At 30.5% G+C, this 72089-nt stretch overlaps 1 protein-coding gene and 2 long non-coding RNA genes across 3 annotated transcripts; 1 reads left to right on the forward strand and 2 right to left on the reverse strand.

The window, feature by feature from the left end:
- On the forward strand, positions 23761-24567 carry LOC105164321. Its single transcript, XR_848015.2, has 2 exons — positions 23761-23974; positions 24216-24567. It is a non-coding gene; the product is annotated as an uncharacterized LOC105164321 (long non-coding RNA).
- On the reverse strand, positions 38687-40192 carry LOC105164322 (proteinase inhibitor-like). The gene is made up of 2 exons (XM_011082942.2): positions 40098-40192; positions 38687-39069 (listed from the first exon to the last, which is right to left on the reverse strand). The coding sequence occupies exons 1-2, from the start codon at positions 40132-40134 to the stop codon at positions 38876-38878; spliced, it is 231 nt and encodes a 76-aa protein (XP_011081244.1). The 5' UTR covers positions 40135-40192; the 3' UTR covers positions 38687-38875.
- Positions 61677-62504, reverse strand: LOC105164323. The gene is made up of 2 exons (XR_848016.2): positions 62417-62504; positions 61677-62152 (listed from the first exon to the last, which is right to left on the reverse strand). It is a non-coding gene; the product is annotated as an uncharacterized LOC105164323 (long non-coding RNA).

Genomic DNA, 72089 nt, shown 5'->3' on the forward strand with positions numbered 1-72089 from the left:
CCAAGGATTCTCTCCATCATCTGAATGATGATCCTAATTGCAAGATTACTAAAAGATAGGGGCGGAACATGGCTCATCTGAAGCAACTCTATCCATTTACCCCAGAAAAAGGAAGCACGTTGGGTTCCTTGACAAAGAGGGACACTCCACTATAAATAGAGGTTGTATCTCCAGCGGGAGGATACCCTCAATGCCTAAATTCGAACTACTCCTCTGTTGCATTCATTCTGCACTCTCAAACTTGAGTTTTACTTCTATTTTGCATCATTACATTTCATTATGTCCTTCACTATTTCGAATTATTATTTCTTAAATTCAATACTAACTTGGGCATTAGAATGATAACGTTTTGTTTTGCAGGTCCTTTTCTTTCGAATCCTTTGTTGCTCGGTTTAGGCTCATCGTAATGAGATTTGTGTGATTTTTTTTTTAACATATTAAATGTCACTCTTAGCTATGTTTGTATTTTTTCCAAAGTGTGGACCCTTCTTTATGATATGTTCAAAAGACCACTTCCATTTAAAACGTGCATTTGGAATTGATTGTAGCAAAGTGTTCCACTTCAAAAATTTAATTGTGTAAAAATATAAGTATTTCATAAATTAATAAATATTATTTCAAAATTTAATAACTCGTACTTTATAAATGAAAAGCTTTTATTCATTAATTTTAATGAATTTAATCTTTTAAAAATTTTTGTAAAAACTTTCTATTCAATGAAAATACAAAAGGTATATAAAAATATGACTAAATAAGTGGAATTCTCTTGTTGTTTCATGAAATTTTTGGATTTTATTGATAAAATTATTAATTATCTCCTATTTGCTTGATGTTTAAATTTCAATATCTTATTTCTTATTAATCATTTAATATTTGACTACAAACAAAATGCTATAGCAACAGATTTTTCGTAACAGAAATTAATTTCCCACGGACTTCGCAACGATTTTGCAATGGAACTCCAGTACTTAGATTTTCGTGGCAAATTCTGTGGTAAAACAACAATGAAATGTTACAATCGACTTTCCGTTGCAAAATCCACTGCAAAAATCGATCAACTTTTGAGTGACCCACTTTCGTTTCAAGTCGTTGCAAAAGTAGCGGCAATATTGTCACGGAACACATCAATTGCGAATTTGCAATGATTTGTGCAACAGTTAATCTCCGTGACACCATTTGCAAAGAATTTTAAAATTATATCCATTGCTAATAATTTGCAACGAGTATTGCATTGTATTTTATAAATTTTATTTTTATTATTCTTTCCCTTTCCCCCCTTCTTTTGCAGGAATTCTCCCATTTCTTTCTCATTTTTCTTTCATCTTCTCTCATTTCTCTACTCCCTCTTCTCTCAATCTTTCCACTTCTAACACCTACTACCACTCTTCTCTTGTCATTCGCCTGCCGCTGATGTCCCCCCGACTGTTGACTCCACAACTTCCTCTCTTATTTTTTTTGTAGTTTTCTAAGCTTTATTTTGTTATTTTTGGTAGACTCCCTAAGGACCAGGACTCCTCCTCAGCCAAGAACTCTCTCCCTCATCCCGAATGACAATCCTAATTGCAAGATTTCTAAAAGATAGGGGTAGATTATGGCTCATGTCAAGCAACTCTATCCATTTAACCCAGAAATAGGAAGAACGTTAGGTTCCTTGACGAAGAGGGACACTTTGCCATAAATACTTGCTCTATCTCCCGGCAGGGATACCCTCAGCGCCTGAATTCTAGCTACTACTCTGCTGCATTCATTCTGCACTATCAAACACGAGTTTTACCTCTATTTTATATCATTACACTTCATTATATCAATATGTTTCACTTTTTCAAATTATTATTTCTTAAATCTAATACTAACTTGGGTGTTGGAGTGCTAACGTTTTGTTTTGCAGGTCATTTTCTTTCCAATCCTTTGTTGGCTCAAATTTAAAAGTTTCAACTGAACTAATTTAACTAAGTTAATTATGAACTTAAAAAACTTCAACTAAACTTTTTCAACTTAGTTGATTCAAACATAAAAGTTTCAACTAAACTAATTTAACTATGACCTTAAAAAGTTCTAATAGATTAATTTAACTGTGAACTTAAAAGTTTCGACTAAACTAATTTAATTAAGTTAACTATTAACTTAAAAACTTCAATTAAATTATTTCAATTTAGTTAACTCAAAGTTAAGAGTTTCAAGTAAACCAATTTAACTATGACCTTAAAAGGTTCTATTAAACTAATTTAACTGTGAAGTTAAGGTTTTCTACTATACTATTTAACTAAGTTAATTATGAACTTAACAACTTCAACTAAACTTTTTCAACTTAGTAACTCAAACTTAAAAGTTTCAACCAAATTAATTTAACTATTAATTTAAAAGGTTTTAGTAAACCGATTTAACTAAGTTAACAATGAACTTGAAAGTTTCAACTAAACTATTTCGGCTCAGTTAACTGAAACTTAAAAGTTTCAACTAAACTATTTCGGCTCAGTTAACTGAAACTTAAAAGTTTCAACTAAACTAATTTAACTAAAATAATTACCAACTTAAAAACATGTTCTATTAAACTAATTTAACTAACTTACTACGTTTATGTGGATATCGAAGGATCGAAGGGAGGTCGGCGAAAAATCAAGCACACAAAGAAACAAATACAAATTTTAAGGATATAATTTGTGGATAAATTTGGTATGGTGTTGGATGATGCGAGTGAAACAGAAGAGTGACAATGATACATCATCCCGATCTGGCCGACTACGTTTAGATAATTGCGAAAATGTATTGGATATTTGAAGTTTTAGATTTTTGTTTATTGGACATGTATTGACATGTATTGAATTATCTTTCTATATTTTATGTTTAAATAAATTTTGTTGTCTTTGAATTTTGCAAATTCTTAGTTGTAACTTAAATGTCACTTTAATTTTGAAATGTGATATATCAAAATTTTGCAACAAAAATATTATAAAACAAAAATTTTATTACAAAATTTTGCAGTGGAGTTTAGAAAGAAAAAAAAAAAAAAATCATTGCAGAATCTCTTGTAAAATTTGTAACGGATTGAAACGTGTTGCAAATTTTTCATGAAGTTTTCTTACTATTTCGATTCCCAAATCAAATGGCTGCACGAAATATAGATAGTTAAATGAATCTGCTTTTAAGAATTATTAAATCCTATAAATGATTGTTTTGGTCTATCATGGAAATTTTTTGAAAGAAAGAACCAAATAATTTTCTGTGGTGAAACAAAATATCTCTCTTTTCCCCCTCGAATAGATTGATTTTTTATTTTTTATTTTTTGCATTGCACATGTCTTGAAAAATTTGAAGTAACTGGCATTGCAAAATTTGCAACCAAATTTTTGTTGCGAATGTCCGTTGAAATGAAATTGCCACAAACTTTGCAACGAAAACATTGTCACAAAATCGTTGCAAATGTCGTTGCAAAATTCATTGCAAGATTCGTTAAAAGTTAAAGTTTTGGCAACATAATTTGCAACCGATTTTTTGAAATAGGCAATTATCCGTGGCAAAATTTGTCACAGACGGAGAACCAATGCAACTATAGCAATAGTACCTAGAACAACTGAAAATTTTCCATTGCAAATTTTCCTGACAACACTATTTTGTAATTAATTTTATGCAAATTTCATGGCAAAAATCCGTTGCTATAGCAATTTCTTTTGTAGTATTTCCATCGCCTTCTCAAGATATTGCCTCATAATTCTTTTATCAATTTGATGTATTGACTTTATCAATATCACTTAGACTTTTAAACCAATAAGATTAAGTAAATTAAAAATGATCGTTTTTTGAAAAAAACAAAAAAAATATTCTTTCAATGTTTTATAAGGTCATAATGAAAAATGAGAGTTGTGGTCCCTGACGTTTACACATTGCGTGAACAAATTTCCAAAGAACAAAAAATATTGTCAGATATTAGTGATTTACACGCACGATTATTGTATTGAAACTACAGGATACCACTACCACAAAAAATAGTTAAATTCCTTTATATTTTAAAATAGGTTAAAAGTACCCATAAATTTTAATTAACCAAAATATCCTTATATTGTATGTGAAATTACTAAAGTCACATTAACATTTTTTTCAATTTTTTTGTATTTTTCTCTCTTTTAAAAATATAATTTTTTTAATTCTTAAACATACTTATATTAAATATTGATATACATATATTAAATATCAATATACAACAAAATAAAAAAATACATTACAAAAACTAATATATTAAATTTTATTTTTGAAATTTGGATATCTACATTAATATAAATATCAAGCAATTACAATAACTATGAGTTATAAATTATTTTAAAATAAGAATTATATTATAATTATTCAAAATTAGTTTTAATTAACTAAATTAATATATTTAAATTAATTTAAGTACAATAATTATTTAAAATTATCAGTAATTAACTAGAATATGTATTTAATTATTATAATCACCTAAAATTATTAAAATATATTTGATTAATAAAATTAAAGTAATTAAAAAATTAAAAAATAGGGCCGACGAAGACGGCAGCCGTTCCCTCACAGGTCGCCATCGCTCTCTTTCTCCTCGTCGTCGCCCAAATTTGGGGGCGACAGTGGGGAGTTGTGAGCACGGCTCTAGTATAATTAATATAAATTCATTGGTCAATAAAATAAAAAATAATGTATATTAAGTAAGGGAATAGCGGTCATTTTAAAGTTTAGCTGTTAATCATATTTAACAGAGATGGATGATTGAGCTGCGTTTTTAAAACACAAGATGTGTTTTGCCTATTTTAAATTAAAGGAGGATTTTGTGCTGAGTTTTAAAACAGGGGGGTTTTTTGTAATGTAGCAAAATAATAATAATAATAATTTTCCCCTAGTGCACTATACGGATTAAATACAATTTATCCTTATGATATGTAAAATGAGTAAAAAAAATCTAATGAAAAAAGAATTGGTAAATTATTTTATTGTGTTTTGAAAAATGAAGTAAATTATCCCTATCAACGGTCTAAATTGGAGGTTGTAACACAAATTTTCTGTTTTGAATTTATTGAAACAAGAAAAATATTACAAAATCATTTTTTATTTTAATTGTACTTTTTGTGAATACAGAATCTCTACTTGGAATCTCTGATTTTTCACTTCACAAATGAACTCTTTGATTTTGGGAACTTTGGAGGTGGAGCTTGACGCTTTGATTGTCTCAATATTGATTTAGGTCTCTAATAACATTAATTCACGGATCTTTTGACTTATTCTCAAATTAAACGCTATAGACTTGGAGAACTTCATTTGAACTTAAATATCTCTTGGTGAATTTGACCCTTTGATCTTCCTCCAAGATAGACTCGTGTCTTGACAATGTTAATTCGGGGTCTTTTGACTTCTTCACTATCAGATGTTGACTTTGGATGATATCTGTAATGAACGCTTTGATTTTTTCTTTGAACATCGTGGATTTTCTTTGATTTGCACTTGAAAGGATATTGAGACTACTTCAATGCTCTCTTGCTCCTTTCTTCAATTGTCTCTTCAATTATGTCTTGAGTGACCTCTTGACTCGTCTTAACTTGTGTTTTGTGTCACGCCTTGAGTTGTGTCTGTTAAGTGGTGAAGCACCCCTATTTATAGTTGTAGGGTGGAAGACTTTACTATATTTACTTGATAACGTGCAGTGATATGCTTCATGATTTATTTTATTAATCACAAGATGTGATATAAAATTACCAAATCATTGATATTTGTTTCATTTGTTGGCAAGAAAATGTTTAAATTGCTTCGATGATACTTCAATTCCATACATGACAATATTTTTATCTATCAAGCAATATTTTATCTTATAAAAAATATAAAATTGATGGAAAACTCTATTCAACATGTCAATATATAATTGGCAACAAATTTTTGCATGCTCACGAATGCCCCCTCGAGACTTGGTCACTAGTTGCACCAAAGTGGAGGAGTGAACATGTCACAAAATTGTTTCTTCACATTCCTCCACTTTCTTTTTCTTCTTCTTCCTTTTTTTTTTTTTTACTGAACTTCAAAAATTAATTGCAAGTTATCCACGTACCCTATTAAGGGGATCAAGAGTTCTCTATATTTGAAAATTTGTAGATAGGTTAAAGTCTTATCAAGGCGCCTTCAATTTGAATTTACAGATAGTTTATACTCATATCTGGGAGTCTTTATTTGAATTTGATAGATTGTTTATACTCATATCAACGAGGCAATTTGAATTTGTAAATAGTTTATATTCATATTGGGGGCCATAACTTGAATTTGATAGATAGTTTATACTCGTATCAAAGAGCCATCAATTTGAATTTGTAGATAGTTTATACTTATATCAAAGATTCTCTGAAATTTGATAGACAGTTTATACTCATATCAAAGAGTCTTTAAATTTAATTTGTTGATAGTTTATATTCATATTGGAAAATTTTCATTTGAATTCAGTATATAATTTATACTTATATCAAGGAGTTTTCAACTCTTCATTTGAGTTTGAGGGATAGTTTATACTCGTGTCAAGGAGTCTTTACTTGCATTTGAATTTGATAGATAGTTTATATTCGTATCAAGGAGTATTAAAAAGGAAAATTAGTTTAAGAGTTTAGATAGTTTAACCTCATTAAGGAGCATTATTGAAAGTTTAGACTCTTATGAATGAGCTCTTATCAAGGAGCCTTCCAAAGTTTTCAGTGTGATGCGACATGTTTTTCGTCCTTTTCTTGTCCATCTTCATAAGTGGCAACACTTAAATATTCTCGTTCAGCAAGATCCATGATTATCTCAATGGCATGAGCCAGAGTTGCTAATTCTTCAAAAAAAAATTGTTTGATTCCTTGAAGTACATAGCAAAGATCCCAATGCATTACTTGGATGAACATTGACTAGCCACATCGGACTTTGACCCATGTCGTGGTCCTTATTAGGTGGGTCGCCGTGTCATCTGAAGCCAGAGTTTTGGCTGTTAGTGGTTAAACATTTGAGTCTTTTGTCGGGTTGTGTTAAAATTGTGTACTATGGCTATTACGCTATTTCCTTGAAGTTATGTATATAAGGACATCTGGTAAGGTAAATATAAACTTTTGGTGATGTCTAACATCTTTTATAATATATTGCTAAAGTAGAATATTTTATGGTACGAGTTGAAAAGACATTTCTTATAACACGAATTGGAATTAAAGAAAGGATGAAATAGAGATAATTATATATAGTGAGTAGGGGGTGCTACAAGGCAGGCTAGAAATTTGTAACGTAAATTTCGTGTTTCTGAATTATTCAAACAAAAAGAAAATATTACAAATAATTTTTTAATTTAATTGTACTTTTTATGAATACAAAATCTCTACTTGAAACCTCTGATTCTTCACTTCATAAATACGATCTTTGATTTTGGCAACTTTGGAGGTGGAGCTTGATGCTTTGATCACCTCGATGTTGACTTAGGTCTCTAATAATGTTAATTCGCGGGTCTTTTAACTTATTCTCAAATTAAACATTACAGACTTGGCGAACTTGAACTTCAATATCTCTTGGTGGATTTGACGCTTTGATCTTCCGTCAAGATAGACTTATCTTGGCCACATTAATTCACTGGTCTTTTGACTTCTTCACGAATCAGATAGTGACTTTAGATGGTGTCTTCGATGAACGTTTTGATTTTTTCTTTGAACGCCGTGGATCTTCTTTAATTTGCTCTTGAAAGGATTTGAGACTGCTTGAATGCTCTCTTGTTTCTTTCTTTCATTGTCTCTTCAATTTTGTCTTGAGTGACCTCTTGACTCGTCTTCAATTGTGTCTTGTCTTGTGCCTTGAGTTGTGTCTGTTAAGTAGTGAAACACTCCTATTTATAATTGTAGAATGGAAGAATTTGCCATACTTACTTGATGACGTAGCGAGATATGATTGGCCTCTCATGATTTATTTTCTTAATCACAAGTATGTGATATAAAATTACCAAATCATTGATATTTGATTCCTTTGTGTAAAAAAAGATTTAAAAGAGTTTTTCTCTATCATTAATGCCGTATATATAATATTAATATAAATAGATGAATAAAAAGTATTTAATAAATATGCATCTCTTATATATATTATGTATGTAGAAATGAATTTAGACCATTGATTTGCAAAATTAAAATACAAGCCATCAATTAAATAAGATAAAGATGTCAATGGTGGATTATGATTGATAAAATTTGAATATTTGATTTGACTGTAATACGATCTAATTATTGGGATGTACATATACTCACAAAAATTCAAAAGAAAATGCTAAAATGGGCTCGTGCAACCCACCATTCGTAAAGGGGTTTTCTTACACCATTCTAGTAAAATAAAACGAATCAAATTGAGCTTTTATTTTACAAATAGGGACTCTCTGAGAAATATGTATAACACAAGAGAGACACCTGCAAGCAACATTGAGACGCAGCTCTATACCTTGTTAGATATGTGAAAGGAACAAAGTACAGAGGGTTATACTTCACTACAGATGCAAATTTTAGTGTGACTGCTTATTGTGATGATGATTCGGCCACTTGCAAGAATTCTAGACCACTATACAAATAATTTTACACATTTAATATTTCAAAAAAAAAAAAATACCATATCCGTTATAAAAAAATAGAAAAAGAAAAATTAAGTGATAATTTAGTCACATTAGTGTATATGTATAATTAAGTGCTAAGAATTCATATTTTCTCACAATAATGACTTTCTTAATTTTAATAGCAGAAATTATCTTGTGAAAGTTTTCAATAGTAATTTATGACAAAATGTTAGATATAAATTTCTAAATAGAAATAATTAGTGTCAAATGATTGATGTCATTATAGTGTGTGACTAATTGTTCATGAGGATGTTTTTTTTATATAATCCTATTTGATGATAATTAAATTGTAATGAGATTAAAATTATGTTCACTTAATTACATATCTTCGTAATAATTCCAAAATTTTCATTTAATATTGTCAATAATATTATTTTTTGTCTTGGTGATGGTTACAGATTGATTCGTGTCATCTAAATTTTATTTGACCATTTATCTACGCTAATTAATTAATTTCTCTTATTTACGATTCACTTCTATAAAATATGATCATACATAGAATAGGTTTGTTGCTAGATAGACGTCAAAATAAGGAAGGTATTTAGAATTTTTTAAACAATGAAAAGATATATATAACTATATCAAACTTCAAAAGATGTGACTGTAATTTAACCTTTATTTTATATTTGGGACTTCAAAATATAACGCTCATTGGTTGCTATCTCAATATTATAAATCCAAAATTATATTTACGACAATTAAATCATGGAACGAATGAAATCAAATCTAAAAATAGGACAAAGCGTAAATATTCTCACAAATTTAATATGTCAAAAAGAAAAAATCACACAAATCTCATTACCCGCAAGAATGAAAAACACAAACACGACTACAAGAATTCTCCTATAAATACCCCATTCTGCAGAACTCTTAGAAACCACACAGACAATTACTCATTCAAAGATTACAACAAGAGCAAAGGAGCAAAACCTAAGGATGGAATTCTTGTGTCAAGGTACTGAAATGACAATGTTTTTGAGTTAATTGCAAACATGTTTCCATCTTGACTTCATGCAGCTTAATTTCTTTGGGTAAATTTCATCGACTGCCTCGATACAATTTGCAGAGGAAAAACATAAATCTTAAAATCATAACTCTAGTACAAAAACCTTACAACTAAATGAAAGTAGAAGTAATTTCCAATAAATAAATTTTCTATAGAATTAATTATTCAACGCCACTAACATCCTTTGACTCCTTTTCGTGCTTATATATGTAGGTAAGAGCGAATGGCCTGAGCTAGTCGGGACGTGTGGAGAAGTAGCAGCGAAAACCATCGAGAAGGAGAACTCCCTCGTCTCTGCCCTCATTGTTACACGATTCGACCCAGTCACTCCTATTTTCCTTTGCGACCGAGTAATTGTTCCCGTCGATGAGAAAGGCATTGTTACAAGGGTGCCTGTCATCGGTTAAACTAAGCGGATGGAGACGATTCTTCATTACTTCACTTGCCTTGTAGTTGGCTTGTAATATGATTAAACTAAATAAGTCATTGGAGGGTCGTCTTGCTGTTCTTATTTGATTTACTGTTTAATGTGTTTATCAATAATATGCGAGCTTTATATTTCCTTAAATTTGGTCACCAGAAGTGGGACCGAAAATTTGTTCTATAGTAATGGTGTAAATGTTTCGTCACTTTTGTGTCATGTATTGAAGCTTAATAAGATGTCATGCAAATAAATTAATTAATGTGAAGGATAATATTCCTTATTCTACACTTGTATCCAGTTTTTTTTATTTTAGTAATTTTTTCCAATGTTGTGATGTTAGTTTTATATAGTAGGAAATGGTAAACACATGTATCTGGATTAATGTAATTATTCAAATATAAACTTATTTTAAAGTATTATATAATGAAGATAATGTATTCTATACAATTACATATACGACTTTAATTAATAACATTTCAAAGAATAAAACAATAATTATATTTTTAAATTTCCGCAATTATTTTCTATTAACAACATTGTATATATTATTAAGATAAAAAGATAGATAAATGTATTTTTAATAGATATATTTATTTTTATATATAAGTCATTGATTTAAAAAAGATAATATGCCAAGTGTGGATTATTAATAAAGTTTGAAAAGTTGATTTGACTTAAATACGATCCAATGTTATCTAAAACTTTAGCAAATGTATTTTTATTGTTACATAAATACTATATGAAATTTTAATTTATTGTTATAAATATAAACTACTGATTAGTTTAGTAGTAATATAATTAGTAAAATATACAAAAAAAAATCATACTGAACAATTTAAAATTATAGAAAAGTATCTATTATCTGAAATAATGCAATTGAAATACATAAAAAAACATTTTATAGTTGAGATTAATATATATTCACAATCTGAAATAAATTTATATATTTATAAATTTTAGTACTACATTAATGTAACTATCATTTTACATTGTTGAACAACATGAGTTAATTGAACCATCAAAATTAAGATCAAATAGTTAGATATCATCAAACTTATAGAAAAATATATTTGTTAACATTTTAGACTTATTGGATATACGAATGTCAAGATATCGTACATGGAACATAAAAATAATCATTCAAGTCGGTGTATCGTTGAATCAGGCCGTGAGATTTTAAATCATACCGTCCCATATGATCTAATGAACATAGTCTCATATATATTTAAATTTAGTATGAATTGGCCGCTTGAATTTTAAGATATCGTAATTGTTGATTAAATTTTTTGATCGCATTATATATATAATAAAATAAAAATAAAAATAATTAAAATTGTTCAACCATCACTATTATTATCATTATCATTATTTTTAGATTAATTCATAGGAATCACTAAATTTCGACATAAATTTATAAGTAATCAAACAAATTGCATAATGCATAATATGTATCTTGATATAAATAGAAAATCAAAAATAGATACTTTTTAATATCATTACATACACCATTATATACATCATTACTCAATTTTTAACACCACTATATCACCAAAATGTACAATAATACACCACCAAAATAAATCAGCTTTAACGTCTGCAACAAATCAACATCTACAATAATACAATACTAAAACAAATTATTTTTTTTAAAAAAACAATACCTGCAAATTTTATTTCTCACCCAAATCTGTTAAAGAAAGAAACAAAAATATTAATAACCTATCACCAAAAAGTAAAATAAAATATAGCTTAGAAAATTACAAAAAGTATAAGAGAGGAAGTTGTGGAGTCAACGGTCGGGGGGGCATCAACGGCAAACGAATGACCATCAGCGGCAGGCGAATGACAATAGAAGAGTGGTAATAGGTGTGAGAAGTGGAAAGATTGAGAGAAGAGGGGTAGAGAAATGAGAGAAGATGAAAGAAAAATGAGAAAGAAATGGAAGATATTGCTGCAAAAGAAGGGGGAAAACTGAAAAGGGAAAGAAAAATAAAAATAAAAAATTTATAAAAGATGATCCAATACTCGTTACAAATTATTAGCAACGGATATAATTTTAAAATCCTTTGCAAATGGTGTCACGGACATTAGCAGTTGGCCAAATCGTTACAAATTTACAACAGATGTATACAGTGACAATATTGCCGCTACTTTTGCGAAGACTTGAAATGAAAGTGGTTCATCCAAAAGTGTGCCACGAAAATCTGAATTTTGGAATTCTGTTGCAAAATCGTGGCAAAGTCCGTAGCAAATTAATTTCTGTTACAAAACATCTATTACTATAGCATTTTGTTTGCAGTCAAATATTAAATGATTAATACAAAATATGATATTGAAATTCAAACGTCAAGCAAATAGGAGATAATTAATAATTTTATCGATAAAATCCAAAAATTTTAAAATAATATTTCTTAATTAATGAATAAAGGATTTTCATTTATAAAGTGTGAGTTATTAAATTATAAAATAATATTTCTTAATTTATAAAATATTTTATATTTTTACATAATTAAATTTTTGAAGTGGAACACTTTGTATTCATAATGCACGTTTTAAATGGAAGTGGTCCTTTAAAGCTATCATTCAAGTTTTGGACATATCACTAAAAATACAAACACATTTTTCTCACCTCTGTCACTGTGACGAGGATTTCTCAGCACAATAGCTAAGAGTGATGGGGATCAAGTTTCCAGATATCGCGTTAAGGAATTCTAGACCACCATACATATAATTTTACACATTTAATATTTCAAAAAACAAAGTAACATATCCATTATAAAAAACATAGGAAAAGAAAAATTACGTGATAATTTAGTCATATTAGTGTATATATATATTTATAGGGAAAAAATGCAAGCAACCCTGTAAAATTAGCAAGGGAAACGATGGTAAATGCCATGAATATGAGCACAGATTGAATTGAAGAGAAGAAGAAGGAAATTTCTTTCAAGAACTATGCTGGCTTATAGCTCTGTATTTCGCATATCTCAAGAGGGAAGAATATTACAAATATATAGGAGAAGAAAATAACTAACAGACAACTAACTCGTTATTCTAACTTATAAAAGCGTAAATGCGAGAATGAAGAAATAGCAACTTTAACAGGTTAACTAACAAAGTTGTCAATGACTAATCAAAACGTGTTGCTGCCGAAAATGCTTATTCCTCTCTGTATTAGAAGCACTCCCAGGTAGTCTTCGAGCTGATTCTTCTGCAGTAGAACTTCAGACATGGAGCAGGATCTTCCATGCAATTTTACACACCCTTCTCAAGTGGGACTTGGTAAGATGTTAACAAGGCCCAACTTGGACACAATGTAACTGAACCTAGGTCCCGGTAAAGCTTTTGTAAACAAGTCTGCCGGCTGCAATTTTGAAGCAATATGCACAGGAGATATAAAGCCTTCCTTGTATTTGTCTCTTATTAAGTGACAGTCAATTTCTATATGTTTTGTCCTCTCGTGAAAAACCGGATTAGCTGTAAAGTAGAGGGCAGCTTGATTGTCACAATGAAGTGGAACAGGAGTAGGAGGATGTATCTGAAGATTTCGAAGCAAGTTAAAAATCCAAGTCAATTCACACGTTGTGTTGGCCATACTTCTATATTCTGCTTCTGCAGACGATCTAGAGACTGTAGCTTGTTTCTTTGTTTTCCAGGAGATCAAGGCCTTTCCAATGAAAATGCAATATCCTGTGAGTGATCGTCTTGTGTCTTGACAACTTGCCTAGTCAGCATCACAAAAGGCTTGCAGCTCATAATCATCATCTGCATTAAACAAAAGACCTCTGTTAGCAGTGCCCTTTAGATATCTAACTAAGTGTAATGCAGCATCCCAATGGGATTTGTTTGGATGCTGCATATATTGACTTAGTTGTTGAGTCCCATGGCATATGTCAGGTCTTGTGAAGCCCAAATACAGCAGCCTTCCCAATAATCTTCTGTAAGCTTCAGGATTTTGCATTTGTTCTTCTTCACTGTTGCTCAATTTTATACCTGCTTTGCTTGAGTCATTCCCACATCAGATATGATGTCATTTGTATATTTGGTTTGGGAGAGCACAATTCCATCCTTTGACCTGCATATTTCTAATTCGAGAAAAAATCTGGCTTCCCCCATATCTTTTATAGTAAACATGTTATGCAGATATCTTTTTATATCTGTTATAGTATCCTTGCAAGGTCCTGAGAGTAGGACATCATCAACATAAACTAAAAGACAAAACAACCCACTGTTAGTATGTTTAGTAAATAAACAATGATCAAATTGTGATTGAATGAAGCCATAATTCTGTAATTGAAAGGTAAACTCTTGATTCCATTGTCTAGAGGCTTGCTTTAGCCCATACAAAGATCTTTTAAGTTTGCAGACATGGTCCTTAGGGACTGAGTATCCTTCAGGAGGAATCATGTAGATTTCTTCATCCAAATATCCATGCAAAAAGGCATTATTAATGTCTAATTGATGCAAGTGCCAGTTATGCTTAGCAGCTATAGCAAGTAAGATTCTGATAGTCACAGCTTTAGCAACAGGAGAGAAACTTTCTAAGTAATCTACACCTTCTATTTGGTTGTAACCTTTTGCAACTAATCTAGCCTTATATCTATCTATTTTCCCATCTTGTTTTAGTTTAAGTTTATAAATCCATTTGCATCCTATAGCCTTCTTGTCCTTAGGCAGTTTAGTAATATCCCAGGTTTTGTTTTCTTCAAGAGTTTTTATTTCATTTTCCATGGCAACTTTCCATTCTTTCTTTTGTACAGCCTCCTTGAAGCTTTTAGGTTCTACAGGATTTTCAGCGGATGCATGAAGGCACTTATGTATGTGAGAAGACTGTATAATGCAAGGCATATCAAAATCAGATTCTACATGAGAACAAATATAATCTTGGAACCTAACAGGTGGGAAATCTGTCTAGTTGATCTTCTAAGAACTATGCTATTATCCTGATTTTCATGGTCTGTAATATCATTCTCTATTTCAGTCTCAGGTTCATCAAGGACCTTTGTATCATGGAAATCATCTTCAGGTGATATATTGGGTAGGGAGCAGGTTACAGGATTATTAAGTTTGTTAGAGAAAGGGAATACATTTTCATAAAAAACAACATCTCTAGAAATAATCATACATTCTTTGTTCAAATCATATACCTTATAGCATTTTGTATTAGGAGCATATCCTAAGAAAATGCATTTAGTGGCTCTAACATCAAATTTGGATTTATGAGGGACATTATTAGTGGCAAAACACATGCATCCAAAAACCTTAAAAGAAGAGTAATCCACAGGTTTATCAAAGAGAATTTCATAGGGAGTTTTCCAGTTTAGCAAAGGAGTAGGTGTTCTATTTATTAAGTAGAGGTTAAGATAGCTTCGACCCAAAACATTTTTGGTAGGTTGGCATGAAACATAAGGCATCTAGCTACTTGTAAGAGGTGTTTATGTTTTCTTTCTACAATCCCATTTTGTTGAGGGGTGTAGGTACATGTTGTTTGATGAATGATTCCTTCATTTCTAAAGAAGTTTTGACAATTTTCCCCCATGAATTCAGACCCATTATCACCCCTAACCTTTTTTATTCTGCAATTAAACTGTGTGATAATCATTTTATGAAAAGTTTTTAATACATCTAAGGTCTGAGATTTTTTATTTAAGAGATATGTCCAAGTACATCTAGAATAGTCATCAACTATGGTGAGCACATAGGAACATTTAGAGATAGTATACTCATTGTAAGGACCCCATAAATCAATATGAACAAGTTCAAAAACATGCTTAGAAACAAAGGTGCTAGCAGAAAACGGCAATCTTTGTTGTTTAGCTTGTGGGCAAATTTCACATGTAAAGTCATGATCTTTATTATGTTTTGGCAATCTAATATGAGAAAGTACATTATGGGACAGATGTCCTAGTCGTTGATGCCATATTTCAGTAGATACATGTGAGGCATGAAGTCCAATCTCGTTACATTTGTGCATAGCCTGTTCTATGGTTCTCTTGTCAAACGACTGAGGATTCAAAATATAAAGTTTCCCTACTAAACAGGCCACTGCAATGACTCAGTCTTATGGTCCTGCACAACACAACAAGATTCAAGAAATTTAATCTTAATAGGAAAAGCTTTACAAAGCTTGCTAACAGAAAGCAAGTTAAATTCTAAATCAGGAACATATAAAGTATCTTTCAAAGTAATCTTGTTGTTAAGTTTTATGTCTCCGATTTTCTTGACAAGATGTTCAGTCCCATCTGCTAAGTGAACATACACATTGGTTAAATTGGTTCTCTCATTGACAAACATATGTTCATTGTTGCACATATGGGATGTGGATCCACTATCAATAATCCAAGTATTAAAGCTTTTGTTATTAAAAGAATCTGGACCAGCAGTTTTACCTGAAAAGTTGTATCTGTCTTCATCATATTTTGTCTGTGTTTGTGGTTTCAACTCTCCAAGAAACTTGTGAAATTCCATCCTCAACATTTCAGAAATTGCTTTGCCATCTACAGTACCTGTTTCTCAACATTTCAGAAATTGCTTTGCCATCTACAGTACCTGTTTGGTTGGTTTTCAGATCAATAGCTGCAGCCGCTTTGTTTGTAGTGGCTGTGTTTCCTTTCTTCTGTTCATTAAGTGTCTTGTACCATTCGGGGTACCCATATATTTCAAAACATACCTCCTTAAGATGGCCTGACTTTCCACAATGTTTGCAAACCTACAGCTTCTTGTCAGGAAGGTTTCTTTTCCTCTGAAAATTTCTTTGAAAGTCAGGTCTCTTGGATGCTTGCAGTGCCATGTTCCGAGAAGTATTTGTTTCTTCATTTTGTCTCTCCACCCTGAGAATCATCGCATAAGCCTTGCTAACTCCAGGTACGGGATCCATCATCAGTATTTGATTTCTTTCATGATCATAGCAGTATCCAATCCCATCAAGAATTGAATTGTCTGATCATGGCTTTTAATATCTGCATTTTCTTTTGCCGCTCCACAGGTACACTTTGGTGTATATGTTATGGAGGATATCTCATCCCATAACTTCTTCAAATTTGAAAAATAATCAGAAACAGACAGTGATCCCTGTGTAAGTGCTCCCAGTTCCTTTTTCAGTCTGTATTCCATCGGCCCGTTACTCTGTCCGAATCTACTTTCGAGTTCGATCCAGAGTTCTCTTGATGTATTTGTGTACATAAAGCTTTCCACGATGTTTCTTGAAATTGAGTTTAGAATCTAAGAAGTTACCATCGAGTCTGTTGTTTCCCATTCCTCCATTTCTTTGGAGTTTTCTTCTGGTTTCTTTGAGTCTTCACTGATGAAGTTTAGCTTCATCTTGGACTTTAATCCCAGTTTTACTGCACGACTCCAAGAAAGGAAATTTTTCCCATCTAGGAGAGTAGTAACCAGGCTTGTGCCTGGATTGTCGTTAGGCTGTAACTTGAGAGCCTTTGAATCATCTTCCATGGCGGACAGAAAAGAAAAGATTTCAAGAATTGGCGGTTTTGATATTTCTTGGTTTTCAGAATGAAAGAAAGGAATCAAAGACCATCAATGATGGCTCTGATACCATGTAAAATTAGCAGTAGAAACGGTGGTAAATGCCATGAATATGAGCACAGATTGAATTGAAGAGAAGAAGAAGGAAATTTCTTTCAAGAACTATGCTGGCTTACAACTCTATATTTCGCATATCTCAAGAGGGAAGAAGATTACAAATATATAGGAGAAGAAAATAACTAACAGACAACTAACTCGCTATTCTAACTTATAAAAGTGTAAATGCGAGAATGAAGAAATAGCAACTTTAAGAGGTTAACTAACAAAGTTGTCAATGACTAATCAAAACGTGTTGCTGCCGAAAACGCTTATTCCTCTCTGTATTAGAAGCACTCCCAGGTAATCTTCGAGCTGATTCTTCTGTAGTAGAACTTCAGACATGGAGCAGGATCTTCCATGCAATTTTACAAACCCTCTTGTGATATCGCAAATGAGCAAATTACCCCCTTATGAAAAAATAAATAGCGATTTACCTCCCTATATTTTTTAAAATACAACAAGTTACCCCCCCTATGATTTTTAAAATGAAGCAATCTACCTCCATATATAAGGAGGTAAATTGCTTCATTTTAAAAAGTATAGGGAGGTAAATTGCTATATTTTTTCATAGGAGGGTAATTTGCTAATTTTTAATATCACAGGAGGATAAATTGCTATTCACCCTATATTTATATGTATATATTAAGTGCTAAGAATTCATACTTTCTTACAATAATAACTTTCTCACAAAAAAGTTTTCACTAGTAATTTATGAGAAAATGTTAAATATAAATTTCTTAATAGAAATAATTAGTGTCAAATGATTGATGTCATTATAGTGTGTGACTAATTGTTCATGATGAATTTTTTTTTTATATAATTCTATTTGATAATAATTAAATTGTAATGAGATTAAAATTATGTTCACTTAATTACATATCTTCGTAAATAATTCAAAAATTTTCATTTAATATTTTCAATTATATTGTTTTTTTTGTCTTGGTGATGGTTATAGACTGATTAAATTCGTGTCATTTAAATTCTATTTGACCATATATTTACGCTAATTAATTAATTTCTCTTATTTACTGTTCACTCTATAAAATATGATCATACATGGAAGTCTAATGGCATGGGCTTGTTGCTAGACGGATACCAAAATAAGGAATGTATTTATAATTTTTTAAACAACTAAAATATATTTATAACTATATCAAACTTCAAAAGATGTGACTATAATTTAACCTTTATTTTATATTTGGGACTTCAAAATATTACGCTCATTGATTGATATCTCAACATTATAAATCCGAAATTAAATTTACGACAATAAATTCAAAGCTAAAGTTGTGCGAATGACAAATTAATTCATGGAACGAATGAAATTGAATCTAAAAATAGGACAAAGGAATTAATTTTCTGATCAGCGTAAATATTCTTTTCACACATTTAAATGTAAAAAAAATAAAAAAATCACACAAATCTCATTACCCTCAAGAATGAAAACACAAACACAACTACAAGAATTCTCCTATAAATACCCATTCTGCAGGACTCTTAGAAACTACACAAACATTTACTCAATCAAAGATTACAACAAGAGCAAAGGAGGTGCAAAAGCTAAGGATGGCGTCAATTTGTGAAGGTACTGAAATGAAATTGTTTTTCAGTTAATTGCAAACACGTTTCCATCTTAACTTCATGCAGCTTAATTTCTTTGTGTAAATTTCATCGACTGCATCGATACAATTTCTTTGGTAGTACATATAAAATTTTGCTCTTTGTTTGGGAGAAGACCTATAAATAAAATACTTTAACATAATATTTGTTATACGTGTCTCAATTTCAAAAAATGTCAGAAACATATTAGAAAATGTAAAAATCCTGATTTAGGTAGTGAAAGACAAGAATTAAACAACTTCGGCAAAACATCAGGCAAAAGATAAAAGGCAAAAATGGATGTGAGAGAAGCCAAATTGAGGATCATTTCAGACTGCGGCCTTGTATTTGTGGAGGAGGTTTTATCATTTAACAGGCAACAATAAGTTGTGAAGATTAATTGCTACATTTTTAAGATCATAAGATTTTTTTTCATTATATTTAATACATGGATTTTTTTTTAAAAAAATATTTTAATTATCACAGAGATAAATTGTTTTTAATTAATTCACATATAACATCATTAATTATGGTTCGCTAAATTCGCCTATAGCATCAAAAATAACAAATCGTAATTTAACATTGTTACTAATAAGATATATTTATTGATAAGAATTTTTCCGCGGTAAAATTTTAATGTGACTATTATATATTTTATAAAAGTTGTTATTAGCGGATTAATAAAAAAGAGTCATATCTAAAGTTGTCACTATTAACAATTAGGAAACATATATAGCAACGACCTAGCATCAACAAATAATTATTGTCACTATATGTATCGTGTTGTTGTTACTATTGTCAACATGATATATATATATATAAACATATATGTCTCTAATTATTTATAATGATAATTTTGTGTATAATTTTATCTCTAATAATTATATAGTGATAAAATTAAAATTATTGTCACTTAATATATATTTTTATGTGATAATTTTAAAATTATCAGTAGATAATTTGTCAATAATATTACATGTTGTTGTGGTGCGTCTAGGATGAAAAACAACAGTACTAGAAGCATTATACTATAAATACCCATTGTTCAGACTCCACAGAAAACACACAAAGATTCAATCAATCACATACAAGTGAAGAGAATTAAGGAGCAAAAGTTAAGGATGTCAGTCAATATTTGCAAAGATAACGTACATATCTAAACCAAATTATTTACAAGATTTAATACATCATAGAAATCTCTCTCTGAGTTTTATTACAAAAATGCTTCGTTCTTGACTCCCTTTTCGTGCGTATATATTTAGGTAAGAACAGATGGCCTGAGCTAGTCGGGGTGCCGGGAGAAATTGCAGTGAAGACCATCGAGGAGGAGAACTCCTTGGTCACTGCCATCATTGTTCCACCAGCCCCAGCCTATGTCGTTGGTCCTTTCAGATGTGATCGAGTACTTGTTTACATTGATGAAAAAGGCATCGTTAGACTGGTGCCTTTTATCGCTTAAAACAAATGGATGATCAAATCCTCACTAATTCAAACATATTAGTTTGGATTCTAGTAAATTTGGTCCAAGTTAAAATAAGGTCCATTTAATGCGTTGTTTATGGATGGTAATTGTGGTTTCTATGTAATGTGTGTGTCAATAAATAGTGTGGCAAATTTCAGTCTTTATTCACATTTGGGACACCTAAATTGTGATGAGAAACTTGTCCCTTGTAATAAATGGTGTCAAATTTCAGGGTCATGTATTGGAGCATGAAAACATGTTCATGCCAATAAATGTTGTTTCATTCCTTTTCTATAGTTGCTTTAATATTCTTTAATTTTTACTTTTTTTGCCACCCAATTAAAGAGGTTTGTGAGACTACAAAGAAAAAGTAGTACCTATGATTTCATGACATATTTTTATTAGATATTTAATAAAAAAAGGCTACATGATCGTTAAGTAAATGGAACTGAAAGTGCTACTTTTTAAAAGTTTTGAGGACCAAAAGTGCAAAGTCCTAACGGCTACATGCTAAGCATATGGCATTCTCAATTATAATATTTAGTAAAAACAATCATGGGAGCAAAATTTCTAGTATTTAGCACATCAGCATGGCCAAAAGTCGTCTACAAGTCATGGTATTTGCAAGTGTAGCTTGGCCACTGATTGAAGTCAAGATGGATGCTTTGGCCACACCTTTTGCAATCGCAGAAAAAGGGCAATACAATTTACCTACATATGATAAGTGAAATAAGCGAAAGGTCCATCAGTTAAAAAAAAAAAACAATTTACTTTTCTCAATTTTTAAAGAATGTGCAACACAAGGAAAAATTATGTAACTTTTTTATCAGTTGTTTAAAAAATATAAAAATTATAAATTTATGGAGTTTATTCAAATTCCATACGTCATAAAAAAATTATAAATTTTGGATTTATTTTAAATAAAAAAATTATAATAATTAGTATATTTAGAAAAATATTTGTAATAGAGATATTTTAGGGATGTAAATAATAAGGGAATTTCCATAAAAAAGAATTACTGTATATTGTGAGGTACCATTTTATTACGTTTTATAATTCAGGGGTGTAAATACACTTTATGCATAATCTAGGAATACAAAGTCTATTTAACCCTTAAATTTAAAGGGGAAAAGAATTATATTTTTAACTTTTAAAAGAGTTTTCTTTATTATTAATTCCGCATGTACGATATTATTGTCTATCATGCATAATCACACTTTTGATTCAATTGACATTCTTCACTCATCCATTACTCTTCCCATTTCCCTCCTTTTCCAATACACCACCATTCCTTTATTTAGAAATTAGAAACCCCTTCTTCCTCTGTTACCTTTTTGCATATTGATGTTTGGAATTTTTGTTTTCGCACATTAAAACAATTTACATTTTTAGACAAAAAGATAAATTATTTTATTTTTTATTTCATGAGGGTAAATTGTTATTTATTTTTTATAATGGTGTAATTTATTCATTTTCAATAACACAGGAGGGTAAATTGTATTAAACTCGTAAATAAAATATTAAATCTATGTATATACTCAATGTGTCTCTATATACACATAATATACTACGTCTTGTTTGGTTCTTGTTGCAACTTGTAAAATTATTGCATCTTAAATAGACTGTCATTTGGTTTGAGACAAGTACAAACAAGGATTTCTTGCCCCTCTGCGTATTTCATCTAAGGATCAATCGGTTGATGTGTTTACTAAGGTATTACGAGTTCCTCAATTCTTGTCTCTCATTTCCAACTTAGGACTGATCAACATCTTTATTTATTTACAAATAATGATTTACGAAGTATCAAAATAATGTATGCATTAATTGGTTGTGAATCTTTACTTTGGTTTATGTAATATTTAGCATCGCACGACAAATTTTTCATTGGCATGACACTATAAAAAAAAATGTCAAGATTATGAATGAACGTATCTTTTTGAACTTAATATTACAAAAGTTAAGGAATAATAATAGAGAAGATGTTGACAGAGAGAAAAACTAAATTGAAAAGAATATGTATAGTTAAAAAAATAAATAAATTGACCAGAATGATAATTTTGGAATAAAAAATATTTTTCTATATTTTGGTTTTGGAAGAGGAAAATAGAAAAAATTAAAAGGTGATTCTATTATTTACATTTTCTTTAATTCCATGTTATTTTTTAGTGATTATCAATAAGATATAACTAGGTGAAGAAGTACCACATAAATTATATATAGAAGATTCATTACGAGAAATTTTATAATTATATTAATTTTTTTAACTCTTTTTGTATTACTATAAAATAAATTTCTTTTAGTATTTTAAAATGCACGTTTTAAATGGAAGCGGTCCTTTAAAGCTATCATCCAAGTTTTGAACATATCATAAAAAAGGGTCCACACTTTGGGAAAAGTACAAACACATTTTTCTCACCTCTGTCAATGTGAAGAGGATTTCTCAGTTTTATAACACCACCATACATATAATTTTACACACTTAAATGATTGATTTCATTAGTGTGTAATGAGATTAAAATTATGTTCACTTAATTATATATCTTCATAATAATTCCAAAACTTTCATTTAACATTTTCAATAATATTATTTTTCGTCTTGGTAATGGTTACAGACTGATCAAATTCGTGTCATCTAAATTTTATTTGACCATCTATCTACACTAATTATTTAATTTCTCTTGTTTACTACTCACTTCTATAAAATATGATTCATACATGGAAGTCCAATGGAGTGGGCTTGTTGCTAGACGGACGTCAAAATACGAAATGTATTTATAATTTTTTAAACAACGAAAAAATACTTATAACTATATCAAGCTTCAAAAGATGTGACTGTAATTTAACCTTTGTCTTATATTTGGGACTTCAAAATATTAGGCTCATTGGTTGCTATCTCCACATTATAAATCCAAAATTATATTTACGACAATAAATTGAAAGCTAAAGTTGGGCGAATCATAAATTAATTCATGGAACCAATGAAATAGAATCTAAAAATAGGACAAAGCAAATCATTTTCTGTCCAGCGTAAATATTCTCACACATTTAATGTGTCAAAAAAAAAAAATCACAGAAATCTCATTATCCCATTCTGCACAACTCTTAGAAACCACAAAAATCACAAAAAAAAGAAAAAATCACAGAATGAAAAACACAAAAACAACTAAAGAATTCTCCTATAAATACCCCATTCTGCAGAACTCTGAGAAACCACAGAGACATTTACTCAATCAAAGATTACTACAAGAGCAAAGGAGGAGGGAAAGCTAAGGATGGCGTCAATTTGTGAAGGTACTGAAATGAAATTGTTTTTTAGTTAATTGCAAAGATGTTTCCATCTTTGGGTAAATTTCATCGATTGCCTCGACACAATTTGCAGAGAAAAAATATAAATCTTAAAATCATAACTCTATCACCATGTCCTAACAACTAAATAAGAGTAGAAGTAATTTCCAATAAATAAATTGTCTATAGAATTAATTATTCAATGCCACTTGCATCCTTTGACTCGTTTTCGTGCTTATATATGTAGGTAAGAGCGAATGGCCTGAGCTAGTCGGGACGTGTGGAGAAGTAGCAGCGAAAACCATCGAGAAGGAGAACTCCCTCGTTTCTGCCCTCATTGTTAGACCATTCGAACCAGTCGCTCTTATTTTCAGTTGTGCCCGAGTAGTTGTTGCCGTCGATGAGAAAGGCATTGTTATACGTGTGCCTACGATTGGTTAAACTAAGCGGATGGAGACGATTCTTCGTTACTTCACTTGCCTTGTAGTTGGCTTGTAATATGATTAAAATAAATAAGTCGTTCGAGGGTCGTCTTGTTGTTCTAATTTGATTTACTGTTTAATATGTTTATCAATAATATGCGAGCTTTCTGTTTATCATCGCATGACAGATTTTTTATTGGCATGACACTATAAAAAAAATGTCAAGATTATGAATGAACGTATCTTTTTGAACTTAATATTATAAAAATTAAGGAATGATAATAGAGAAGATGTTGACAGAGAAAAACTAAATTGAAAAGAATATGTATAGTTAAAAAAACTAAATAAATTGACCAGAATGATAATTTTGGAATAAAAAATATTTTTCTATATTTGGTTTTGGAAGAGGAAAATAGAAAACATTAAAAAAGGTGATTCTATTATTTACATTTTCTTTAATTCCATGTTATTTTTAAGTAGTGATTATTAATAAGATATAATTAGGTCAAGAAAAAATTAATTAAAAAAAGTAACAAATAAATTATAGAAGATTCATAACGAGAAATTTTATAATTATATTGACTTTTTTATGAGCATCTTCTTCATTTCTTAACTCTTTTTGTACCTAAGTTGAAACTTTTTCATTTTAATTCCTTCAACGATATATTTTTAAATTATTTAGACATAATAAAAATTAAAGTCAACAACTAAAAGTTACACTTTTAACAAATGTTCAAAATAAAATAGAATCAACAAGGTCTTCTACTTTAACAAATGTTCAAAATAAAATAAAATATATAATCTGCCGTGGCCGTTACAAACAGCACCACAAATTTTTTACCGCTACAAATTTACTATGTTTTTGGAACTGATATGTTGGTGTTGTATCGGCCACTTAATAAAAAAAGAAGAAAAGAACATTCATTCCAAAAATCGAATATAAAGCCATTAAAAAACGTAATACAATCGAACAGTCTATAAGCCGTTCCAAATTTTGAATATTTAAGTTTATAATATTTTATGATATTTTCGACTGCCAAAAATTTAAAATATATGTTAGAAATGTTGTTCCAAAATTTACAATATTTGACGGATCTATTTTGACGTCGACTCAAAATGTGGAGGCAAATTGAAATTTTGTACAACTTATTGGCTTGGCTAAAATTCTAAAATTTTTTTGGGGGAAATTCAATTTTCCAAAGGCCATTCCAAGGTTAGCAATAAAAGCTGTTCCATTTGTTAATATAAAAAATCATGTAAAAAGTCATTACAATATGTGTTTAAATTTCTAAACTTATGTTTTCAAGAACAATATCTTAAAATTCATCAACAGGATTTATCCCAAACTTAAATACATATAAGATTGTGTCCATGCGATCAATGGTGCACCAAATTAAAAGACAACTCTTATATTTCGAATATAATATATCGACATCCGTGTACCCAATTAGTCCAAAACTTAATAATATATATTCTTCTATCATTATGATCATATCTAACGGTTTGATCTAAATTTTAATGGTGCGATTAAACTACACAGTACAACAATATAAGATAATAGTTACATTAGTGTAATACTAATAATTATGACTATACAAATTTATTTCATATTTCGAACATATATCAGACTCAATTTCAATTTTTTTTTTGAACAAATTTGTATTGCTCCACATAATGCATACTTTTCTTCAACGTCAAATTGTCTAGTATGAATTTTACTTTAATTTTTAAATATTTTTTGAAAAAAATTTATTTATTTGGAATTTTTTTCAAAATGGCCTAATTGATACGATGTTTTTTTGGTTTATGAAAAAAATATTTAAATATTAGAACTATTTTTGTATTGATTTTGGGTTCCAAAACTTTAATAGTCACACTTTGCAGATTTTATCCCCCTCCTCCCCCTCTCGCCATTGCGACCACCAACGTCACCACCACCTTCTCCCCCAAGTACCGTCTCCCTCCACCACCTCTCTCACTCTCAAGCTCGCTGTCCGCCCCACCATTGCGGCTAGAGCTCTTCAACCCTCATCCCTCCTCCTTGGCCTTTAAATTAGGTAGGCTCTCCTCTGCCTTGGTCATTTTCGAAATGCAATTTTTTATTTTTTTGTCATTTTATGTTTTTTAAAGATTTTTTTAAATTTTACATAAATATTGAATTATTTTTTGAAATATTTTAATATTCTGAATTTTTTTGAAATCTTAAAGTATTTTCTAAAATATTAATATATTTTTTAAAATATTTCATATTCTTCTAAATTATTGGATTTTTTTCTGAAATTTTTTTTCTTATTTTTCTGAAATTATCGGTATTTTTCTAAAATTTTTCAGAAATATTTGAAATATTTTTCTGTTTCTTGTTTTCAATTTTTCCGAATTATATTTTTGTTGGGTATATTTATGCAATTGTTAATTGTTAGAATTATTTTGTTGTGTTTTTTAATTGTTTGGTATATTTTGTTGTATTTCTGAAATTGTTTGCTGTATCAAGATGATTGTTAACTATTAGAAATATACCTATGAAATTATTTTGTATGTATGTTGTATTCTTTTTGAAAGTATCTATTTGTATGAATGCACATTTTTTGAGTATTTCTATGTAATTTTCTAATATTACACATTTTAGGCAAATTTTAAAAAAATTAGCGAATTCAATGCAAAATTTTTAAAAAAATTATGGACTCTAATGCAAATTTTAAAAAAATTACGGAATTTAATGAAAATATTAAAAATAATAATTTTTTAAAATATCTATTTTCTGAAGTTTTTACTTGTTTTTAAAATAATTCTAAAAGTTTATATTTTATGAAAATTTGTTGAAAAGAATTCCTGAAAATTTTTTAAATTTATATTTTTGAAAATTTTGAAATTTTTCTGGAAAATATTTCTGAAAATTGTAATTTCAAAATTTTTTTAAACTTATTTTAACTTTTCTGAAATTTTTTAATTTCTACGTTTTCGAAAATTCATGTTAATTTTATTTTGAATATGTGTAAGTTGTGTTATTTTATGTAATTTGTATTAATTTAAGAAAATATGTGTAATTTCTAAAAAAAAAATAATTTTGAAAATATATCTTTCTGAAAATTTTGATGGTTTCTGAAAATATTTCTGTAATATTTTCGGTAATTTCTAAAAATATTTGTTTATGTATTTTCTTAAATTTGTTTCAATTTTTTTGTAATCTTATGAATATTAGAAAAAAAATTGGGATTTAATTTTATGTAATTTTTGAAAATATGTGTAATTTGTTTAATTTTATGTAATTTGTATTAATTTATGAATGTGTAATTTTATGCAGAAAAAAGTATTATTTTAGTCCGCTAAATATGCCTAATTTTAATTTTATGTCTATTTTTTTTTAGATCCAGTAACTTACGAAATTGTTACTTTTAGTCCTCTAGCAGATTATCGGATAATTTTACCCCCATGAGTACATATGGACTAAAACTGCCTTTCAAAAGTTGTATAGTGGTAAAATTATTCGAAAATCTGTCAAGAACTAAAAGTAAGCATTTTCGTAAGTTACTGGACCGAAACAAAAATGGACATAATTATTGAATTAAAATTAAAATTAGCCATACTTAGCGGACTAAAATAATACTTTTCCCTTCTTTTATATATGTAGTTTTCTTTTGTAAGTATTGGAATGCGATATAACATATTCTTTGTTATCTACTTGGAACAATTAATATGTGATCGCTTTACCCATATGGGCCAAGTTCTCAGTTAATAGAATATCTCACTGGTTCATATAAAGATCACAAGTTGGTTATCTATTTACATATGGAAATAAGTTAAACAGACAATGGTGGTTACATTTACAAATCATTTAGAAATAATTGCAATTCAAACTATATTTGGTTGAGATTAGTTACCATACATATAAAAAAAAATATGGATTACTAATTAAATATGATCCAACAGCACCCTAAGAAGATAACGGTGTGGTGCATCACTCAAATATTATACTAAATGAGGTAAGATGAAGTATATTTCACCAAAGTTCTTTTATACACATGAGCTCCAAAAGAAAAGTAAAATCGATACCAAGAAGTCAAGCGAAAATTTGGCAGATTTACTTACCAAGGCCTTACCTGCAACATTTAAGCAAATCATAGATAACATGAGAATGTGTTGCCCCAAAGGGGTATCGATATAGAGTTGTTTCTTGTATTTATTATGTTATATTTTCCCCTTTGTTCACATATTTGGCAAAAACCCTTTATATAAAACAAAAGCTTCGTTTGACTCATGTTTTTTTTGAATGGTGTAATAGAACGTCTCCACGTAATGAGTGGACTACATGGTTAATTTTTGAATGGTTATAGACGCACTACAACAACATATAATATTATTGACAAAATATCTATTGATAATTTTAAAATTGTCACATAAAAATATATATTAAGTGACAACAATTTTCATTTAGTCACTATATAATTATTAGAGACAAAATTACACACAAAGGCATCATTATAAATAATTAGATATATATATATATCATAGTGACATAAGTAACAACAACTCAATTTATATAGTGACAATAATTATTTGTTGATGGTAAGTCGTCGCTGTACATGTTTTTCTAATTGTCATTAGTGACAACGTTAAATATGATTTTTTTACTAATCCGCTAATAACAACTTTTATAAAATATATAATAGTCACATTAAAATCATGAAATTTATTACCGTGACAAAATTCTTATCAATAAACATATATATCTTATTTGTGGCAATGATAAAATTATGATTTGTTATTTTTTATGCTACGCGCAAATTTGGTGAACCACAATTAATGACATTATAAGTGAACTAATTTAAAATATTTTATCCCCTGTGATAATTAAAATATTTTTTTAAAGAAAACCCATGTGTTAATTATAATGAAAAAAATTATGTAATCTAAAAAATGTAGCAATTAATCCTCTTAGGAACAACAATGGACAGAAGTGCTTGGTCCGCAACTTATTTTTGCCTCTTAAATGATAAAATTGCCCCCATCCTCCACAAATACAAGGCCGCAATCTGAAACGATCCTCAATTTGGCTTCTCCAACATCGATTTTTGCCTTATATCTTTTGCCTGATGCTTTGCCGAAGTTGTTTAATTCTGGTATTTCACTACCTAAATGAGGATTTTTACATTGTATAATATGTTTCTAACATCTTTTGAAATTGAGACATGTGTAATAAATATTATGTTAAAGTTTTTAGTAGAAAAAAGCATGCTCAAGTTCATTGACTGATAGATAGAACATGTTCAACCGTTAGCAAAACCAATATTAATTAACTGGGTAAAAATTAGAGTTGTTCCGAACCCTCTCAGCTACGGTTAAAAAAAAAACTTAGTACTTACTGATCCTCTCAGTTAGCGTATAAACTAAGCACCTAGTACTGACCCTCTCAGATGGGGTATAAACTGAAAACTTATGTCCCTCTCAGTTGGAGTTATAAACTAAGAACTTATGTATAACCCTCGCAATCGGGGTTAAAGATTGAGGCCCGAACTATAAGTTATAATAATAGTCTGGTGTCTGTTATGTGCTAGTGAATGATAGCATGCACATCTATCTAACATGGATGATTTAAGAAACTTCTTGCACTATTTAACAAAAATTGTGATTATCATACGTGGATGTTTTATACGCCTCTATTCTGATCCAAAAGTTTAGAAATCCCGTTCTGCTAGCAAATATTGTGTAGCTTTATATTTTATTCAACTATTCCCGTTGGTTTTGTATGTCGGACCCATGTGTTGGTAAATGATGGTTGTGTACTATTAACAAGCATTATGCTCGTGTCGTCTAAGAGGCAGAAGCTACATACTAGGCGATTAGTCGCTCAAACCACTTACCATATCTTGCAGATGAGGTGTATGAGGAGGGTGAGGAAGAGCTATATTGGAGTTTCTAGCAAATCAAAGGATGGAAGTGGCGTCGAATAATTAGTTCTATAGACAATTTATTTATTGGAAATTACTTCTACTTTCATTTAGTTGTTAGGACTTGGTGCTAGAGTTATGATTTTAAAATTTATGTTTTTCCTCTGCAAATTGTGTCGAGGCAGTCGATGAAATTTACCCAAAGAAATTAAGCTGCATGAAGTCAAGATGGAAACATGTTTGCAATTAACTCAAAGACATTTTCATTTCAGTACCTTCACAAATTAACGCCATCCTTAGCTTTTGCTCCTCCTTTGCTCTTGTAGTAAATGTCTGTGTGGTTCTAAGAGTTCTGCAGAATGGGTATTTATAGGAGAATTCTTGTAGTTGTGTTTGTGTTTTTCATTCTTAGGGGTAAATGTCTAATTTTTTTTTGACACATTAAATGCATGAAAGAATAGTTATAAATATCTTTTCGTTTAAACAATTATAAATACCTTTCTTATTATGATGTCCGTCTAGCAACAAGCCCATTCCTTTGGACTTCCATGCATGATCAATTAGCGTAGATAGATGCTCAAATAAAATTTAGATGCCACGAACTTGATCAGTCTGTAACCATCACCAAGACAAAAAATAATATTATTGAAAATATTAAATGAAAATTTTAGAATTAATACGAAGATATGTAATTAAGTGAACATAATTTTAATCTCATTACAATTTAATTATTATCAATTAGAATTATATAAAAAAGAATGTCATCATGAACAATTAGTCACACATCAATCATTTGACACTAATTATTTCTATTTAGAAATTTACACTTAACATTTTATCATAAAACTTACTAGTAACAACTTTTACAAGTATGAATTCTTAGCACTTAATATATACATATAAATATATATATACATTAATATGACTAAATTATCACTTAATTTTTATTTTTGATATTTTTTTTATAATGGATATGTTACTTTTTTTTTGAAATATTAAATGTGTAAAATTATATGTATGGTGGTCTAGAATTCTCTAATGCGATATCTGGAAACTCTTAGCTATTGTGGTGAGAAATCCTTTTTAGTAAGGTGAGAAAAATGTGTTTGTATTTTCCCCAAAATGTGGACCTTTTAAGTCATATGTCCAAAACTTGAATGATACCTTCAAAGTGTAGCATTTTGAATTGATTGTAGCAAAGTGTTCCACTTCAAAAATTTAATTATGTAAAAATATAAAGTATTTCATAAATTAAGAAATATTATTTTAAAATTTAATAACTCGTACTTTATAAATTAAAAGCTTTTATTCATTAATTTTTAAAGAATTTAATCTTTTAAAAATTATTGTAAAAACTTTCTATTCAATGAAAATACAAAAGGTATATAAAAATATAACTAAATAATTGGAATTCTGCTGTTGTTTCATGAAATTTTTGGATTTTATTGATAATATTATTAGTTATCTCCTGTTGCTTGACATCTACCATATTTCTTATTATCGTTTAATATTTGACAAACAAAATGCTACAACAACAGATTTTTTTAACAGAAATTAATTTGACACGGACGATTCCACGACTTTGCAAACGGAATTTAAAAATTTAGATTTTCGTGGCAAATTTGTGGCAAAACAATAATGAAATGTTACAATGGAGTTTCCTTTGCAAAATCCATTGCGAAAATTGATCAACTTTCGGGTGACCCACATCTGTTACAAGTCTTTACAAAAGTGTCATGGAAAACATCCATTGCAAATTTGCAACGATTTGTGCAACAATTAATGTCCGTGACACCATTTGCAATGGATTTTAAAATTATATCTATTGCTAATAATTTGCAACGCGTATTGCTTCGTATTTTATAAATTTCATTTTTCTTTTTGTTTCCCTTTTCCCCCTTCTTTTTTCTCCCTACTTTTGAAGCAATATCTCCCGTTTCTCTCTTATTTTTCTTTCATCTTCTGTTATTTCTCTTCCCCTCTTCTCTCAATCTTCCCACTTCTCACACCTACTACCATTCTTCTCTTGTCATTCGTTTGCCGCTGATGCCCCCCGGTAGATGGTTTCTTAATATTTTTGTTTCTTTCTTTAATAATTTAAAAATACTAAAAGGCATTTATTTAAAACGTGCATTTTAAAATACTAAAAGGCATTTATTTTATAGTAACAATTTTGTAATGATCAAGATAATAATTTATAAAATGTGCATTGAATTTGCTAATTTTTTTACAGTTTTTCATTGAATTCGCTAATTTTTTAAAAATTTGCCTAAAATGTGCAATATTATAAAATTACATAAAATTACTCAAAAAATTTGCATACATACAAATACATACTTTTAAAAAGAATACAACATACATACAAAATAATTCCATAGGTATATTTCTAATATTTAACAATCATCTTGATACAGCAACCTAGAAACAATTTCAGAAATACAACAAAATATACCAAACAATTAAAAAAACACAACAAAATAATTCTAACAATTAACAATTGCATAAATATACCCAATCAAAATATATTTCAGAAAATAAGAAAAAAAATGGAAAATTGAAAACAAGAAACAGAAAAAATATTTCTGAAAAATTTTTTTAGAAGAAAGCCGATAATCTAAGAAAAACATGAAAAAATTTCAAAAATTTCAGAAAAAAATCCAATAATTTAGAAAAATATTTTAAGATTTAAAAAATTTCAGATGGGAAGGGGGTGCGCCCCGACAACAATGGTGAACCGGGTGGCCATCGACGACAGGAGATTGGGGAAGGGGGCCGATGACGATAGGAGGACGAGGGAGGGGAAGGGCGCTAGTGATCGCAGAGGGGGTGGGGTAGGCCAGTTTTATATAAGGAAAAATTGCATAATACCCCCTTGTGTTATGTTAAATTACACAAAACTTACATGTGTTAAATAAATAGCCATAAAAGACACCATGAATTTTGAGACACTGCAAAAAAGACCCCCTTCGTCCAAAACTGACGGAATGTGCTGTACACGCTATGGAAATGAGAGTAGGGACCTTGTTTTTTACTCTATTTCAGCTATTTAAGCAGTGCAATGGTCCAGAAGACCTTTTCCCCCACTATATATACAACTTAACATCCTCCCATAAACAGAAATAGGGTTTTAAGTGGACAAATGTCCATTTTGCCTCTTTTGTTTGAATATAAATAAAAATCACTTATAATATATATATTCTCAATTAAATTAAATTAAATTATGATTTAATTTAAATGTATTTCAATATTTATTTATAAGATATACTAAATCAATATATCTAAAAATTATGTCAATTTTGTTAACTTATATAAAATGTTATATTAAAAGTATTAATATATATTTAAATTAAACATTTAATATTTTTTTATTTTTAAATTTTCTTAAATTAAACAATTTTGTTTCAATATAAATAAGAATAACTTATAACATTTTATATTATTAATTAAATTAAATTATTATTTTAATTTAAATATATTTTAATATTTATTTATAAAATATACTAAAAAAATATAAAAATACCTAAAAATTATATCAATTTTTTTAACTTAGATATTTCATTTAGATGGCGGTGAATCGACGGCAAAAAACTTCACTGAATTTAAAATTTTTAGATCTTAGCAAAAAAACTTGATGAAAATGAGGAAGGTTGGTCTAGTTCGAATCTTCTGATCGAGGAGAGTCTAGTGGTGGTGGTCCTCGACCGGAATTCATCCCGACGGCAATGAATCAAAGCCAAGAAGCTTTGACGGTCGTGCTTGGGGCCCACTCTCTCCGGCCAATGAAAATTCAAATTGAAGGTATGGATATGTACACTTTAAGGAGATGATTTGAATGGTGTAAGCCATGGTCGGAAATTGATTGAGACGATGCTGGAATCTTAGAGGGAAGATTTTGGAGAAACAGTATATTACGTTATATATAATGTATATATAAATATATAAATAAAAAATATATTTAAATTACTTAAGATCTAGACCGTTTATTTTTTATATTCAAAAATCAATGGTTGTTATAAGAAGGGTATAATGGTCAATTTAGCAAAAATTTAACACCATTAGGATTTACTGAAATGAAGGGGAGTGTATGTAATATTTTGGAAAACATAGAGGGTTTTTACCTATTTTTTCAGCACGGGAGTTTTTCAGCTAACTGTTGAAAGTACAGGGGGGTTTTATGCAATTTTCTCTTTATACAATTATACTATACATATATCTTATAATTTTTGTATATAAATTATATATATAATTGAATTTGGAGAAAAAAGAATCAACTTTAGATTTAAGCAAGATTTTATTTGAATCGTACAATGGATAAGATCAAATAGTTGTAAAATAAAGACAGAAATTAAAAATAAAACAAAATTGATCGTGATGGAGGCATCTTTCTCATATTTTAAAAATTCAAGGGGGTCAATTGAGGAAAAAAAAAATTGATCGTGACGGAACGTTTTATCATTCTCAACTTACATTGGAGGGGAGGTTGCATTTTGCACTTCTAATTTCTATATCTGAGTTATGTATATACTTTTAGAACTCAACTCTCCCAAAATTTGACTATTTTTTTACAGAAAAAATTCTAGCTCGAACTGGGCTCGTCTTTCTGAAAGTCTATAATATTACTAACTAATTTGAGATATAAGTCGTTGGAAGTCAAATTGTCATTATCGATAGCACTAAAACGGGACAATAATTATCTTAAAGATAATTAAATAATCTTATTCTTCCCTCAACTTATAATACACAACTCCAGCATGACCGACAATAATTTGTTTATCTTGTCGTGCCTTCAGTGTTTTTAGAATGTTTAGGTAGTATTTCCATTTAGCTGTCTCTTTCCCCAATGCAAAACATGTTTTTGGTAAAAAACAAAAGAGATCCAAATCTGCCATATCATCATACTTTTATCCTTGGGACTGATAAAGATCGCATGCCGGGCCAACATTAATGTGCCAAAAATGATTTTTGTTATTTATTTGGACAGCTCATTTATGCTATGTTTTGGGACCGTTTTCTATTTGCATTCCTTTCGGGACCATATTGTAGGACAAATAGTTCGTCCATGGCAATCTTAAACGTGTGGGAAATGCTTTTGCACATAGGGAATTGCATTTTTGGCTCCATATATTATAAATATTGTATTTTTTTGTCGAATAATTAATGGATCCGTGACATGTCTATTAATAGGATCATAAAAGAACTGGACCAACTATGTTAAATTATTAAATATAAATTGATCTTACTTAATTATAAAAATAAAAATTTTAAATAGAGCGGAGGGGGTTGTGTTTGCAGGAACGTGGCAATTCGGGGCAGGGTATTGGCGGGGCATGGAAATGGGCCGGGGTTCACGAAGCGGGGCGGGTCTCCGGTCTGGGCAAACCCACTCCAGGCTCGCCCCGTTGCCATCACTAGGTGCCAATCACAACCACTGACAACCTCCGACCTGTCTGTGATGAGACACCTAAATTGGAAATGGACGATGGAACCTCTACTGACAACCTTACGCTATCCCTTCGTGCACAATAATCTTATCACATAAGAGAGTAGATACTTAGGTTATGATATTCGTTACTTAAATATAAACTTTACTTGCAAAGTAATATAGAAACACCATAAAAATGAATAAAAAACGACCGAACGGTCATTAAACCATATAAAGCAAAATATGACTTTTGTGTAGAATCATATTTCATTTCTTCAAAAATAATAACTAAGACAATTAGAGATGTTATCAAGCTCAAAACAATTATTCACTGTAGGGTTTCAATTCCTAGTTAGCTCTGATCCAAGATTGTTCTTATGTGAAAATATCACCTATCCGAATATGATTAAATATTCGAAAAATTAAGTCTCAATTAAAATAAAATAATTAGATATAAGTTGTTAATTAAACATTATGATGAAACCCAATTACTTGTATTCTTCTAGCTAGATAATTGCTACTAATTCTGTTAACTTTAAAGGACTAAAGAATTAGACCTTTAAAATCTTAGAATTAATTTCATATTATTCCCTCTACAATTACATAAATATGCGGATAGATTTATTAAATTATTTTAACTAATAGTGATATTTCTTTTTATTTAGGCAATTCAATAGCACAATTATTGCTAATATTGATTATAATTGATTAACTAAATTTAATTAATATTAAAAGTTACAGTTAATAATATTTACATCTATATACATATGTTTATGTGTGGAATAATTACAGTTTTGGTCATCATATATGCCACTAATTCGTTTTTAGTTCCTACACATAATAAAATTTTATTTTAGTCCTTCAACTTTTAAAATGTTAACAGTTTCCATCATTCTGTCAGTTAATGATCATTTTGCACTTTTAATTAGATATTTTAGAGTATGGGTATAATAATGAATCCTTCAAGAGAATTACACTTTTATTTCTCAAACTATACTATTAATTATTTCATTTTTTATTCTCAAACAATTAATAATAACAATTTAGTCTTCACAATGTGCATTTTTTTATGAATTAGTCCTTTCTGTTATCTGCCATCAAATATAAAAGATCATACGCATGGCAAACATGTGAGACTGTGCATATGACCCTTTTTTTACTAATTTTTTGTCGAAAGCACATCATATGCTATACATATGTCAAAAATATCACATCATACATATTTGGCGTGAGCGCAACATTAGGCGATTTGATGGAGTACATAGAGATACACGCACTGTGGGTGAGTTGATGGTTCAAAATGTGCAGCAGAGGATTCTTAGTGTAGAATTACCTACTGCTATTAGCACTTGTGCGCTTTATCGCTTATGGCGGATTCCTTGGCCTGTTGAGAAAACCGCTTACATTAAGCAAGATGTATTATACTATTATACTTTTTTTTACTTAATAAAATTTACCTTTATCGAAAAAAAATATCACATCATATAACCCATAAATATTATATGTGAACTGCATGTGATGTTTTTTTTAACAAAAAACTTGTGAAAAATAATTATAAATGACAAAGTGCAAAATTTCATAAAGTTGAGACGGTAAGTAGACACCATATAAAGTTTAGATGCCAAAATATAAAAATAGTAATAGTTCGGATAGCAAAATGTAATTAACCCAAAATCAAAAGTATAATTATCTCTTAATCCTTCAATAAGATGCTTCTTGAAAAAGATGGCATGCAAGACATTAAATGTGCGAGCAATGTTTTTTCTTATTACTTGGAAAGTTCATCCACGCAATGTTGTGGGGATTGGGACCAGCTCTGAGATTGTATTCCATATATATCCTTCCAAAAGTTGAATATTCATCTGCTATGACAAATAACACATGATTCAGCTCGTTTGTGTTTTACTTTTTAATTATTTTGAAGTCAGAAGTTAAAAAAATATTTTTTTAAAGTGCTCGCAAACACTCTCTTAATATGAAAATACCATATCTAAGTGCTATATGAGCACTTATGTATCTTGCAAATTGTAGAAAACTTGATATATCTTTTGCAGTTAATTCACTAGCAAGGTATAATTCCAGTCCTACTCGGAGATATGGGATTGACTTGGACAATTAATATGTGATCGTTCTACCCATATGGGTCAAATTCTCAGTTAATAGGATATGCAGATGCAGGATATCTTACTCATCCACATAAAGATCACAAGCTGGTTATTTATTTACATATAGAGATACTGCGATCTCATGGAGATCAGTTAAACATACAATGATGGTTACATTTACAAATCATTTAGAAATAATTGTAGTTCAGAAGCAAGTAGATAATATATCTGGTTGAGATTAGTTATCAAACATATAAAAAAATATACATTATTAATTAAAGATGATCCAACAGTACTGTATGAAGATAACGTTGTGGATCATCAATCAAATATTATATTAAATGAGGTAAGATGAAGTATATTTCATCAAAGTGCTTTTATACACACGAGCTCCAAAAGAAAAGTGAAACCGATATCAAGAAGATAAATTTGGCAGATTTACTTACCAAGGCCTTACCTGCAACATTTAAACAAATCATACATAACATGAAGAATGTGTTGCCCCTAAGGGGTATCAATATAGAGTTGTTTCTTGTATCTATTATCATATTTTCCCCCTTGTTCACATATTTGGCAAAAAGCCCTTATATAAAATAAAAGCTTCATTTAACTCCTTATATTTTTTTTGAATGGTATAACAAAACGCCTTCATGCATTGGGTGGACTACATGGTTAATTTTAGCATTTCTTTTATTTTTTTACTTTTTTGTGTATCTTTATTTTATAATCATTGGATGGTATTTAAGTCAAATCAACTATTCAAATTTCATTAATAATCCACGGTTGGCCTTCGCATTATCCTTCACATTAGTTAATTTATTTGCATGACATCTTATGAAGCGTCAATACATGAAACAAAAGTGACGAAACATTTACACCATTACTAAACCACAAATTTTCCGTCCCATTTTCAATGCCCCAAATTTAAGCAAACAAAAAGCTTGCATGTTATTGATAAACACATTAAACAGAAAATCATATAAGCACAGCAAGACGACCCTCGGACGACTTATGTATTTTAATCATATTACAAACCAATTGCAGTGATGAAGAATCATCTCCATGCTCTTAGTTTAACCGACCCTAGGCACCCTTGTAACAATGCCTTTCTCATTGATGAAAACAAATACTCGGCCGCAATTGAAATTAGCAGGGAGCACTGGTTGGGATTGTGGAACAATGACGGCATAGACGGAGTTCTCCTCCTCTATGGTTTTCGCTGCGACTTCTCCACACGTCCCGACTAGCTCAGGCCATGAGCTCTTACCTACATATATTAGCACGAAAGGAGTCAAGGACGAAGCATGTTTGTAATAAAACTCGAGAGATTTCTATATATGATGTATCTTTGCAAGTGACATCCTTAACTTTTGCACCTTAATTCTCTTACTTGTCTGTGATTGATTGAATCTTTGTGTGTTTTCTATGGAGTCTGAACAATGGGTATTTATAGTATAATGCTTGTAACTATTGTTCTTCGTCCTTGACGCACCACAACAACATATAATATTATTGACAAAATATCTATTGAGAATTTACAAATTGTCCATAAAAATATTTATGAAGTGACAACAATTTTAATTTTACCACTATATAATTATTAGAGACAAAATTATACACAAGTTATCATTATAAATAATTAGAGACATACATATATAGTGACATAAGTAACAACAACACAATACATATAGTGACAATAATTATTTGTTGATGGTAGGTTGTCGCTATATATGTTTTCCTAATTGTCATTAGGGACAACGTTAAATATGACTCTTTTTTACTAATCCGCTAATAACAACTTTTATAAAATATATAAAAGTCACATTAAAATCATGAAATTTATTACCTTGACAAAATTCTTATCAATAAATATATCTTATTAGTGGCAATGTTAAAATTATGATTTGTTATTTTTTATGCTACGCGCGAATTTGGCGAACCATAATTAATGACGTTATAACTTAACTAATTTAAAACATTTTATCCCGTGTGATAATCAAAATATTTTTTTAAAAAAAACCCATGTGTTAAATATAATGAAAAACAATTATGTGAATCTAAAAAATGTGGCAATTAATCCTCTTAGGAACAGATTATTGTTTTAAGTATTATTATTATTATTATTATTATTATTATTATTATTATTATTGAGTTTTTATAGTAACGGCTACATGCTACTAAGGCTATAGAAATTTTAAAATTGTAATTTTATTTATAGGTCTACTCCCCCAATAAAGAGCAGAATTTGATATGTACTCTCAAAGAAATTAAGCTGCATGAAGTCATGATGGATACCTGGACATATTATTTCAGTTGGACATTCGGATGCCATCCTTAGCTTTTCTCCTTTGCTCTTGTCACAATCTTTGAATGAGTAAATGTCTGTGTGGTTTCTAAGAGTGCTGCAGAATGGGTATTTATAGGAGAATTCTTGTAGTTGTGTTTGTGTTTTTCATTATTGGGGGTAAATGTGTGATTTCATTTTTTGACACATTAAATGTGTGAGAATATTTACGCTTTGTCCTATTTTTAGATTTGATTTTATTCGTTCCATGAATTAATTTATCATTCGGGCAACTTTAGCTTTCTATTTATTGTCGTAAATAATTTCGGATTTATAATGTTGAGATCCCAATCAATGAGCGTCCTATTTTGAAGTCCCAAATATAAAATAAAAGTTAAATTACAGTCACATCTTTTGAAGTTTGATATAATTATAAATATCTTTTCGTTGTTTAAAAAATTATAAATATCTTTCTTATTTTGACGTCTCTCTAGCAACAAACCCATTCCATGTATGATCATATTTTATAAAAGTGAATGGTAAATAAGAGAAATTAATTAATTAACGTAGATAAATAGTCAAATAAAATTTAGATGATACGAATTTGATCAATCTGTAACCATCACCAAGACAAAAAATCATATTATTGACAATATTAAATGAAAATTTTGGAATTATTATGAAGATATGTAATTAAGTGAACATTATTTTAATCTCATTATACAATTTAATTATTATCAATAAGAATTATATAAAAAAAATGTCATCATGAATAATTAGTCACACACTGTAATGACATCAATCATTTGACACTAATTATTTCTATTTAGAAATTTATATTTAACATTTTGTCATAAATTACTATTGTGCTGAGAAACTCTTAGCTACGTTATAAAACTATTGTGCTGAGAAATCCTCTCAGAGGTGAGAAAAATGTGTTTGTACTTTTCCTAAAGTGTGGACCCTTTTTTACCACTTCCATTAAAAACGTGCATTTTGAATTAATTGTAGCAAAGTATTTTATAAATTAAGAAATATTATTTTATAATTCAATAACTCGTACTTTATAAATGAAAAGCTTTTATTCATTAATTTTTAATGAATTTAATCTTTTAAAAATTATTGTAAAAACTTTCTATTCAATGAAAATACAAAAGGTATATAAAAATATGACTAAATAAGTGGAATTCTCTTGTTGTTTCATGAAATTTTTGGATTTTATTGATAAAATTATTAATTATCTCCGATTTGCTTGATGTTTAAATTTCAATATCATATTTCTTATTAATCATTTAATATTTGACTACAAACAAAATGCTATAGCAACAGATTTTTCCCAAAGTGTGGACCCTTTTCTATGATATATCCAAAACATTTTGTATTCTTCACAGTTTCCATTTAAAACGTGCATTTTAAAACGTGCATTTTAAATTGATTGTAACAAAGTGTTCCACTTCAAAATTTTAATTATGTAAAATATAAAGTATTTCATAAATTAATAAATATTATTTTAAAATACTAAAAGACATTTATTTTATAGTAACGATTTTTATAACTGCCAAAATAATAATTTAAAAAAACTTTAAAATTATAAAGGCCGTTACAACGGCACCCCCTATCACAATAGAAATAATTGAAGTACAAAAAATAAAAATAATTTAATTACAAAAATAAAAATATATTTTTATATTGTATTGTTACAAATAAAAAAAATCCTAATCTAAATTAACATCCCCGTCTGCTGTGTGTTCGTCGTCGCCGTCGGGTGCCGGGAAATCATCTGGAGGCTGGGGCGCTGGAGGATCGAGCTAGGTGGGATCCATCCGCCACATCCACTCCTCGAGCCCCGCTTCTCGATCATCAAGGTCGGGACCTAAGAAAATAATAAATTTGGCAAATGCATTATATTATGTATAAAATTATATTAGCTAATATATTAAAGAATATTATCATAAATTAACACAGATTACATAAATTAAACAAATTAATAAAAGAATTGCAAAAATTACACATTTTCTTGAATTAACACAAATTACATCAAATTACACATTCATAAATTAACTTAACACAACTTACATAAAATAAACAAATTACACATATATATTTTCAGAAATTGCATAAAATTAAATCCCAATTTTTTTTCTAATATTCATAAGATTACATAAAATTGAAATAAATTTCAGAAAATACATAAATATATATTTTTAGAAATTACTGAAAATATTAAAGAAATATTTTTAAAAAAAATCAAAATTTTCAGAAAAAATATATTTTCAATTTTGTTTTTAGAAATTACACATATTTTCTTAAATTTTAACACAAATTACATAAAATAAAACAACTGACACATATTCGAAATAAAATTAACAAGAATTTTCAAAAATGTGGAAATTAAAAATTTTCAAAAATTTCACAGAAGTTAAAATAAGTTTAAAATTTTTTGAAATTACAATTTTCAGAAATATTTTTCAGAAAAATTTCAAAATTTTAAAAATTTTCAGGAATTCTTTTCAACAAAGTTTCATAAAATATAAACTTTTAGAATTATTTTCAAAAAAATTACAAACTTCAGAAAATAGATATTTTAAAAAATTATTATTTTTAATATTTGCATTAAATGCGGTAATTTTTATAAAATTCGTATTAGAGTCCATAATTTTCCTAAAATGCCATAATTTTTTTTAAAATTTTGCATGAAATTCGTTAATTTTTTTTAAAATTTGCCTAAAATGTGTAATATTAGAAAATTACATAAAAATACTCAAAAAATTTGCATACATACAAATACATACTTTCAAAAAGAATACAACATACATAATTTTATAGGTATATTTCTAATAGTTAACTATCATCTTGATATAGCATACCTAGAAACAATTTCAGAAAAGTACAACATACCTAGAAACAATTTCAGAAATACAACAAATATACCTAACAATTAAAAAAACCACAACACAATATTTCTAACAATTAAAAATTGCATAAAATATAACCAAAAAAAATATATTTCAGAAAAATAGAAAAAAATAGAAAATTGAAAACAAGAAACAGAAAAATATTTCAAATATTTCTGAAAAATTTTAGAAAAATACCGATAATTTCAGAAAAACATGAAAAATTTCAAAAAAAGATCCAATAATTTAGAAAAATATGAAATATTTTAAAATATGTTATAAACTTAGAGAATATCTAAGTTTATTGGCCTATCACTCCTAATATAATACAAAAAAAAAAACAATATATGTATTTCCTCCAAATCACTTTCTTATTCTCTCCAAAAGTCCATTTACAAATAAAAAACATAGTGGTATTTATAGACCACAAAAAATGTGGTTACAAAATACCTATAGCTATTATAATTACAAATCATAATGGGGGATGTGAAAGGGTATAACACAATGGGTATTAAAAATGAATATCAAGAGGTGTATGTATTCATATATACATATTATACAATACTCCCCCTTGAAAGCACACCTCGTTAATCATATATATCCTATCTCGTTAAAACCTTACCTGAAAAAACTCAATCGGATAAAAACCAAGACTAAGGAAAAGAGTACAGTTGTATAAATACCCATTCAATTTAAGTAGATATCTTTCAAGTGTCGCATGCCAATATTACGTACGAGTTGTTTGAATACCTATGTTAGTAATGCCTTCGTAAACAAATCTACTAAGTTCTGACTTGTTGAAATTTGTTTAACATCAACTTTGCCTTCCACTTCAAGCTCGTGAGTGGAGAAAAATTTTGCTTATATGTGCTTGGTTCTGTCGCTTTTAATATAACCATCCTTGATTTGGGCGATGCATGCCGCATTATCTTCATATATTACTGTGGGACTTTTATCGATTGACTCCAGTCCACATGATTCATGCACATAATGTATTAGTGATCTAAGCCATACACATTCACGCACAGCCTCATATAATGGAATTAATTCTGCATGATTTGATGAGGTGGCTACCAAAGTTTGTTTGGTTGAACGCCATGAAATAGCAGTTCCACCATACAATAATACATATCAAGATTGAAACATAGCTTTATGTGGATCAGACAAATACACGCATCTGAATAACCAACTAATTTGCTTGTTTTGGTATCATCATGCCGTCCAAAATATAGTCCCATGTTACTTGTTCCACGTAAATGTAGAATGTATTTAATACCATTCCAATGCCTCTTCGTTGGTGTTGAAATGTATCTTCCTAGTAGATTAACTGAAAAGGCTATATCTGATCGAGTATTATTAGCAAGATACATCAATGCACCAATTGCACTGAGATACGGTACTTCTAGACCCAAAATTTCACCATTATGTGCTGGAGGATGGAACGGATCCTTATTAACATCAAGCAGTCGAACTACCATAGGTGTACTCAATGGATGAGTTTTGTCCATATGAAAACGCTTAAGGACTTTTCCTATAGAGTTCGATTGATGAATGAAAATCCAGCCTTAGTATGTTCGAACTGCAGGCCGGGACAATACTTTGTAGGACCTAAATCTTTCATCTCAAACTTACTTTTTAAGTAATCAACTGCTTGTCGAATCTTTTCAGGAGATCCAATAATATTCAAATCATCAACATACACAGCTATGATTATAAATTCCGACTCTGTCATCTTTATGAATAAATATGGACTTATTTGATTATGGAAAAGTTATTTCTTTATTAACTAATCACTAAGACGATTGTACCACATACGTCCTGATTGTTTAAGTCCATACAATGATCTTTTCAATTTGATGGAGTACATATGACGAGGCTTTGCCTGTAATGCTTCAGGCATTTTTAATCCTTTTGGATTCTCAATATATATATATGTATCAAATGACCCATACAGATATGCAGCCACCACATCCATGAGCTACATTTGCACCTGTTCAACTATTGATAAATTGATTAAAAATATAAGTATTGTTGCATCTACTAAAGGTGAATATGTTTCAGTATAATCAATTCCGGACTTTTGAGTAAAGCCTTGGGCCACAAGTCTAGCTTTGTACCTTACAACTTCATCTCGTTTATTTCTCTTTTGTATAAACACCCACTTATAACCAACTGGTTTGACACCTTTTGGTGTTGGAGTTATAGGTCCAAATACTTCTCGCTTATTTAGCGAGTCTAGCTCATCTTGTTTGGCCTTTTTTCAACTTTTTCAATTATTTCGATGTAGATATTCCTCCATAATTTGAGGATCACTGTCATCTTCATCCATGATTTTGACCGCTATAGAATAGGCAAAAATATTATTCATTTCAATTTTTTTCGATAGCAACCGAAACTATTATGAGCATAATTAATAGACATCTTGTAGTTGTCCTCAAGATCTTGCTCATTACTTTTAGAGTCTTCAGAAAAAATCACTTCAAGGATTTTACCCTTAGAGTCGATACTAGTGGTCACATCAGCATCGTGATTAATTGAGACGATATATTCTTTTCTCTTTCGAGAATTTGCATCTTTAGAGTCAAGTGGTCTACCACGCTTCCGGCGTATTTCTGATTCAGATGCCTTTGATTGAGTAAGAATCACTTCAGGGACTTCTAAACAAGCTGGAACATTTTCAGTCGGAATGTGTGATTTTGTGACCTTTTTGGTATCTATCAACGCTTTTAGTAGCCTATTTGCAACACTTTGCAAATGTATGATACGTTGAACTTCAAGTTCACTATTGTTTGGCTGTAGATCCATAAAAGACATAGATGTTGCATTCCATGCATATTTTTCCTTTTAATCTCTTTATCTACTCCCCCTAATGCTGGGAATATTATCTCATCAAATTGACAATCCAAGTACCTAACAGTGAATTGATCACCGGTCATTGGTTCAAGATACTTAATAATTGAGGGAGACTCAAGACCAACGTAAATTCTCAGTCTTTGTTGTTGCCCCATTTTAGTTCGTTGAGGAGGGGGTATCAGGACATACATCGCACAACCAAATACCTTTGAATGAGAAATATTTGGTTCTCTTTCGGAGACCAATTGTAATGGAGAAAATTTATGATAAGCAGTAGGTCTAAGACGAATTGGAGCTGCTGCATGCAAAATTGCATGCCCCCATGCCGTTGAACGCAATTTTGACCTCATTAATAAGGGTATAGCTATTAATTGTAACCGCTTAATTAACGACTCTGCTAGGCCGTTTTTGAGTATATACATGAGCAACTAGATGCTCCACAACTATCCCAATTGATTTACAATAATCATTGAAAGATTTAGAAGTAAATTCTCCCGCATTATCTAACCTTATCCTTATTATAGGATAATCAAGAAAATGAGCCCTTAATTTATTAATTTCGGCCTGCGCTCTTGCAAAAGCAACATTTCGTGTTGACAACAAACTTACATATGACCAATGTGTTGATGCGTCAATTAACACTATAAAGTATTTAAATGGCCCACATGACGATGTTATTGGCCCGCATATGTCTCTTTGAATTCGTTCAAGAAACATAGGAGATTCTACATTCACTTTCGTCATAGATGGTCTTATAATTAAATTTTCAAGAGAACAAGCCGAATATATAAAATTACTTTTAACAAGGAACTTCAGGTCCTTTAGTGGGTGTCTATGTGAATTTTCAATAATTCTATACATCATTGTTTTACTTGGATGGCCAAGTCTATCATGCCACAAAGTAAAAATATTTTGATCAACTAACTTTGGGCCATATAAATCAGAAGTATATGTTCTCATTCTTTCTAAAACTTGCTTCTGACAGTTTTATATGTTGTAAGGTACAAATATTCGATACCATTTTCATTCATGGTTTCAATATGAAAACCATTTTGTTGAATGTCCTTGAAACTTAATAACTTCCTTTGTGATTTACTAGAATATAAGGCATCATTGATATATAATCTTGTTCCTTCAGATCTAGACCGTTTATTTTTTGTATTAAAACCAGCATAACCGACGATAATTGGTTTATCTTGTCGTGCCTTCAGTGTTTTTAGAATGTTTAGGTAGTATTTCCATTTAGCTGTCTCTTTCCCCCCATGCAGAACATGTTTTTGGTAAAAAAACAAAAGAGATCCAAATCTGCCATATCATCATACTTTTATCCTTGGGACTGATAGAGATCGCATGCCGGGCCAACATTAATGTGCCAAAAATGATTTTTGTTATTTATTTGGATAGCTCATTTATGCTATGTTTTGGGACCGTTTTCTATTTGCATTCCTTTCGGGACCATATTGTAGGACAAATAGTTCGTCCATGGCAATCTTAAGCGTGTGGGAAATGCTTTTGCACAGAGGGAATTGCATTTTTGGCTCCATATATTATAAATATTGTATTTTTTTGTCGAATAATTAATGGATCCGTGACATGTCTATTAATAGGATCATAAAAGAACTGGACCAACTATGTTAAATTATTAAATATAAATTGATCTTACTTAATTAAAACAATAAAAATTTTAAATAGGATGGAGGGGTTGTGTTTGCAGGAACGGGGCAATACGGGGCAGGGTATTGGCGGGCATGGAAATGGGCTGAGGTTCACGAAGCGGGGCGAGTCTCCTGTCCAGGCAAACCCACTCCAGACTCGCCCCGTTGCCATCACTAGGTGCCAATCACAACCACTGACAACCTCCGACCTGTTTGTGATGAGACACCTAAATTAGAAGTGGATGATGGAATCTCTACTGACAACCTTATGCTAGCCCTTCGTGCCCAATAATCTTATCACATAAGAGAGTAGATAATTAGGACATGATATTCGTTACTTAAATACAAACTTTATTTGCAAAGTAATATAAAAACACCATAAAAAGGAATAAAAACGACCCAACGGTCATTAAACCATATAAAGCAAAATGTGACTTTTCTGTTGAATCATATTTCATGTCTTCAAAAATAATAACTAAGACAATTAGAGATGTTATCAAGCTCAAAACAATTATTCGCTGTAGGGTTTCAATTGCTAGTTAGCTCTGATCCACAATTGCTTTTATGTGAAAATATCACCTGTCCGAATATGATTAAATATTCAAAAAATTAAATTTCAGGGAGGAAATGATAGTTTTTCTTTCCCACCCTCAAAGCAGCCTCAGATGAATTTTTTCATTATATTTGACAGCAAGATAATGAAAATAATGAATTTTGTCAAAAAAAAAAAAAATGCACTGTTTAAGAACAAAAACTGTCGCTCTTAATTGTTCGAGGACAGAAATGAATTAATGATATAGTTTGAAAACTAAAGGATAATATTTGCCGTTCGAATTTTGTCTGTTTTTATTTTTTGACTAGACCTTATTTTGTGTCAACTTGCTATTTCAATTTTGAAAAATTTACACTTTAATGCATATGATCCTTTTTTTTACCTTTTTTTGCCGTAAACACATCATATGTTATGCATATGTCCAAAATATTACATCATATAACCCATAAATATTATATGTGCACTGCATGTGATGTTTTTTTAACAAAAAACTTGTAAAAAATAATTATAAATGGCAAAGTGCAAAATTTAATAAAGTTGAGACGGTAAATAGACACCCTATAAAGTTTAGATGCCAAAATATAAAAATAATAATAGTTCGGATGACAAAATGTAGTTAACCCAAAACCAAAAATAAAAAATATAAGATGCTTCTTGAAAAGATGGCATGCAGGACATTAATAAATGTGCGAACAATGTTTTTTCTTATTATTGGGAAAGTTCATCCACGCAATGTTGTGGGGATTAGGGACCAGCTCTGAGATTGTATTCCATATATATCCTTTCAAAAGTCGAATATTCATCTGCTACGACAAATAACACATGATTCAGCTCGTTTGTGTTATACTTTTTAGTCATTTTGAAGTCAGAAGTTAAAAATTACTTTTTTAAAGTGCTCGAAAACAATCCTTTAATATGGAAATACCATATCTAAGTGCTATACGAGCACTTATGTATCTTGCAAACTGTAGAAGACATGATATATCTTTTGCAGTTAATTCACTGGCAAGGTATAGTTCCAATCCTACTCGGAGATATGTGATCTATTTGGACAATTAATATGTGATCGCGCTGCCCATATGGGTCAAGTTTTCAGTTAATAGAATATGCAGACGCAGGATATGTTACTAATCCACCTAGAGATCACAAGCTAGTTATCTATTTACATATGGAGATACTGCGATCTCATGGAGATCAGTTAAACAGACAATGGTGGTTACATTTACAAATTATTTAGAAATAATTGCAGTTCAAAAGCAAGTAGATAATATATTTGGTTGAGATTAGTTATCAAACATATCAAAAAAAATATGGATTATTAATTAAGCAGTACTCAAATACGAGAAGGTTATATTAAATTAGGTAAGATGAAGTATATTTCACCAAAATTCTTTTATACACACGAGCACCAAAAGAAAAGCGAAACTGATATCAAGAAGATAAGGTCAAGTGAAAATTTGGCGGATTTATTTACCAAGGTCTTACCTGCACCATTTAAGCAAATGTTGTTAATAGAAATAATTGCAGAAATTTTAAAATATAATTATTTTTTGATTCTTTGAAATGTTATTAATTAAAGTCGTATTCGTAACTGTATATACTACATTGTTTAAGTGGCGTTGAATAATTAATTCTATAGACAATTTATATATTGGAAATTATTTCTACTTTCATTTAGTTGTTAGGATTTGGTGCTAGAGTTATGATTTTAAGATTTATGTTTTTCCTCTGCAAATTTACCCAAAGAAATTAAGCTGCATGAAGTCAAGATGGGTATTTGCAATTAACTAAAAAACAATTTCATTTCAGTACCTTGACAAATCGACGCCATCCTTAGCTTTTGCACCTCCTTTGCTCTTGTAGTAATCTTTGATTGAGTAAATGTCTGTGTGGTTCTATGAGTTCTGCAGAATGGGGTATTTATAGGAGAATTCTTGTAGTTGTGTTTGTGTTTTTCATTCTTAGGGGTAAATGTCTAATTTTTTTTTTGACACATTAAATGTGTGAGAATATTTACGCTAGTTCAGAAAATGAATTGCTTTGTCCTATTTTTAGATTATATTTCATTCGTTTCATGAATTAATTAATCATTCGCCCAACTTTAGCTTTGAATTTATTGTCGTAAATATAATTTTGGATTTATAATGTTGAGATAGCAACCAATGAGCGTTATCTTTTGAAGTCTCAAATATAAAATAAAAGTTAAATTACAATCACATCTTTTGAAATTTCATATAGTTATAATTATCTTTTTGTGGTTTAAAAAATTATAAATACCATTCTTATTTTGACGCCTGTCTAGCAACAAGCCCATCCCATTGGGCTTCCATGTATGATCATATTTTATAGAACTGAATAGTAAATAAGTGAAATTAATTAATTAGGGTAGATAGATGGTCAAATAAAATTTAAATGACACAGATTTGATGAGTCTGTAACCATTACCAAGTCAAAAAATAATATTATTGAAAATATTAAATAAAAACATTCAAAGATATATAATTAAGTGAACATAATTTTACTATCATTATCAATTATAATTATATAAAAAAAATGTCATCATGAACAATTAGTCACACACTATAATGACATCAATCGTTTGACACTAATTATTTCTATTTAGAAATTTATACTTAACATTTTGTCATAAAACTTGTGACACTTTTACTTAACATATACTTAATTGTTTGCTATTAAAATTGAGAAAGTCATCAATTAAATATTGAATGTGTAAAATTATATGTATGGTGGTGTAGAATTCTTTAACGCGATATCTGGAAACTTGATCCTCATCACTCTTAGCTATTGTGCTGAGAAATCCACTATAGATGAGAAAAATGTGTTTGTATTTTTAGTGATATGTCCAAAACTTGAATGATAGCTTTAAAGGACCACTTCCATTTAAAACGTGCATTTTCAATTGATTGTAGCAAAGTATTTTATAAATTAACAAATATTATTTCAAAATTTAATAACTCGTACTTTATAAATGAAAAGCTTTTATTCATTAATTTAATCAATTTAATCTTTTAAAAATTATTGTAAAAACTTTCTATTCAATGAAAATACAAAAGGTATATAAAAATATGATTAAATAAGTGGAATTCTCTTGTTGTTTCATGAAAATTTTGGATTTTATCAATAAAATTATTAATTATCTTCTATTTACTTGACATCTATCATGTTTCTTACTAATAGTTTAATATTTGACTACAAACAAAATGCTATAGCAACGGACTATTCCACGACTTTGCAACGGAATTCCAAAATTTAGATTTTCATGGCAAATTCTGTGGCAAAACAATAATGAAATGATACGATGGACTTTCTGTAGCACCCCCTTCGCTACAAGGGCTATATTTAGAACGTCATACTTATAGTAATCCCTGTGTTTATATACATAAATGCACATAATCATCTAATCAATTTGCATACGTAATCCCAACACGTCATAATAAGTATTATCAACCCACAACATTATATATATACATATCAAACACCACAAGTAATCTCCATGCTTACGTTCTCTCTATACAACAAAATATGATCTGTACTCTAACTGACAACGAGGAGAAAACAGCATACTGGCTCGACCTGCCTGAGTATAGTGCGTAGACCTATTCTTCAACATGCAGACACCTCAAAGTCTACTCCTGAAAGAAAATGTCAACAGAGGGATGAGTCTGCCACTCAGTAAGTAAATAATCAGCCCTATCTATATATGTATATCAAACACAGCCCAAACAGGACAAGTAGGCAACATGCATCGATTACAGTCAATTAAATTCCAACATAATCAGCTCTATTACACCATATGATTATCTCATAGTAAAACAATCAATCAAACTCCATTTTTCCTAGTTTGCTTACCAGAAGGTGATATTGTGTTTTTCCCATCAACTCAATCTCACCATTATATAAATTCAAGTGAATACCCTTGACAGCCGGCTCATCAATCTCATTTCGCATCATAGCTCTTTCATTTCGCAGCATCGCTCTTTTCATATCATATATATATATTTTTTTTCATATCATATATATATATTTTTTTTCATATCGCAGCATCGCTCTTTTCATTTCACATCTTTTTCATATCATTTCGCCTTATAGGCTTTTCAACATATCAAGGGGTATTCACACCACATTTATATTCAATTTCCACCACTCCCTCATATCCACATATCACCATTCTTGTAAGCAACTAATAACGTAAAATAATATATCAACATATTCTCATTTTCAGACATCCACAACACATTAAACAACAAACATAATATTTCAACGTCTTCGCATTCCACGTACACAATATCGTCAATCAAATTAAATCATTCACTATTCATATATTTTCAAATAAACCAACATCAGCATGAACCACAAATGTATATAACAGTAATATCACAAATAAATAGAACATATATAGATAATACTAATTATTTACTTACCTCAACCCTACAACGTTTCTTTCTACTCAACCGCTAATTGTCAGTCCTTTCACCTCACCCACGTATCCTATAATGAGTTATACCGCATACAATTAATATATCGAAAATATCATAATTTCTTTTAAATATAATATTAAATCTCTTTCGTAAGATTTCCAATAATTTTTTAATACTCCACTTCTATCGAAATATAAACCTTCATTCTAGTTCTTTTCAATAACTAGACACTATAGGCTTCATAAAGATATTTATAATTTATCAAGTGATTCATAGGAATTTATTTAACTAACCCCCTTATACATTTATAACTATCATTTTTAATAACATTCTTAAATTAAATTATCATTAAAACATCATTCTTCCTCTTTAACGATATATTATATCTTAATTTTAATTTTTGGAATATTCTTATGAATTTGTTATCAATTTCTTGCTATTATATAATTTAATTAAATAACAATACGTAGAATTGCGTATTCGGTTAACAATTCCGATGGAATTATATAATTTGATTATAGCAACATTCAAATATAATAAATTTAATAATCTAATTAACCAACGATATCATTTTTATATTCAATTTGATATTTAATTCGACACTATTTTAAATAGCCAAATTCGTAAAATACTCCGATTAAATAGTACATCACTTAGTATAAATAACATTTACTAAATGAACTAATTAAATAATATAATTACATAATTTAATAGGAATTAAAATCACATTATTCGTACCTCTGTTTCTTTATTTCGCTTTCGGCCGAGAGTTGCAAATTTACACAATTGCATTGTGTGTGTCATGTGTATTTATATGTTTAAAGAACAAGGAAAGGAAAAGAAAAAAAAAACAAAGAGAGTGAGGCGGTGGGAGGTGGCCCCCACTTCCCACTCTCAAGTCTCTCTCTCTCTACTTATATATATGTATATATTATTCATTAATATATATACTAATATATATGTATTATTTACTAATACATATATATAGATAATTTCTTTAATTAATATAAATTGTCCCAAAATATTATAACGAACTCCAATTTAATTCATTCAAGTGTTATTATACTCCAATTATGACCCATAATTTATTAGCTAGTTAACTAAATTTCATGAAAATTTATCAATTAATCCTACAATTATGTATTATAATATTTGGGCGTCACACTTTCGTTACAAGTCTTTGCAAAAGTAACGGCAAAATTGTCATGGAACACATCAGTTGCAAATTTGCAAAGATTTGTGCAGCAATTAATGTCCGTGACACAATTTGGAATCGATTTTAAAATTATATCGGTTACTAATAATTTTCAACGAGTATTGCATTGTATTTTATAAATTTTATTTTTATTTTTCTTTTCCTTTTCCCCCCTCTTTTTTCGCCCCTTATTTTGCAGCAATATCTCTCATTTCTCTCTTATTTTTCTCTTCATCTTCTCTCATTTCTCTACCACTCTTCTCTTGTCATTCGTCTGCCGCTTACCGTTGACTCCACAACTTCCTCTCTTATTCTTTTTGTAATTTTCTAAGCTATATATTGTTTTCTACTGGTAGATGGGTTATTAATATTTTTGTTTCTTTCTTTAACAGATTTGAGTGAGAAATATAATTTTTAGGTATTGATGTTAAAAAAAAATAATTTATTTTATATTGTGTTGGTGTAGATGTTAAAGATAATTTATTTTGGTGGTGTATTATTGTATATTTTGGTGATATAGTGGTGTTAAAAATTGAGTAATGATGTTAAAAGTTTAGTGATATAGTGGTGTATATTTTTTTCTTTTGAAATTTCATATTTAGACAATGGTGCTAAAAGTTTCTATTTTGATTTATGTAATGGTGTGTATATTATTGTCTATATTGTTTGGTATATATCATAATGGTGAGAATATATTGTTATGTTTGGTATATATTGTAATGGTGTTAAAAGTTGACTAATGGTGCATGTGATGGTTTATGAATATATTGTCTGTATTGTAATGGTGGATGAATATATTGTTTAGTATATTGAGGTGAACGGGATGTGATAAATATATTGTTTGGTATATTCTTTGATATATTGAGTCAAATGAGATGTTTCCTTATATATTATTTGGAAAAAATTATTTGTTGAGTCCTTTATGTTTGTATGCTATTGATTTTAATTCTTTAAATTTATCGTTTTTAGGTTTAGTACGGTAACTTTCAAAACTGCTTGATTTTAGTCATGTGAATAGTTACGAACAATTTTATCTCTATACAGCTTTTCAAGAGCAATTTTAGTCCATACACATCGATTTATTTTGCATCTCGTAGCTAATGCTCGCCTAAAATGGTATAAATTTTTTTTTCCTATTATTTGATAAAATCTTTAGCTTCTGTAACGAAATGATTGTGTGATGAGATGAATGGGATGATTGTTTTTTTGAGGTGAATGACTGTTGTCGTTGATGTTGTAGATTAGTTAACTCAAATTTAAAAGTTTCAAGTAAATTAATTTAACTAAGTTAATTATAAACTTAAAAGATTTCTATAAATTAATTTAACCAAGTCAATCATGAACTTAAAAACTTAAACTAAACTATTTCAACTTAATTAACTCAAATTTAAAAATTTCAACTTGATGGGTGCATCCCAAGGAACCTGCGCCCAAGAACGAGCGAGAAGGCCCAATACGCACTTACATAAATACGACAACTTAGGTGGAGGAGGCCATCTTAGCATTGCCCAATATAATGGCCCAAACACTAAATAATCGGCCCAACACCCGGGTCGATGTCCTTCTGCAGAGCACACGTGGCCTGTACCTAGTCACTCAGCGTGTCACTTTTGTCTAGCATGGACGACACGTATTAGGGGAGGTTCCCTCAAGAGCTCGGACTTTTGAGTCAGCTAGACTCCCTGCAGACCAGGAGTCCTCCTCAGCCAAGTTCTCTCTCCATCATCTGAATGATGATTCTAATTGTAAGATTACTAAAAGATAGGGACGGATCATGGCTCATCTCAAGCAACTCTATCCATTTACCCCAGAAAAATGGAGCACGTTGGGTTCCTCGACGAAGAGGGACACTCCGCTATAAATAGAGGCTCTATCTCCATGCGGGGGATACTCTCAATGCCTAAATTCTAGTTTTACTTCTATTTTTCATCATTACACTTCATTATGTCCTTCACTATTTTGAATTATTATTTTTGAAATCTAATATTAACTCGGGTATCGGAGTGATAATGTTTTGTTTCGTAGGTCCTTTTCTTTCGAATCCTTTGTTGTTCAGTCTAGGCTCATCGCTTGAAGTCCAAGTCTGTTGGTTTCGTGCTAAATCACACGCATCACAACAAAATTTACTTAACTAAGTTAACAATGAACTTAAAAACTTCAACTAAACTATTTCAATTTAGTTAACTATGAACTTAAAAGTTTCTTCTAAAATAATTTAAATAAGATAACTATGAATGTAGAAACTTGAACTAAACTATTTCAACTTAGTTAGCTCAAATTTAAAAGTTTCAACCAAACTAATTTAACTAAGCTAATTATCAACTTAAAAAACTTCAACTAAACTTTTTCAACTTAGTTGATTCAAAGATAAAAGTTTCAACTAAACTAATTTAACTATGACCTTAAAAAGTTCTAATAGACTAATTTAACTATGAAGTTAAAAGTTTCGACTAAACTAATTTAATTAAGTTAACTATTAACTTAAAAACTTCAATTAACTTATTTTAATTTAGTTAACTCACTTAAGAGCTTCAAGTAAATCAATGTAACTATGACCTTAAAAGGTTCTATTAAATTAATTTAACTATGAAGTTATAGTTTTCTACTAAACTATTTAACTAAGTTAATTGTGAACTTAACAACTTAAATTAAACTTTTTCAACTTAGGTAACTCAAACTAAACAAAAGAGTGACAATGATACGTCATGCCGATTTGGCCAACTAGGTTTAGATGATTGTGAAAATGTAATGGATATTTGAAGTTTTAAATTTTTATTTAGTGGACATGTATTGAATTATGTTTCTATATTTTATTTTTGAATAAATTTTGCTATCTTTGAATTTTATAAATTTTTAGTTATAGCTTAAATGTCACTTTAATTTAAAAAGTAATATATCAAAATTCATATCAAAATTATTATAAAACAAAAATTATAAATTTTATTAGAAAATTTTGCAGTGGAGTTCAGAAAAAAAAAAAAAAAATTCATTGCAAAATCTCTTGTAAAATTTGTAACGGATTGAATGTGTTGCAAATTTGCCATGAATTTTTATTGCACATGTCGTTGCAAAATTTGAAGTAACTGTCATTGCAAAATTTGCAACCAAATTTTTGTTGCAAATGTCCATTGCAATGAAATAAAATATTGCAATAAAATTGCCAAAAATTTTGCAACGGAAATATTATCAAAAACTTGTTGCAAAAATGTTGCAAATGTCGTTGCAAAATCCATTGTAAGATTCGTTAAAAGTTAAAGTTTTGGCAACATAATTTGCAACCGATTTTTTGAAATGGGCAATTATCCGTGGCAAAATTTGCCACAGATGGAAAAATCAATGCAACTATAGATAGTACCTACAGCAACGGAAAATTTTCTATTGCAAATTTTTGTGGCAACACTGTTTTGCAATGAATTTTATGCAAAACTCATGGCAAAAATCCGTTGCTATAGCAATTTCTTTTGTAGTGTTTCCATCAGCTTCTCAAGATACTGCCTCATATTTTTTTTTTAATCAATTTGATGTATTGACTTTATCAATGTCACATAGAGTTTTAAACCAATAAGATTAAGTAAATTAAGTAAAAGATAAGAATTGGTAAATTATATATTTTATTGCGCTAAAGGCTAAATTTCTGTACTTAAAACTGATATCAAATTTTTGAAATATGATAAAAAAAAAAAAATTCTTAGTTTATGGAACACATATATAGTTGAGGAATTTAATTTTTTATAAACTGGACTGCTGAAATGCTTTTAATCATCTAAACATAAAGTTTTTTAACAAATTTAAATTATAGTAACATGTTGAGCAGAACTAATCAAATATGACGTAGCAATATAACTCATAATTTTTAGTAATTTATGATTATTAGTTTTGTTTTCCATGAATTTATATATAGGAGTATGGTTAATATGAATAACAATTGATGTTTTTGATATATAGATGGTACATTTCAACTAATATATTTCTACTAAATATGGTGAAATTATTGTTCAAGTGTTAACATTATATATCAATTAAAACTTGGTAAAATTGTTGGGATAGTTATCAAACTTTTTATAAGTTGGTTTCTCTTGTTTTTTAGAAACAATATCATATGTATAATTTACACTCCATAATATTTTGTTTTATGATGTCTTATATTTTCTATAATACATTTTGAATATTGCATGAATAATATTAAGGGTACATGAATTATAAATATTTAAATAATTAAACTTGATCATTATAACATATTAAGTTTAGTTTCTACTATACTAAAAAAAAGTTATTTTATAGCAACGGTTTTTGTAACGATCAAGGTAATATTAAAATTGTAAACGCCATTGTAACGGCACCTCCTATCTCATTTTTTTTCGGGCGTTACAAAATCTTTGTAAAGACTTGCTTGAAAGCTGTTATAATTTGTATCAGACGTTATGAATGGAAGACCGTTACAATAGTAGTTCTATTGAAAAAAATGCGTTCGGGCTTAGTTTTTGAACGGTCAAATTAAATTAGATTTAATTATTATTGAAATTACATTTGTAACACATATAGGTATGGTTGTACATAAATATAGGAGCGGTATTTGGAATGCTTTTCGTAATGGCCATGCGTTATGTTGTAATGGTTATTGCAACTGCCTTTGTTACTGTTTTGGTAACGGCTTTTTGGACGATCTTTTTCAAATTTGATGTGAATTTTTAATGTTATTTGTGTAATAGTTATTAGAAAAAAATAATATTCTTTTATATCTATAGTTTTCTTTTTTAAGTATTGGAATGCGATATAACATATTCTATGGGTCAAGTTCTCAATTAATAGAATATGCAGACGCAAGATATCTTATTGATCCACTTAAACATCACAAGCTGGTTATCTGTTTACCTACGCAGATATTGCGATCTCATGGATATCAGTTAAACAGATAATGGTGATTACATTTACATATCATTTGGAAATAATTGCAGTTAAGAAGCAAGTAGATAATATATTTGGTTGAGATTAGTTATCAAACATATATAAAAAAATATGGATTATTAATTAAAGATGATCCAACAATACTCTATGAAGACAAGGTGTAGCACCCCCTTCGCTACAAGGGCTATATCTACCCTAAATGTCATACTTATAATAATTCCTGTGTTTATATATATAAATGCACATAATCATCTAATTAATTTGCATACGTAATCCCAACAAGTCATAATTGGTATTATCAGCCCACAACATTATATATATATACATATCACAAGTCACAATATGATTCGTCACAAGTAATCCATACACTTATACTTTCCCTGTACAGACAAAATGTGATTTGTACTCTAACTGACAAAAAGGAGAAAACTGCATACTGGCCCGAGCTGCCTGAGTATAACACGTAGACCTAGCCTTCAACAGTCAAACATCCCAAAGTCTATCCCTGAAAAAAAATGCCAGCAGGGAAATGAGCCTGCCACTCAGTAAGTAAATAACCAGCCCTATCTATATAAGTATATCAAACACAGCCCAAATAAGATAAGTAGGCAACATGCATGGAATACAATCAATTAAATTCTAACATAATTACTTTTACTACACCACATGACTATCTCATAATAAGACAATCAATCAAACTCCATTTTTCCCTAGTTTGCTTAACAGAAGGTGATATTGTGTTTTTTCGGCCAACTCAATCTCATCATTATTAAATTTAAGTGAACCCCCTTGACAGCCGGCTCATCAATCTCATTTTGCACATAGCATTTTCTTTTCGTACATAGCACTTTCTTTTCCCCTTATAGGCTTTTCAACACATCAAGGGGTATTCACACCACAATTATATTCAATTTCCACCACTCCCTCATTTCCACATATCATCATTCTTGTAAGCAACTAGTAACGTAAAACAATATATCAACATATTCTCATTCCAGACACCCACAACACAACATACAGCAAACATGATATTTCAACGTGTCTTCGCATTTCACATACACAATATCGTCAATCAAATTAAATCATTCACCACTCATATACTTTCAGACAAATCAATGTCAGCATGAACCACAAATTCAGATAACAGTAAAATCATAAATAAAGATACATATATAGATAATACTAATTATTTACTTACCTCGACCTTACAACGTTTCTTTCTACAAAGATACATATATAGATAATACTAATTATTTACTTACCTCGACCTTACAACGTTTCTTTCTACTCAATCGTTAATTGTCAGTCCTTTCACCTCACCCCGTATCCTATAATGAGTTATACCACATATAGTTAATATATCGAGAATATCGTAATTTCTTTTAAATATAATATTGAATATCATTTGTACAATTTCTAATAATTCTTTAATATTTCATTTCTATCGAAGTACAAATCTTCATTTTTTCCTCTTTATTAACATATCATTTATTAAATATAATTTTCAGAATATTTCTATGAATTTTCTATCAATTCCTCGCTATTATATTCTTTAATTGAACAATAATACATATAATTGCGTATTTGGTTAACAATTTTGATGGAATTGTATAAATTAGCTATAGTAATATTCAAATCTAATTAATTTAATAATCTAATTAACCAACGATATCATTTTTATATCTAATTTGATATTTAATTCGACATTATTTTTAATAATCAAACTCATAAAATATTCCGATTAAATAGTACACCACTTAGTATAATCAATATTTAATAAACGAACTAATTAAATAATATATTTATATAAATTAATAAAAATTAAAATGATAAAATCATACCTCTGTTTCTTTCTCTTCTTCTTGCCCAAAGTGTGTGTGTTGTGTGTGTGTGTGTGTTGTGTCTTATGTGCCAAGAACAACAAATTTAAAGAGAAAGAGAGAGAGTGAGGTGGTGGGTGTTGTGGCCCCACCTCCACTCTCAATTCTCTCTCTCTCTACTTTTATATATATATATATATTTACTAACACACATACATATATAATATTATTATTTTATTATTTTATTTATTTAATTTAACTTTTCTCAAAATACCCATTACGTCCTTCCTAATTTCTTAATTAATATAAATTGTCCCAAAATATTATAACGAACTCCAATTTAATTCATTCAAGTGTTATTGTATTCCAATTATGGCCCATAATTTATTTACTAATTAACTAAATTTCATAAAAATTTATCAATTAATCCCCCAATTATATATTATTATTTTTGGGGCGTCACACAAGGTTATGGTGCATCACCCAATTACGAAGGTTATATTAAATGAGGTAAGATGAAGTATAATTCACCAAAGTTCGTTTATACACACCAGCTCCAAAAGAAAAGTGAAACTGGTATAAAAAAGATAAGGTCAAGCGAATATTTGGCAGATTTACTTACCAAGACCTCACATGCAACATTTAAGCAAATCCTATATAAGGGGTATCGATATAGAGTTGTTCACATATTTGGCAAAAGCCCTTATATAAAAAAAAAAGCTTCGTTTGACTCCTTATATTTTTTTTGAATGGTGTAACAGAACGCATTCACTCGATGGGTAGACTATATGGTTAATTTTAGCATTTTATTATTTTTTTATTTTTTTATGTATCTTTATTTCATAACCATTGGATCGTATTTAAGTGAAATCAACTATTCAAAATTTTATTAATAATCCACACTTGGCATATTATCTTTTTTAAATCAATGACTTATATATAAGAATAAATATATCTACTAAAAATATATTTATCCATCTCTTTATCTTAATAATATATACAATGTTGTTAATAGAAAATAATTGTGGAAATTTAAAAAAATATAATTATTTGTCGATTCTTTGAAATGTTTATTAATTAAAGTCGTATTTGTAATTGTATAGAATACATTGTCTTCATTATATAATACTTTAAAATAAGTTTATATTTGAATAATTACATTAATCCAGATACATGTGTTTACCATTTCCTATAATATAAAACTAACATAACAACATTGGAAAAATTATTAAAATGAAAAAAACTGGATATAAGTATAGAATAAGGAATATTATCCTTCACATTAATTAATTTATTTGCATGACATCTTATGAAGCTTCAATACGTGACACAAAAGTGACGAAACATTTACACCTTTACTATAGAACAAATTTTTCGTCCCACTTCTGATGTCCCAAATTTAAGCAAACACAAAGCTCACATTTTATTGATAAACACATTAAACAGTAAATCAAATTAGACAGCAAGACCACCCTCGAACGACTTATTTATTTTAATCATATTACAGGCCAACTACAAGGCAAGTGAAGTTACGAAGAATCGTCTCCATTGACTTAGTTTAACCGATGACAGGCATAATTCCAACAATGCCTTTCTCATCAACCCAAACAACTACTCGGGCGCAACTGAAAATAGTAGAGACAGGTTGGTGTGGTCTAGCAATGAGGGCAGAGACGAAGGGGTTCTCCTCCTCGATGGTTTTTGCTGCTAATTCTCCACAAGTCCCGACTAGCTCAGGCCATGAGCTCTTACCTACATATATAAGCACGAAAAGAAGTCAAAGGATGCAAGTGGCGTCGAATAATTAATTCTATAGACAATTTATTTATTGGAAATTACTTCTACTTTCATTTAGTTGTTAGGATTTTGTGCTAGAGTTATGATTTTAAGATTTATGTTTTTCCTCTGCAAATTGTGTCGAGGCAGTCGATGAAATTTACCCAAAGAAATTAAGCTGCATGAAGTCAAGATGGAAACATGTTTGCAATTAACTCAAAAACATTGTCATTTCAGTACCTTGGCACAAGAATTCCATCCTTAGCTTTTGCTCCTTTGCTCTTGTTGTAATCTTTGAATGAGTAAATGTCTGTATGTGGTTTCTAAGAGTTCTGCAGAATGGGGTATTTATAGGAGAATTCTTGTAGTCGTGTTTTGTGTTTTTCATTCTTGGGGGTAATGAGATTTGTGTGATTTTTTCTTTTTGACATATTAAATGTGTGAGAATATTTACGCTTTGTCCTATTTTTAGATTTGATTTTATTCGTTCCATGATTTAATTGTCGTAAATATAATTTTGGATTTATAATATTGAGATAGCAACCAATGAGCGGCATATTTTGAAGTCCCAAATATAAAATAAAGGTTAAATTATAGTCACATTTTTTTAAGTTTGATATAACTATAAATATTTTTTCATTGTTTAAAAAATTATAAATACCTTCCTTATTTTGACGTCTGTCTAACAACAAACCCATTCCATGTATGATCATATTTTATAGAAGTGAATGGTAAATAAGAGAAATTAATTAATTAATGTAGATAAATAGTCAAATAAAATTTAGATGACACGAATTTGATCAATCTGTAACCATCACCAAGACAAAAAATCATATTATTGACAACATTAAATGAAAATTTTGGAATTATTACGAAGATATGAAATTAAGTGAACATAATTTTAATCTCATTATACAATTTAATTATTATCGATTAAAATTATATAAAAAAATGTCATCACAAACAATTAGTCACACACTATAATGACATCAATCATTTGATACTAATTATTTCTATTTAGGAATTTATATTTAACATTTTGTCATATATTACTAGTGAAAACTTTCACAAGATAATTGCTGCTTTTAAAATTAAGAAAGTCATTATTCTGAGAAAGTATGAATTCTTAGCACTAATATATATATAAATCTACATATACACTAATATGACTAAATTATCACTTAATTTTAATTTTTCTATTTTTTAATAGTGGATACGTTTTTTTTTTTTTTTTGAAATATTAAATGTGTAAAATTATATGTATTGTGATGAGAAATCCTCGTCACAGTGACAGAGGTGAGAAAAATGTGTTTGTATTTTTCCCTAAGTGTGGACCCTTTTCTATGATATGTCCAAAACATTTTGTATTCTTCACAGTTTCCATTTAAAACGTGCATTTTGAATTGATTGTAGCAAAGTGTTCCACTTTAAAATTTTAATTATGTAAAAATAAGTGGAATTCTGTTGTTGTTTCATGAAATTTTTGGATTTTATCGATAAAATTATACATTATCTCCTATTTGCTTGACATCTATCACATTTCTTATTAATCGTTTAATATTTGACTACAAACAAAATGCTATATCAACAGATTTTTTGTAACAGAAATTAATTTGTGTTGGACTTTGCAACGAAATTTTAAAATTTAGATTTTTGTGACAAAAATCCATTGCAAAATTTACAATTGACTTTCGGTTACAAAATCCATTACAAAAATCGATCAACTTTTAGAAAACCCACTTTCATTTCAAGTGTTTGCAAAAGTAGCAGCAATATTGTAACGTAACACATCCTTTTTTATGATATGTTCATAACTTGAATGATAAATTTAAAGGACCCCTCCATTTAAAACGTGCATTTTAAAATACTAAAAGACATTTATTTCATGGTAATAATTTTTATAACGATCAAGATAATAATTTATAGAAAATTAAAATTATAAAGGCCGTTACAACAGCACCTCCTACCTCAATAAAAATAATTTAAGTACAAAAAATAAAAATAATTATAAAAAATATATATTTTTATTTTGTATCGTTACAAATAAAAAAAATCCTGATCAAAATATTTTCGTCAGCTTTCTTCAACTCAATGGAGCACCTAATTGTTCACTTGTCGTATGAAGAGTGCGTGGAAGGGCCTGTCCAATACAGGTAGATATATCCAATGAGAGATAATTACACATGAGTTATTCTAGTTTTTTGAAATAGTTCTAGTGTCATTATGTTTTTAATAAATATTCGGCTATTACATTTCTTGGAGACTTGAAAATGAAGGTGAAAAACAAAACACATGTCAAGGCGTCAATGGTAGAGGCTTACCTTGTCGAAGAAATCGGTCTCTTCACTTCTCGTTACTTTGAGTCCCAGATTCTTTGGAAACGAAAGAGACCACACAGAAATGACGATCTCTGTATGAACGGCACTCATATCCAATAGTTTATTTTCAACTACCCTAGGCGAGGTAGCGATGCATCGAAGAAGAGATGGCTTAGTGGATTATAACGCCACATAATTGAGACGTACATATTGACCAATTGTGAAGTAGTCAGGCCATACTACGAGTAATTGTAAAAATACCATTATAGTGTATTCATATTGTTATTTTGGACTTTTAACCTATGTATTGATATGCATGTGAACATGGTCTTTTGGATGAGCTTTACACGTACCATCATGCGAAGGACCCTATTATTAATGAGCTAATAGCTACTTAATTCAAGGATTGGTTCAAACGTCGTGTAAGTTGTGTCTTTTAAATTGTGTTACAATTGTGATTTGTCAATATAAGGTTTCTCTAATATTTGCAACACAGGTTAAATTCCAATTGGATTACACGGACAATGAGATTTTGAACTTGCATTATTGGGATCCTAGGGATCCTACAGCTGAGGTCACAACATTCCGTGCTATTTCGTAAATGGTTATATTTTTTATACTGAGGTGCACAACGTAGATAAGTCAACTATGAATTGTTCCATCAATCGGCATCTCCAAACCCCTGACATATGCTCAGATTTATGAACAATCTACCCTTTTCCTTCCATTTTTGAATTTTTTTTCCAATTCTTTAGAATTTTGAAAACTTGGAAGTATTGTGAAAACTATGATAACCGTTTTTCTTATAGCAAATTTTGCTACCGATTATAGCAAAAATTTTCGTTGCAAACAATGCGATGTAATTTCACTCATTGCAAATGAAATAAGATTTTTTAACGAAGTTGTCACAAAAATATATTATCACAAATCTCGTTGGAAATATTATAAAGTCCACAGCAAAATTTGCTAAAAGTTAGTCTTTAGCAATTTTCAACAAAATTTGCCACGGAGGATCAGGGATTGTTTGCACTTTAACATTAATACTTTTAACAACCAAATATTTTTCTTTGCTAAAATTTCGTTGCCAATAAATTTATGAAAAAATTTCTTTTAATTATTATATATTTCTTTACTACTTTTTACCATTAAAATCTTGACATAGTATTGTTGACAAAATTTGAAATGACAACAAGAGATGTACATAAAATAAGTAATCACAATAATTTTATTTTTATCAAAATATAATTATTAATAACAAGAATTATGCACAAAATTGTTACCATTTTTTGATAGGGGCGTGTCTACAGTAACAACTTAATGGTAACACAAATATAATGTTAATTGTATACATGTATCACTTAGTTATTTACAATGATAATTTTATGTATAAATTTTTGTTATTCATTATTTCCAGTGACATTTTTTCTAGAAATGTCATCATTTCAACAATGCAAATCATGATAGTTGGCAAAATAAAAATTCTTGTTGTTTAATACGTTTAATTAATAATAATTTTAATACGATCACTTTTTCTTTGTAGTCTCAGTAACCTCTTTAATTGGGTGGCGAAAAAAGTACAATTAAAGAATAACAAAGCAACTATAGAAAAGGAATAAAACGACATTTATTGGCATGAACATGTTTTCATGCTCCAATACATGACCCGAAATTTGACACCATTTATTACGAGGGACAAGTTTCTCATAACACTTTAGATGTCCCAAATGTGAACAAAGATGAAACCTGCCACACTATTTATTGACACACACATTACATAGAAACCACAATCAGCATTCATAAATAACGTATTAATTGGACCTATTTTAACTTGGACCAAACTTATTCGAATCCAAACTAATATGTTTGAATTAGTGAGGATTTGATCATCCATTTGTTTTAACCGATAACAGGCGCCAGTTCAACGATGCCTTTTTTATCAATGTGAACAAATACTCGATCACATCTGAAATCTTTAGTTGTTATTGCCGGGGGAACAAGAAGAGCAGTGACCAAACAGTTCTCTTTCTCAATTGTCTTTACTGCGATCTCTCCACACACCCCAACTAACTCAGGCACGAGCTCTTACCTGCATGGACCAAAGAATTAGGATAAATATATTGAGTTACACCCTGATTAGGTCTAATTATACAAATATTTGATTTTTTTCATAAAGTTACAAATGGACCTTTTAGAATTGTAATTTTATTGATATGTACTCTCAAAGAAATTTACCCAAAGAAATTAAGCTGCATATGAAGTCAAGATGGAAACATGTTCGCAATTAACTAAAAAATAATTTCATTTCAGTACCTTCACTAATTAACGGCATCCTTAGCTTTTGCTCCTCCTTCGCTCTTGTAGTAATCTATGATTGAGTAAATATCTGTGTGGTTTCTCAGAGCTCTGCAGAATGGGATATTTATAGGAGAATTCTTGTAGTTGTGTTTGTGTTTTTCATTCTTGGGGTAATGAGATTTGTGTGATTATCAAAATCTGTCACAAATGTATAGTAAATTTAATAGTTTTGTTAGTCTCAAAGTCAGTCCCAAACTTCCAAATTTTGAAGGCTATATTCCAACACCTATTTTCTTGTCACGATTACGTCTCTAAATCCAAAATCTATACATATTGAAAGCATCCTTTTATTTGTATTTCTACAGCATTACAATATCACAACCCATACAACATCTATATTGATTAAGCATCAAATTTCTTTTCTTTTTTTTTTTTTTTGGTATATCTTCATCAAATTTGCAACGGTACATTTTAATCAAGGTATCATACATAAACTAAAGTTGGTGGTGCATCACGAATTTGTATTCTTACATGTTTGATATAATTATAATATATAAAAAAATAAATTATTATTTGAAAAACGCCCACCCAATCCCCCCCTCCCCCTAAGCTGCTCCCCACAGAAGGGGCAAGCGGCGACACTGTCGCCCCTCATGGCGTCTCCTAGACCGCAAATAGATTTGGGCTATGGGGTCGACCAGAGGTGGAGGGCAATTGCACCAGCGATGTTTCCTCTGTAGTGGGCGACCGCGACGGCAAGGTCACCCTCCGATGTGATGAGCGGTGTCTCCCAAATATGGTGGTGAGAAGTGTTAGAAAATGGATCGGGTTAAGATGGACAACAGTTGGAATATGAAGGTGATAAAAGACATACGAATTGTTAACCCAGTTCGGATGTAAATCCTACGTCTGGGGGCAATACCAAGCCAGGAGAAAACACTCAAAAAGGAGGAAAATTGAGGAGTACAACACACACACACTTATATGTAAGTCTTCACCACACGTGAAAGACAACACTCACTCTCGTCTCAACTCTTTCTTTTTCTCTCTACTCTACTCTATTCTACTCTACAAAATAATGCTAATAAGAGTAGTATTTATAGCCATGACTTATCATTTTCCAACTCAACTTGGGATTTCTAAATTGAATCGGGTCATCCTTCTCCAACTCAACTTGGGATTTCTAAGTTGAATCGGGTTATCCTTCTCCAACTCAACTTGGGATTTCTAAGTTGAATCGGGTTATCCTTCTTCTTCAAATCAATCTTCACAACTTAACAATCTCCCACTTGAAGATTGATTAGCTTTTCTCCACTTCTTTCTTGGTACCGCCGGGTTTGTCCACTCTAGTCATCAAGGCCATTCGAAGCCGTACACAGCTTCAACTTCTCCATCGCAACCGCCTTGGTCAGCATATCCGCAGGGTTCTTTTCTCCTTGGATCTTCTCCAACTGCAGTGCCTTCTTCTCCAGAAGTTTTCGGATGAAATGGTACTTGATCTCGATGTGCTTTGTCCGCGAATGGAACGCGGGATTCTTTGCCAGATGGATCGCACTCTGGCTATCGCTATGAAGAATCACATCTGCCTGAGATTTCCCAAATTCACCCAAGAAGTGTTGCAGCCAAATGAGCTCCTTAGCCGCCTCAGTAACTGTCACGTACTCAGCTTCCGTCATGGACAGTGTGACAACCTTCTGCAGCTTTGAGAAATCACATCTGCCTGAGATTTCCCAAATTCACCCAAGAAGTGTTGCAGCCAAATGAGCTCCTTAGCCGCCTCAGTAACTGTCACGTACTCAGCTTCCGTCATGGACAGTGTGACAACCTTCTGCAGCTTTGAGACCCAGGATACGGTTGTACCACCATATGTGAACACGTATCCTGTAGTGCTCCTCCATTTGTCATAGTCACTCCCTGCAAAATCAACGTCAACAAACCCAAACAAGGTAAGCTTGCCCTTACCAAATACCAATGCTCGGTCCTTAGTACCCCTTAGGTACCTAAGAATCTATTTCACAGCTTCCCAGTGCATCACTCCTGGATTGCTCATAAAACGGCTAACTACTCCTACTGCATGTGCTATATCCGGTCGAGTACAGATCATAGCATACATCAGGCTCCCAATTGCTGAGGCATACGGTGTGACTCTCATCTTTGCACGTTCAGAGTCAGTCTGGGGCGAATCACTGTTGGATAGTTTGAACTGATTTCCCAATGGCGTTCCAACCGGTTTTGCTTTTTCCATCTTGAATCTGCATAATACCTTCTCAATATAATCAGATTGAGATAACCACAATTTACCAGTACCTTTGTCCCTTGTGATTTTCATGCTCAATATCTGCCTTGCTTCGCCAAGATCTTTCATGTCAAACTTTCTCGACAACTGATTCTTGAGCCTATTGATCTCCTTGACATTTGATCCTGCTATCAACATGTCATCAACATACAGGAATAGAATGATAAAAAACTCATCGAACCTCTTTACGTGGCAGCAATGATCAGCGTTGCATCTAGAGAAATCTATCTCTAGCATGAAGTTGTCAAACTTCCTGTACCACTGCCGCGGAGCCTGTTTCAATCCATACAGGCTTTTCTTCAGGCGACACACCTGCTGATCATCTCCATTATACCCCTCTGGTTGTACCATGTATATCTCCTCCTCAAGATCCCCGTGTAGGAAGGCTGTCTTCACATCCATCTGTTGTAACTCCAAGTTCTCTGCCGCTACCATGCTCAACACAAGACGAATAGTAGTTAACTTGACAACAGGTGTAAAAACATCAGTAAAGTCAATCCCATATCTTTGTTGGAATCTCTTTACTACGAGTCTTGCCTTGTACCGCTTCTTCCCTTCTGATCTTCCTTAATCCGATAGACCCATCTGTTCTGTAGGGCCTTCTTTCCTTTTGGGAGCTGACACAATTCCCATGTATCATTTTTCTTCAACGAGTTCATCTCGTCGTTCATCGCAAGCTCCCACTTGCTCTTGTGGGCATCGTTGACTGCCTCTGCGTAACATTCGGGTTCCCCACAATCAGACAAAAGCAAGTAATAAAGAGAAGGGGAGTACCTATCTGGGGCCCTTCTCAGCCTCGGTTCTCAACCTAGTGCCAAGGGTGTGCTATTTTCAGCAATCGGTTCCTCCGATGCTGGTTCTGGCTCTATCTCCGTCTGTTCGATTTCGTCCGTTTAAACTCCCACTGAATCTGTATCTGCTGGTCTCATGATCCCGGAATTTGAAATGTCGAGATCAACAAATTCCCTTTCCTTCTTGTCATCGTCTCGGGCTTACCTTCCTGTCGTTGTACATTACATCCTCATTGAATATAACATTCCTCCTACGAATTATTTTCCGGTTTTGATCATCCCAGAATCTATACCCAAATTCGTCAGTCCCATACCCAATGAATGTACATTTAATCGACTCAGCATCCAGCTTAGTCCGATCATCGTTCAAAATATAGGCTGAACAACCAAAAGTACGTAAGAAAGAAAGATCCACTTTCTTACCACTCCATACCTCTTCTGGTTTCTTGTTGTTCAAGGGACAGAAGGCTTTCGATTGATCAAGAAAGCAGCCGTGTTGACTGCATCTGCCCAAAACATCTTTGGCAGTCCGCTCTTCAATCGCATGCATCTCGCACGCTCATTCAGTGTTCTGTTCATCCTCTCAGCAACGCCATTTTGCTGAGGTGTCCCCGGGATTGTTTTCTGCATTCGGATTCCATGGTCGGCACAGTAATTCTTGATACCTTCACTGCTGTACTTGCCACCGTTAGCCGATCTGAGACATTTCACTTAGACCTGTCTCATTTTCCACTAGTGCCCTCCATCTCTTGAATGTGTCAAAGGCATCAGATTTTCTTTTTAAGAAATACACCCATACCTTTCTAGTGGAGTCATCGACGAATGTCATGTAGTACGTTGATCCACCAAGAGATGACACTGGTGCTGGCCCCCACAAATCGGTGTGAACAAGCTCCAGCTTTTCTTTCCTCAGAGTTCTTCCTGTGGTCAAGAAGCTCACCCGCTTCTGCTTTCTGAACACGCAGTGTTCACAATGACCCACCTCTACCGATTTTATCTCGGGCAACCGTCTTTTTGACTTCAGTACGTTCATTCCTTTCTCGCTCATGTGGCCCAAGCGATTGTGCCATAGGTTAGCCTGCGATACAGTTCCTGCAAAGGTGATGTTTGAACTGGATCCTCCCGCCATGTAGAGCGTTCCCGACTTTAGTCCTCGAGCCAAAGTCATTGCTCCCCGACTGATCTTCCACTTCGCGTCTCCAAACGTCGTGTGGAATCCATCACTATCCAGCTGTCCGACTGAGATCAAGTTCCTTTTCAGTCCTGGTATGTGTCTCACATCATGTAGGGTCCAGCATGACCCATTCGTTGATTTGATCCGCACATCTCCCTTTCCTACAATCTTGAGGGGTTTGTTATCTGCAAGATAAACTAAGCCAAAATCACCTGAGGTGTATGGCTCCATGATGTCTTTGTTGCTGCATGAGTGGAATGAGGCCCCTGAATCCACGACCCAATCATCAGAAGAACTGCTCACACTCAACAAGAGTGCATCCGTGATCTCTTCCGTTGCAGCATTCGCTGTCCGGCCCTCCTTTTCCTTCTTTGGCGCCCGGCATTCGCTTTTCATGTGTCCGGGCTTCTCGCAGTTCCAGCACACCATCTCCTTCTTGCCCTTGTTTTTCCCCCTGGACCTTGATCTTCCACGGTATTTACCCCGTGTGTCAGGTCTCCCTCTGGACTCTGTATGTAGTACAGAGCCAGATGATCCACCCGTTTGCTTTCTACGGGTTTCCTCATTCAACATCATGTCCTTGATGTTGTTGAACTTCATCTTCTCCTTCCCAGACGAAGGGCTCACCGAAGTAACAACTACATCCCAACTGTTAGGTAAAGATGAGAGTAAAATTAACGCTTTTACCTTATCGTCAAACACGATATCCACAGATGCCAGCTGTGTCGTGAGTTGGTTGAAGTTATTGAGGTGATCGACCACCGACTTCCTCTCCTCCATCTGCAACCTGAATAGTTTCTTCATCAGCATGACCTTGTTCATTGCTGAGGGTTTCTCGTACATTTCGGCAAGAGTCTGTAGGACTTCCTTCGTGCTATTCGCTCCCTTCACATGATAGGCGATATTCCGAGAGAGCGACAGGATTTTTTGCGCTCATCGCCTTTCGATCGAGCACCTTCCATTCTTCATCACTCATCTTCTAGGGCTTCTCTACAAGTAGTTCGTACAGGTCCTTCCCGTACAGGTAGGCCTCCATCTG

This window comes from Sesamum indicum, linkage group LG6 (genome assembly GCF_000512975.1).
Source record: "Sesamum indicum cultivar Zhongzhi No. 13 linkage group LG6, S_indicum_v1.0, whole genome shotgun sequence".
NCBI lineage: Eukaryota > Viridiplantae > Streptophyta > Magnoliopsida > Lamiales > Pedaliaceae > Sesamum > Sesamum indicum.

Excerpts from the sequence above, each read along its gene's own strand:
- LOC105164322 (XM_011082942.2), bottom strand. The coding sequence starts at position 40,134 with ATGGCATCCGAATGTCCAACTGAAATAATATGTCCAG. Across the intron at positions 39,070-40,097 it reads AACTGAAATAATATGTCCAG|GTAAGAGCTCATGGCCTGAG; the intron begins GTATCCATCATG and ends TAATATATGTAG.